This window comes from Malus domestica, chromosome 11, assembly GCF_042453785.1.
Source record: "Malus domestica chromosome 11, GDT2T_hap1".
Classification (NCBI taxonomy): Eukaryota; Viridiplantae; Streptophyta; class Magnoliopsida; order Rosales; family Rosaceae; genus Malus; species Malus domestica.
In genome coordinates this window covers 21161485-21233573 of record NC_091671.1, presented here as the reverse complement: position 1 = coordinate 21233573, position 72089 = coordinate 21161485, and the positions used below count along the sequence as shown (strand labels likewise).

At 39.0% G+C, this 72089-nt stretch overlaps 3 protein-coding genes across 4 annotated transcripts; 2 read left to right on the top strand and 1 right to left on the bottom strand.

Annotated features, from left to right (window-relative positions):
* The first annotated feature begins 21635 nt into the window (after window positions 1–21635).
* On the top strand, window positions 21636–25169 carry LOC114819584 (uncharacterized). Its single transcript, XM_029088738.2, has 3 exons — window positions 21636–22185; window positions 23820–24147; window positions 24789–25169. Exons 1-3 carry the CDS (start codon window positions 22038–22040, stop codon window positions 25000–25002), a joined length of 690 nt encoding a protein of 229 aa, XP_028944571.1. The 5' UTR covers window positions 21636–22037; the 3' UTR covers window positions 25003–25169.
* Window positions 25170–56254: 31085 nt separating this feature from the next.
* LOC103448161 (uncharacterized) lies at window positions 56255–61078 on the top strand. Its single transcript, XM_008387417.4, has 6 exons — window positions 56255–56671; window positions 57217–57413; window positions 59183–59263; window positions 59900–60139; window positions 60404–60481; window positions 60551–61078. The coding sequence occupies exons 1-6, from the start codon at window positions 56557–56559 to the stop codon at window positions 60791–60793; spliced, it is 954 nt and encodes a 317-aa protein (XP_008385639.2). The 5' UTR covers window positions 56255–56556; the 3' UTR covers window positions 60794–61078.
* A 943-nt stretch (window positions 61079–62021) lies between these two features.
* LOC103448163 (probable apyrase 6) lies at window positions 62022–69105 on the bottom strand. Of its 2 annotated transcripts, none has more exons than XM_017335963.3 (8): window positions 68448–69105; window positions 68252–68364; window positions 68030–68143; window positions 67403–67457; window positions 66199–66357; window positions 65298–65395; window positions 62716–62948; window positions 62022–62416 (listed from the first exon to the last, which is right to left on the bottom strand). In XM_017335963.3, exons 1-8 carry the CDS (start codon window positions 69025–69027, stop codon window positions 62146–62148), a joined length of 1623 nt encoding a protein of 540 aa, XP_017191452.2. In that variant the 5' UTR covers window positions 69028–69105; the 3' UTR covers window positions 62022–62145. The 2 variants fall into 2 exon arrangements, with proteins under 2 accessions (XP_017191452.2, XP_008385640.2); XM_008387418.4 differs by having other exon boundaries at window positions 62716–62912.
* Between the last annotated feature and the right edge of the window lie 2984 nt (window positions 69106–72089).

Sequence of the window (72089 nt, the reverse complement as noted above, 5' to 3'; positions counted from 1 at the left end):
CTAATGTTGATATTATTTAGTAATTAATTATTTAAAGAGGAAGAGGAAGAAGATGAAGGAAAAACGGAAAAAAGAAAGAGGGAAGGGCTACTGCCCAATCAGGAAGAAGAGGAAGAGAGGGTGGACGAATCAGGAAAGGGGAGAGGAAGAAACTGCCCAATCAGAAGGGAAAGAAGGGAGGGAAAGGAGGGAGGAGAAAAGGTGAGGAACGGGTCGGGTTTCTTTTGATCCGGTTACGACCCGCGCCCTTGCTATCAATTCCGACAGGTTTTCCGTCCAATTTTTGGTGTTTTACGACCTCCCACCACCTGCAAACATCATCACACATTCCCTCCTTAGTTAATCACCCAAAAATTCGACGTAAATGAAGCTATTTCACGGGTTATGGCGACAAGGGTGCCGTGGAGCTTTTGGTGACAATCCACTCAATTTCGAATGAAATACATTCGATCTTCACCACCAAAATACTCCTCTAGAACCCAGGAACAAAGCCCAGGCAATGGTCGAGGCGTCGGAGTTGCTATGGAGCCGAATTGAGGACACCCAAAAACTAGGGTTTCTGACGGGTTTTGGCAAAATTGGGGCTCTTCCAGGCCAAATTGACCTTGGCCATAGGTATAAAGTTTGCTTTACTCTTTGAGATCTTCATTTCTGTAATTTTTTAGAATTTTTAGAAATAATTGAATTTTCTAGCGAACCAGGGTGGCCGACCGCCACCCGCGGCAGCGCGTGGCCAGTGGACCGTAGATGCCATTTTTAGCCTAAACTTGATGCCTTAAATTCAGTTTTGATGTTTGTATGATACGGGTTGATCGTTGAACCTAAATTCCCTATGATATGTGAATAGGTCAAAATATGAATCGACGATCCAACCGTTGGATCGTCACCAAACTTTAATATGTTATAGTATGTAATAGTTGAGGATCATAGAAACTAACGGATTGGGAATCCGACGTACAGATCTTCTTGAATTGGAATTGTAAGTTCATAAAATAAAATGTTGACCGCCACTTGGTTTTGGTAATTGGCGGAGATCCGACCGTTGGATCGTAATGAAATCTTAGGATGTTGTTCTAGAAGCATAATGTGGATCTTTGGAATAAACAGATCGGAAATTTGTAGTGCGGATCTTCCGAATCAAATCTTAGGGGCGTGTTTTATGTAAATTATATATTTTATCGACCCGAACTCTTAGATGTGATTTGATAATTGGTCGTAGGCGACAATGATTCGTGATGTCTCGATATGCATGCTAGGGAGTCGTAGAACGGACCTCAGGTGAGTGGATCTTTCCTTGCTTATCATATTTTTTGTGATTGATAATTCTATAAATGCTTTTAAACAAAACTAAGAAATTTATGCCATGACATATATATATATATATATATATATATATTATAAAATACTATGAGGTGGTTGAGTTTAGATTTCATCATGATATATCCATATGCGTATTACTATAATTGATTATTGCATATGATTACTGTGAATATTTTGAAGTACTAATGCGAACTATGAATGGCTTGATCCCTGTTTAGGGTACGTAGGCAGTCTAGCGAGACGATAGATGCAGCCATATAAGAAATGAGATTAAATAATCGAGACAATAGCCTTGTTTAAGGAATTGAGCATTGTGAGGGATATTGGTGAAAAATGTGCATTTTAACTTTATGCTTTGGTGATTAGTAGTTAGTACACCGTATTATATAATTGGAAATATTATGAAATGTTTTAATTTTAGATTTTATCATGACATATCCATACGTATATTCCTTGCACATAATTATTGTGAACGCTTTGAAGTGCAAAGGTGAACGCAGGACACACAGGTACGTTCAGGTAAGTTTAGGTAAGTTTAGGTAAGTTCAAGTAAGTATATGGTATTAGTTGAATTGATGGGGTTATGATATGACTACATTTACGTTTTTAGCAACTCCGACACTGTTATACAGGTTGAAATAGTAGGCAACTCCGGCATTGTCGTACAGGTTGCCTATGAGTCGTACATGTTGTATTAGATGCATTTAAAGCTCATAAACCTGCACCCCGGGTGATTGTGATTTAGCCAGAGATATGGTACAGGCCTGTTTATAATGTCACCTCCCGCACCCTATGCTCACATTGGATACAATTTAGGTGCACAGTCTTGTCGTACAGACTATCATAGGTGGTTTCGACTCATAGGTGACTAGAGATTTATCGCATGGCTATCTTGAGTGCGTAGCATTGAGCATAACTATATTACACCCAGTCTTGTCGTACAGACCTTTTAAGTGGTTCCGACTTGTGCAGTGAAGTGCCATACAGGTTACTATAGGTGACTCCGGTTTCTGTGCTAGCAAAGATTGATGAGCTATGATTTCAGTCGTACAGGTCACTAGAGGTGACTCCGGCTTATGTGCTAGCAATGATTGATGAGCTATGATTTTAGTCATACAGGTCACTAGAGGTGACTCCGGCTTATGTGCTAGCAATGATTGAAGAGCTATGATTTCAGTCGTACAGGTCACCATAGGTGACTCCAACTTATATGCTAACCATGATTGATGTGATATGTACTGCAATGAGTTAGCATATGTGATGAATATGTGATGGGCTAGTATATGTGATGAGATATGGGTAAGTCGTGCAGGTCACCATAGGTGACTCCGACTTGCATACTAGTATGAGTTATTAATCGTGTGACTATTTGACATTATTGATGAGATGCTGTGTGTGGTATATTATGATTTTTCTGGAAATTATACAAGTGTTGTAGTGAGGGATTATAATGTTTTATATGTTTTCTATTAGTATTTTACTTACAGGGCCACTCACCCTTGTCTTGTCTTCACCCTCCAGGTTTTATTAGCTGAGTTTTCTTATCACCAAAGACTCGTAGTGATTCTTAGTATCGGAGACTATTTCGAGGGTATGATTCTTAATTCACTTTTCTGTACTTGTTTAAGAATCATACCCTCGAAATAGTGAATTCACTTTTCTTAATTCAGTGTAAGCGTATAACATTTATATGAGACAGCTTCAAACAACAATCTTTGCCCTTTATATTAAACTATATTAGTTTAACATATGATGATACTTTACGGACATTTCACATGTTAAACTAATATAGTTTAATATAAAGGGCAAAGATTATTGTTTGAAGCCGTCTCATATAAATGTTATACGCTTAAACGATAAGTCCAAGGAATATGTAATTGGGAGAATGTGATCTAAAGAAGTTAGATTCATGAGACCATTCTCTTTCGTACACATATCCTAAATGTTCCTGATCATAGGATTGCCAATTGGGCACTGACAGTCCGTTAAGATCAGTACGTGCTATGTCTTCTCTTAGGGAGAGTGACTGGTCTCGAGTCATTGGTGTGACTGACACCAAGACAAGTACGTAGGTGCTCAATAGAGAATGAGTTCACTGAACGCGATCAACAAGAAGTTCATATACTCATGTCACATGAGAACTCATGGTTGGGATAATGCAAAGTAGTCATTTGACCTGAGGCATCATAGTTGTCTTGTGGTTAGGTCATTGATCTTTGACTATGTCAAAGTCACTCCATCCGAGGGTGTCCACGGCATAGTTGGGGTTAAGCCACTTAGCCATGGAGGCAAGTGAATGCGCAACAAGGGATCTCTAACCTTCAAACCGTTTGAGGCAGAATACTCTATGATATGATTAAGAATCTCTGGCCAGAGTATGAATGAGATTTAGGAAGTCGTTCCAAATCACATTCAAGGTAATCATATAAGTAAATGAATCACATTGGATAGTAGGCATGAATAAACTATCAAACCAAACAATGTGGTCAAGAGTATTGTATTAGAGAAATACCGTATTGCATTGTAATCCTAAACTGAATAGGTTATCTACCTCTTCTGATTAGCTTGGGCAACTATGACATACTGCTAGGTGTCACTCATGGTTTGTGGAAGCCCTAAACGTCTATAATCACTAAAGAGAGAATTGAAAGTAAGTTTCAATTCATAATCGATTTGAAAGAGTTCTAATCGCCCACTGCCTCGCTAAAAGGAACCTAATGGATCGTACACCGTGTAAGGTAGAGATTGAAGAAACAACAGAGATGAGTAAGGATAATTAAATGGTTTAATTATTTATGGCTATGATTAATTAATATGTTAATTAATCAAACGAATAAGTTCGTTATAGACCTTGGGTTAGTTTTGGGCCGCAAGGCCTAATGGGATTTGAATGTCAAGCCCATGAACTCAAGTTGTATAACAACTTGAAACCACAAAGGGCTTGAAAGCCCAATTAACCCTTAATGGCCGGCCATATAGAGAGGGGTAGTGAACTTGGCTTAATTGCAAGTTTGCCACTCCATTGTGAGGTGGTATAAAGACAACTTTAAAGCCATTTCATCCTTAGGGTTTCTTTCGGAGAAAATTGAATGAGAACATGTCTCTCCCTTTTCTCTCTAGGAGGCCGGCCCCCTTGGAGGAGATTAGCTAGCAATCTTCCCTCCTTCAAGGTCACTCATCTCTTCTTCAAGTCCTACCTTGGTGTGAAGACTTAGAGGTTCTCAACTTTGGGAATTTGGAGAATCCTTTCAACCATCCTCATCCAAGAAATCCATGGAGCTAAGAAGCAAGGAATGAAGGCCCTCTCCTTGGGTGATTAGCCTTTGCTTATGCAAAAAGGAATCAACAAAGGTATAAAATTTCTCAACTCACTTTGTTCTTGAGTTGAGTCTTGGTTCACATAATTACTAGGCTTTGAATTTCATGGGTAATGTTTTGTTTTGAGTGCATACAAGCATGATTCCGCCTTTAAATGTTAATTGCATGCTATAGATGTTGCTCAAATGAATATGTTTTTCACAAAATTTCCTTCAAGTGGTATCAAGAGCCTAGGTCTAGTAGTTGGTGAATCCTTTTGGGTTTTGTATTTTCATAGTTTATGATTTGAATGTTGTAATTGTTACAAGCTTTATTCTTTCTTCTTTGAATGTAAATTTTGTTAGAAAATTTGCCATCTCAAATGTTGTAGATGTAGTTCATATGAGCATGAATTTTGGAGCTAAAATTTGGTGCCATGTTTTTTGGGGAAATTCGGCCAAATCCAAAGGGTGGATTTTTGGGTTCATGTTTGTCTTGTTAAAAGTGTTTTAAAGTGACATTAGGAACCCCTAAGTACCCTAGTATGGTAATATGTTTTTTCCCTTAAGTTTGAGAGTTTTTAGGGTGTCTTTGGGTGAAAATGTTCATGGAGCTCTTATGAGTTTTCATGGATGTTCTTCATTGTTCTTGTTATGTTTTTGGCAAGAACAAAAAGGTTGGGTATTTTGATTCAAAGTCTTTGGTTGTTTTGCATAAAGTTTTGTTTATGGTGGTTGGTGTGACTTTATTATAATAAATGGTATGACATGATTTGTCATTTTTCAATCAACACCCATACCAATCACTTACATCTTTTCCTTGTTTCAAGGAACCATATTTTATGGAAATCACTTTTTCAAACCTACCCATCACCTTTCACTTTTGTTGAAAAATTCAAAAGTTTATGACCCCATCTCTCATCCAAAACCGGCCACCTTATTAAATATGATACTTTTGGGGCTTTTATACAATTACATAAAATTTTGATACTTTTGTGTATTTTTACTTTGACCCGAAAGTTTACGTTTTTACGTAAAGGCCCAAAATCACTAAAGGACAAAATGTTTTGCTCCTTTAATGAAGTTTTTGTTTTTTGATGAAATTTTTGGGTTCTAGTTGTAATTACATGAAGTAGTAGACTTTTGTGTTTTTACAAAGTGACCTCAAAAGTTTGTGTTTTGCTATATAGCCCAATGGTTGAGGTTATTGTTTTTCGGCCCAAATTAGTTGAGAACAAAATAGTTTTGTATCTTTAAATGAGATTTGGATTTTCATTTCATTTAACTCCATTTAAATCAATTCTATGGATACAAAAACCAAATGAAAAATGTTGCATTCATGTTTAATTAGTTAAAGCGTTAATTAATTAAAGAAAGGGTGATTATGAACCTAAGCCTACGATAATTAAGCTATGTGAAAGGCTGTCTCAAATTTGTTTGAACCATGGGAATGTGTAGATTAGATTTTGGTAGTAATTTGATATGATCAAATATTGTAAAAGAGCATAAGCTCTTCTTTACTTTAAAGTAATTTGTTTTGATCAAATGTTGTAAAAGAGCATAAGCTCTTCTTTACTTTGAAGTATTTCTTTCTTGCTTTATTTGATATGCATGAAAATGAAGTAGAGGGTCCAACGCCCAATAAGAAAACACGCCTTAATGTGATTAAACGCGTAACTAAAATCAATCACCATCCCTAGACCAAGATTCAACACTAGGCTCGTGTTGGATCGAATCAAAGGTTCATAGTTATCCTAAGGCCCTAAGGCAACTATATAGTCCATCAATGAATGCAAACCTTATGTTAGTAGTACCATATACTCTTACTTTAAAAACCGTTTTACAAGCATAGTGGGAGTATCATATACAACTAAATCAATCAAATGGACTAATAGTTGCAATAGGACCAAATTGTTTTAATAGGATTAAAATGCATGCTTATATGTGATGAGACCTAAAACCCTCAACCAAACCATTATTAAGTTGATAAGCGTGAGGGTGCTTTGAACACTCTTTCGTGGCCTTCCACCGTGGTAGGCTCCGATCGTTTATGACTCGTACACTGACTTCACCCTATCATGGGGGAGTACAAAGTGCGTGCTTACACTTAGGAGAAGTTCTATATGCATACATGATGTTGTAAAGGTAGGCAACAAGAATGATCAACATCATATCATTGTGAGGTTGTTCTTGAACCCCTACTCGAACTTGCATGGTGGGAATGACTTAACTAAGTGCAATGGAGCCAACATCATATCATTGTGAGGCTTCATTCTCTAGAGGCCAAATAAGATGGGTACTTGCAAGAAATGCAAATGAGTAAGCGTACTCTCTCATTATTATTGATGCCAGCCAACATCATATCATTGTGAGGTGGGCTTGGTAATAGTGAGTCTCCCATACCCTACTAAGAGTTTCCTCCAAAACTCTCGAATTCCGATGAGGGATATGAAATTTGCCAAAAATAGTGGGTGGTGCTATTTGATTTAAAGACCCGAATCAAATGGCTTAAAATCAATCAATTTATATTCGTTATGTATTTGTTTACCGATATATTTGCAAACGCTATCCAAAACTTGACAAATAAAAGCCGAATGCTTTAGTTTCCGGACTTGGTACCACAATCCCATAGATTGTCTTAAATGGATTGTATAAGTACCTAAGTAGTCTCATCTTCACAATCTTCCTATTGATAATGTATCATTGGAAGAACATGTTAGATAAGTCTATCATAAAGAGGACAACACAAACAACCAATGCTTATTCCTTCGTTATATGAACAAAGGAACTTATGAAGATTAGCATAAAGACAAGGACACTTTTAGTGTCATAGTTCTTCACTTACAAATCGTTGTATGAAGAAATAAGAGTTGCTTTGAACAACCCTTAGTTAATCCAAACACAAGTGCTTGTTTCTTTGTTAAATGAACGAAGAACTTGAGAAGTAAGCACAAGGGCATGGACACTTTATGTGCCATGATTCTTCACTTACAAATTGTTGTATGAAGAAATGAGAGTTGCCTTGAACAACTCTTGAAAGTTTGTAATTATGTTTAGAACATAATGGTTGGTTAACAAAAATAGTCCATCAACATGGACTTATGATGATTTTGAATCATTGAGTATTGAAATGTTAAACCACTTCACGAGACGAAAACTAGGCAAGGACTTCACTTTTGTGTCCCTATCCAAATGGTTCACTTAGTTTATTGTAAACTATATAGTGAACAATAAGCACACGCTCTCCAAATTGTTTGGTGTGTATAACACAATTGAAATGAGTTTCAAGAGAGATAGTGGGAGTTTAGGGAACATGACTATTGTAGTCAAAGGAGAAGTCAAATGAAGAAGGCGAAATAACTCCAAGGGAACAAACTTTCTTTATGAAAGGATGGACATTGGAAAGGGGTATTTGCAAGAAATGTCTTGCAAGTGTCAAGAACATACCTTTCGAAGGTGTTGTAAATTGTTCTTGAATAGTTCAAAATAGTTGGTTCTTCTACTTGAATGCTTGATTCTGTATTAGTAACTATGTTTTACAATCGTTGTAAACGTGTGGCTAATAAGAAGTAGAAGGTTAATGAGAGAAGAGAAAGTACTTCACATTCGGAACGTGAATCAAATGTAGATCTCTGTGAAAGCAGGTAGTACTTACTTCCTCATATGAACTACCAAAGAAAATGGAAAAACAAAGATTGTCTTTACATTCCAATTTGAATAAAGGAACTTAATTCCGTATGAGAAATGGATGAATGTTTTGTTTGACAAAACATTGTTCTTTATTAATGAATGATTAGATTATTGTAATCTAATTGATTATCTCTATAGTAGAGATGATATGGTAGTGTTAACTGTTTAGAATATAACGATGCTTAAAACCCAAAAGGTTACAAGGTAGTGACTAATCCCAACTGAGTTGTGATACCTTTAAAAACATAAATTACGAGTTGGTCATAGATGGATGCTTTGGATCGTTAGATCTGGATCCAATGCCTTCTTGTTAAAATTGTATAGAGGCAAAATGTTTGAATATTCATTCTTTTGGAAAGGAAGAAAGAATCACAAAGTTGTTGAGGTTAATTCACTTAGATGTTAGTGGCACTTGTCCACAACATAATACTACTCATGTTGTATGACATTCACCGAAGATCGCTCTCGGTTGGACTATCGTTTATTTTGAATAAACACAAGTCCGAATACTTTGCAAAAGGTTTCAAAGAATTCAAGAATGTAAGTTGATGAGTAAGACATCTAAAGTATTTACCTTCTTAGATTTGATCCAAGGAAAGGTAACACTTTAGAACAGTTTCCTTGAAAGATATCAAGGAAAAAAGCATCATAAGATAATGGATTTCTCCATTAGGAGAAGAACGAACTTGAATAAGATTTAGTTCGTTGGATGTTATCAATTTACTCATATATATGATATATACTTCTAAGACATTGTCAATTAGAAGATCTTCCAAAATTTTCATGACTCCATAGGATGTAGTTGGAAAGAAAGATAAGTCTTAATCGTGTTAAGATTTGGGGTTGTGTGCTAATAAGCAATATTTGTTTTAGAACAATCTTGTGGGATATCTTTAAATTAACTTTTGGATATCACTTCTATAACCAACTAACAAATGTTGATTGTTGGATAGTTCATTATAATCCTACCATAGGATTTGCCTAATATAGAGCAAATGAGCGAGAGATAGAACTCAAAGAATGGGTTCTTTGAGAGACAAGATGGTAATAAACAAATATAACAACCTAGTCCCTACACCAAAAGCTCCAAGGTAGTCGAGAAGGATTTATAAACCGTCTCAGTTGAATGGTTTGAACTTTATGACTATGTGATAGAGTTACACCTCTTAATTCGAAAGAAATAAGAATGAAAATCCTTATGACTGCATTGAGTGTACATACAACATATAGTCAAGGAAATGGTAAAGTACCATTTGACCCGAAATAGTGAAACCCTTAATAGCTAATTGGTAGCTTAAGGTGATTACAATCAAAGAGATTGGTTGACTTGGAAGAAACCATCTTTGACGTAGTCTTGGTTTCAATTAATTCAAAGATTGCTAGCTACAACTAAATGGTGATTCAATGTTTGGACATAATATGGGTTTCCGAAACCATTATTAAGATAGTCTTGATAATATATGTCTAAAACTATGAATCACAAGACATGTAAGTTGCAGAGATCCATCCATCATGAATCTTAGCAAGCTAGTGGGAGCTATAAGAGTCTTATGAGAAAAAGATCAAATCGTTTGATCTCTCATAAAGATGTAAATGAATCTTTTGTTTACTAGGTTTACAAAAGATTAGTGGGAGTTAATTATGTTCCTAAATTTGAATATATATATATATATATACATATATGATATATTAATTTTGGAAATGAAAAGAATACTTCTTCGTTAAAGTTATGACTTTAAACATTCTATAACGATAGAATGTATATGGGAGACATAGTCTATAAACATGGGATGGAAATCTATAATGATAGATTTTAGGATATAATTGGATTATATCAAGCCCTAATGATAGACAAAAGATGCTAGGAAGTTTCTCATATGATGATAAACTTCAATCAAAAGAACAACTCTAGTGAGACTAGGAGGTAGCTCTTCTCAAAAGGAACGTACCATTTGACTCCCAAAGAAATAATGCGTAAATAGAATCCTTTATGTATACACAGAAAGGTGATTTATGTATTTCATATTGTATGAAAAACGTTGATATGAGTTGTACCAAGATCGGTACAAGATGATATCAATGCAAGCCCAAGATCAGAACCATGGCAACTGTCAAGTGAATCCTTAAGTATTTGAGAAATAATAAAGGATGGATTCCTCAAGAATGAGGAAGAATTAGAGTAACGTAATGGAAGCGTAAATGTATTAGATTATGAATCTGATCCATCATTGGATGTTTCTTCATTATGAATGAAGAGATAATCAGATATCTCTTTATTATGACTAAAGAGATATTTGGATGGAAACATTAAAAGTAATGACTTTAGTGTGTTCCATTGTGAATGCAAAATAAACTGCCATATAGAAGCTTAAAACAATGTTGTTTGGATGGGAAAGTTCATTTATGAACTCTCTATTCGGTTCCAACCAGAAAGTGTCTCCAGTGTACCGACACTATGACACTAATAGGGCGATAGCTCAAGCCAGGGAATCAAGGTCTCATCATGATCCGAACTCAAATGAGAGACTAAACCACATGATTAAGAATCATGTATAATGGTGACGTCGTTATTCTCAAGGTTACTTCTATGGATAACATATAGACATCCATTGTCTAGGCCTACTACTCAGCCATTTTTGAAATGACTACAGAAGAGGTATCATCATTGATGACCAAACTGATTGGCTCTAGTGCAAGTGGGAGATTGTTGGAAATGTACCCTAAAACCAATCATATGATGATACTTTACAAACATTTCACATGTTAAACTAATATAGTTTAATATAAAGGGCAAAGATTATTGTTTGAAGCCGTCTCATATAAATGTTATACGCTTAAACGATAAGTCCAAGGAATATGTAATTGGGAGAATGCGATCTAAAGAAGTTAGATTTATGAGACCATTCTCTTTCGTATACATATCCTAAACGTTCTTGATCATAGGATTGCCAATTGGGCATTGACATTCCGTTAAGATCAGTACGTGCTATGTCTTTTCTTAGGGAGAGAGACTGGTCTTGAGTCATTGGTGTGACTGACACCAAGACAAGTACGTAGGTGCTCAATAGAGAATGAGTCACTGAACGTGATCAACAAGAAGTTCTCATACTCATGTCACATGAGAACTCATGGTTGGGATAATGCAAAGTAGTCCTTTGACCTGAGGCATCATAGTTGTCTTATGGTTAGGTCCTTGATCTTTGACTATGTCAAAGTCACTCCATCCAAGGGTGTCCACGACATAGTTGGGGTTAAGCCACTTAGCCATGGAGGCAAGTGAATGCGCAACAAGGGATCTCTAACCTTCAAACTGTTTGAGAAAGAATACTCTATAATATGATTAAGAATCTCTGGCTAGAGTATGAATGAGATTTAGGAAGTCGTTCCAAATCACATTCAAGGTAATCATATAAGTAAATGAATCACATTGGATAGTAGACATGAATAAACTATCAAACCAAACAATGTGGTCAAGAGTATTGTATTAGAGAAAGACCGTATTGCATTGTAATCCTAAATTAAATAGGTCTCCACCTCTTCTGATTAGCTTGGGTAACCATGACATACTGCTAGGTGTCACTCATGGTTTGTGGAAGCCTTAAACATGTATAATCACTAAAGGGAGAATTGAAAGTAAGTTTCAATTCATAATCGATTTGAAAGAGTTCTAATCGCCCACTGCCTCGCTAAAAGGAACCTAATGGATCGTACACCGTGTAAGGTAGAGATTGAAGAAACAACAGAGATGAGTAAGGATAATTAAATGGTTTAATTATTTGTGGCTAGGATTAATTAATATGTTAATTAATCAAACGAATAAGTTCGTTATAGACCTCGGGTTAGTTTTGGGCCGCAAGGCCCAATGGGATTTGAATGTCAAGCCCATTAACTCAAGTTGTATGACAACTTGAAACCACAAAGGGCTTGAAAGCCCAATTAACCCTTAATGGCCAGCCATATAGAGAGGGGTAGTGAACTTGGCTTAATTGCAAGTTTGCCACTCCATTGTGAGGTGGTATAAAGGCAACTTTAAAGCCATTTCATCCTTAGGGTTTCTTTTGGAGAAAATTGGATGAGAACATGTCTCTCCCTTTTCTCTATAGGAGGCCGGCCCCCTTGGAGGAGATTAGCTAGCAATCTTCCCTCCTTCAAGGTCACTCATCTTTTCTTCAAGTCCTACCTTGGTATGGAGACTTAGAGGTTCTCAACTTTGGGAATTTGGAGAATCCTTTCAACCATCCTCATCCAAGAAATCCATAGAGCTAAGAAGCAAGGAATGAAGGCCCTCTCCTTGGGTGATTAGCCTTTGTTTATGCAAAGATGAATCAACAAAGGTATAAAATTTCTCAACTCACTTTGTTCTTGAGTTGAGTCTTGGTTCACATAACTACTAGGCTTTGAATTTCATGGGTAATGTTTTGTTTTGAGTGCATACAAGCATGATTCCGCCTTTAAATCTTAATTGCATGCCATAGATGTTGCTCAAATGAACATGTTTTTCACAAAATTTCCTTCACTAACATCACGTGTGAAGTGGGTTCATTCCCGCTCACCAGTGTACTCTGGTATTTAGGCACTCTTAGGTTTAAATTTATTCACAATTGTCCACATTATCACACTTTATGGCTTCGTCACCTTCCAGGTGCCGGCCAACACAGCTTAATTCGGAGTCCTAGTGGACATTCCGGGTCAGGGTGTGTCACCTACACTGATACTTTATGTCGCTTAAAAGCGACACCAGTGTTTAAAAATATTAAAATGTATGTTTATGTCAGTTTAAAAGCGACACCAGTATTTAAAAATGTATGTTTATGTCGGTTTAAAAACTTCACCAGTATTTTATGACGCTTATAAGCGACAATAAATCCGACGTCATGTTCAGTTAGTGTCGTAACTGTCTTGTCTGCCAGTATATTAAATTAAACCGACACCACCCACTGACACTATAAGACCATTTTGTAGTAGTGAAACAATGAAAAGTTTATTTATATTTAGAGGGGGCTTCCCTATTTATAGAATTTGAGATACCTCTTTGGAAAGAATGTGACCATTCATGAAGAATCAAAAGTTATAACTCTTCATTAGGATATATGCATATTTCTACCAAAAGGCATCACTTCTAATTTCCATTCAATTATTTAATTTAATTTAATAAAAATAATATTAAATTTTCCAACAATCCCCCACATGAATGGATGACACACCCCGACCCGGAATGTCCACTAGGACTCCGAATCAAGCTGTGTTGGCCGACACCTGGAAGGTGACGAAGCCAAAAAGTGTGATGATGTGGAAAAAGTGAATAAATTTAAACCTAAAAGTGTCTAAATACAAGAGTGCGAACCCATTTCACACGGGACGTCAGAGCATAAGCAAAGTACAGTACAGTGGATTGAAAATCATACCATTGAAGGTAATCTCCAATACCAAGACCTGCCACAAATCCTCGTCGATACGAAAGCTCTACTACTAGACCTGGAAGGACAAAACAAGAATGAGGTCAGAAAATAAAGCTTTAATAAAAGTCTTCTCAACAATATAATCCCTCATCGTAACACCTGTTTAGCTTCCAGAAAATCATACTACGGATAAACACGAAATCAAAAGTATACTAACATTACATCCAGAAGTATACCACATCACAGCATCTCATTAGCAATATAAATAATCAAGTGTTTAATAACCCATACTAGCACGCCAGTCGGAGTCACATGTGGTGATCTGTACGACTATAATTATATCTCATCAATCAATGCTAGCTCATAAGTCGAAGTCACCTATATTGACCTGTACGACTATTCATATCTTATCACATATGCTAGCTCATCATATATCTCATCACATATGCTAGCTCATCACATATCTCATCACATATGCTAGCTCATCACATATTTCATCACATATGCTAACTCATAAGTCAGAGTCACCTCTAGTGACCTGTGCGACTTATCCATAGCTCAATAAGTATACTTGCACACGAGTCGGAACCACCTAAAGTGGTCGGTATGATAGGACTGGGTGTAATTAAATACGCTCAAGTGCTACAATCACGTGAAGACTGTGCGAATAATTGCCGATCACCTACGAGTCGGAACCACCTATAGTGGTCTGTACGACAGGACTGTGCACCTACCTTGGATCCAAGGTAAGCGTGAGGTGCGGAAGGTAAACATCAAGTGAAGGACTGTGCCCTGGCCATGGGCGGGAGCACTAACACTGGGGTGCAGGTTTATGAGCTCTAGATGCATCTCATATGACATATACAACTCATAGGCAAGCTGTACGACAATGTTGGAGTTGCCTAAAACATAATATAGTCATGCCATCACTCGATCATTTCAACTAATACCATAAACTCACCTTAACTTACCTGGGTGTCCTGCGTTCGCCTTTGCACTTCAAAGCATTTACAATAATTATGTGCAGGTAATATACATATAGATAAACCATGATACAATCTAATACTCAACCATGTTATAGCATTTTTCCAATATATACATATATATATATAATGTGGCGTAAAATGCATAATCTATAACGCCCTACTACCGAATTATTTATTTTCAGAAATAATTGTCGGGGATAAGTCCAACTAAATGGCTGCATCTAACGTCTCGTTAGACTGCCTACATACCCTAAACAGGGATCAAGCCATTCGTAGTTCACAATAATACTTCAAAACATTCACAGTAATTATACGCAATAAGCAATTTATAAACGTTATGGAATAGTCAATCACTTATATATATATATAATAAAAAGGAAAAGACCCGTTTACCTAAGGTCCGCGCTACGACTCCCTAGCACGCATATCTAGACATCACGAACCATGATCGCCTATGACCAATTATCAAATCATATCTCAGAGTTCGTACCGATAAAATACACAATTTACATAAAACACATCCCTACGTAATTCAATTTGGAAGATCTGCATCACGGATTTCTGATCTGTTGCTTCCAAAGATCCATATTATACCTCTAGAACAACATCCTAAAATCCCATTACGATCCAACGGTTGGATCTCCGCCAATTGCCAAAACTAAGTGGCGGTTAACCTTTTATTTCATGCCAATTCCCAATCCGTAAGTTCCTATCGTCCTCAAATATTACGTACTATAACGTATTAAAATTTGGTGACGATCCAACGATCGAATCCCTGATTCATGTTTTTACCAAGTAACATATCATAAAGAATTTAGGTTCAAACGATCAACCAATGTCATACTAACATCAAAACTGAACTCAAGACATCTAATTTAGCCTTAAAATAGCATCGACGGCCCCTTGGCCACGCACCGCCGTGGGTGGCGATCTGCCACCCTGACTCACCGAAAAAATCAACTATTTCTAAAAATTCTCAAACATCATAGAAATGAAGATCTCATTGAGTGGAACAACTTTTATACCTCTCACGAAGTTCAAAAGTGGACGGAAGATGGTCAATTTTGCCCACAAAGCCGGAAGGTGCCTAAAGCTTTCCGACGTCAATTCGTCGTCTACTGTGGTCCAACGAGGTCAAGGTGGCATCGACCATTGATTTGCCGATTCGCCGAAAAATTGAAAAGAGTAGCCGGACACAGATTTCATAGCTTCGCCCCGCCACATGTGGTGGTTTATAAAGGTGGTTCTAGGTTGGGTTTTGTAGAGGGGAATGAGAGCTTTAAGATGGTGTGGTGGCGTCGAAAAACTCCACCGGAGTTGGCCGGAATCGGCCTTGGAAAATTGGAGCTCGCGATGGGTGTGGGTCGACGAGAAGGCTGCTTTCTCTTTTTTTTTTTTTTTTTTTTTTCCTGATTTCATATTGGGCTCCTCCATCCAAATTCTGATTGGTCACTTATATCCCTTCCTCACCTCAAATTGGTTACCATTACCACATGGTGGGAGTTCAAAATTACTTAACAAAAAAAATAAGTAACCAATTTCAAACGTCTGTAACTATATTGTTATAATCCGGACTTGTAAACAGTTTTCACCTATGCGTTCGTAGTGACGAGTATTACTTAAATAAGTTAAAAGAATAAGTCCTACATCTCTTAAACCGATGGTCAACGGAAGTCAAAATTCTTGCCTCTTGGGCATTTTCGTAAATTCACGCTTTTAAAGTTAATAAAAACGTAAAATTAGGGACGGGTTGTCACAATGGAAATTGACTCAACACTATGCAAATGACAATGCAGACATTAGAGAGAGAATTCAGTAGGAAAAGTACCTCACCGGGATAGGTTGATTTTGGCTTTGAACCTTCCGTAGTGAATTACTATCGAATTTACTTGACTAATCGGTGAACGTGATGTCTTAAACTACTTCGCCATTTGTGTAAACCAAGACAATAGTAATCACATAATACCCTTTCAGACACCCCGTGGTTGCTCGGTTGTGTTCATTTTGGCCCTGAACAATTCTCAATTTTTCATAAGTGCTTTTATAGAATTAAGCTTTTAGAAAATTCACACATGAACGGCCCTATTCCTCACTCAAGATAGGTGACTTCCCATTAAGAGTATCCTGCAATACTCCACTTGTTATTTTCTATAGGAATAATTAAAAGCAAAGCTTATCCTAAACACACTGCAGATAGCACTATTTCATCATAGGACATGGGTTGGAGCAATATTAGAAAATATGAAAATAAAAAATAAAAAATTCAATGAAAATAATCATAAAGAAAATCACAACATCAATGGTATGCAAGATTAATATAAATAACCAGAGAGAAAGTAAGAAAGATTGACAAACTTGGAGATTAAGGCTTGCATAAATACAATGTCCTAAAGACAGAATTTTGCCCCTACTCTTGTGGTTGTAGTTTGGTAGGCGTCCGTCTCTCAGGATTCAAAGATCTATAATCTGAAGTTGAAGCACTTCAATCTTCGGACTCTAGTGAACTTTATATATTCCATACTCTCAAGACACGATTCGGAATTTGACAAACGAAGAACAACAGAAACAGAGTGGTGAACCCTATTTCTTAAGAGTAAGAATTGACAAACGAAGAACAACAGAAACAGAGTGGGGAAACCTATTTCTTAAGAGTAAGAATTAACTCTAATTTTCTATTTCTTAATGCCAATGGTTTCATGAGGTTAAATAAAACCGAAGTACTTCTTGTTAAAGAGATGTAACCTTTCATCAATAAGTATACATCATTTGACAAGGGAATGCACCTAAATTGTAACATCCCACATCACCCAGGGGAGTGGATCATGTAAGCCTTATATGTATATTCCCATCCAAGAAAACAATACGTTTGTGGTAGTAAAAATTTGTCGTCTTCAGCTTTAACAAATTTGTACCTACAAAACAATTTAACAACTTTGATCAAGGATAAAAGCCACACTAGCCCACGAGGTGGGGAATTCGGCCAATGGATCTCCGATGTCTAAGTCAGTATCTCTAAAAAGAGTTGGTGTTAAGGGCTTGTATGCATAGCGTAAAGTTTACCAGCAAATAATGGAGATGAGGTATTTCTACGAGGTGGCCGACCATGGGTTGTAGGGTTTTCCCTACACATGGCAGCTTCCGATTGGCTAAGGTGAGTCATCTGGATGGATGAGAAAGGAATAATCCTAAGATATTAATTAGGAGATAAAATATTAGAATTGTCAGGTAAGCATCATTGATTTATTAGGATGATGATTCCTTACTTGTTTGAGTTAATCTTCAATTAGGAATGTATGCAAGGAATAATTCTAAGATATTAATTAGGAGATAATATCTTAGAATTATCATGTAAGTATCCTTGATTGATTGTAATGAGAATTTTTTACGTGTTTGAGTTGATCTTCAATCAAAAATGTATTAAAGATAGAATTTGGTGATTAATCATATCTTTAATGCCTTTGACTTTTCCATGCCAAGAGCAGGTGAGATTGATCGTGTCATAGGCAGCTGCTCGAGCCTCTAGGGATGTTGAGCTGCGCATGGGAAGATTTGAGAGCCTACCCATTTAATAAGGGTAATCTTATCTTTTTTGAAAAATTCACATGTCGTCTTCTGAATTTTTAGAATTATTTATTGTTTCACAACATTGCCCAAACGCTACAACAGAAAATTCAAAAAGTTGTATCTCAATATTTGTAATTGTGCCACAAATAAAACTTGATCATCATTTCAACACTTAAGTACTTAATTTTTCACTCTAAAAAATATTAACCAAACATTTCCATTTGATGCAAAACCAACAAAATGTTGTTTTCTTCCACCCATTGCTCTAACTGATGTTTCCATCAACTAAATAAATGTTGGAGTAGTTTCATCCACAAGTAGTGCACATCCATGCAAAATATATTAAAAATGAATATTTACTCCAGTAAAATGAGCAAAAGGCATTTTGTATTTATTTGTGATATATGTTGTATCAAAAGAAATGATTGTAAAAATATATCAATATTCTAGTGTGACCCACATGACATGGTCCATGTGTGATATATTCTTTCTTAATTAATTATGGGTTTCATTAAGAAACGGGTCATCTCTCTTAGGGGTGGGCACGGGCCGAGCCGGGCCCAATTTTGAAGGGACCGGACCGGACCTAGGTTAAAAGGAAATGGGTCGGGCCAGGTTGGGGATTACATTTTCTAATATAGGAACCAGACCTTACCCGGCCCGGTTGAAATGGGCTGGTTCGGGCTAGGTCCACGGGTCCCTTTATTTATTTATTTATTTTTTTGTTTGAAAAAAATAATAATAAAATTTGCACTGATTGCAAACTGATTGCAAACTGTACAGATTTGCACAGATTGCAAATTGCATAGAGTCACATACTGCATTTATGCAAATTTTGAACAAATTCACCATTATTCATATCCAATCTAAATACAAAGTCCAACATCCAAGTTCATAGATTAACAATACATCCAAAATAACAATATTACATCGTCCAACATCTGAAAATCAAATCAACATACAAAATATCCGAAAGTTCAAGACATCCACAATAAAATGCCAAATTAACATCCAAAACCACATCCAACATCCAAGTTCCAACAACAATCCTCATTGATGTGTAGTCCTATAAACAAGGTTTAAAAATGTACAAATATCAAGTCAAGCTTATGGCTGCGACTCGTCAAGAGTCTGACTCTCGAGCACAAGTAACAATCTGCAGTATATATGCTAACTACACATTAAACCAAGTATTGACATGAATCATCAAGGATAATTTATTGGACAAATTGACTAATCTATCTTTATTTAAGTATATATGCTCAAAAGGTCAAAATTTACTAAAATCCACAGCTTTTACAGTATTAAAACAGAGAGTAGCTGTTTTTTCTTCCACAACTTCACATTTTATTATACTAATCAGTTTGGACATAGAAGAACATTTTGATTTAGCGTTATACATATTATGTAATATGATAATTATTTAGTGAAAACATTCTAGATTAGCTTCCCCTCCCTATATAGTATATAGAAAGAGGGGAAACTTAGTGAACTTAAAACATGTTTGAATACTAAGTGAACTAAAGCAGAACAAATCCCTAAAAATTGCTTAAGTTCAAATGAGTTTTCTAGTATTTTATCAATAATATCAAGTCAACCCGAAAATCAAATCTAATTTCGAAAACATATCAATATAAGAACATCTAAAATTGAATTGTATCATCATCAACCAAATCTACATCGGCCATTGGTGAAACCAAATGCATACAATCACTGAATTACGAACTTTTTGAGATGCAATCGAAACACAAATCAACAATTGTGAACGATAAGAACTAAGAAGAATTGGACTACAGTGAATAAGAGACGACAACTGAGATTGGAACATTAGAAGAAACAAACTAAAACTCACTAGAGACATGGTTGTTTCAGAAAAACGTTTCGCTCAAACTTTAGATCTGAAATATGCAAAGTCAAAAAAACCCAAACTTTGTTATCAGTATTACAGTGGAAAAAAAAATTGGTAGATGTGAAGTGAAGAACCCTAAATAGTGGCAACAGATCAATCATCAATCTACAAATGCAATTCAAATTTTAAGAAAACCCTAAATGGTGGCAACATGATTCAATCATCAATCTACAAATTCTAACTTAAAATCCCTAAAATCCCTATACCATATATTCACAATTTCACATTAATAATAAAACCTAATTCAAAATTACCTAAATTTTAGAGGGATGATGGTTAGTAGTGGTACTGGATCACTGGTGGTAGCAGTGTCCTCGACGGTGGTGATGGGGTGATGGTGGTCGTGACAGCGGAGGTGGTGTCGTTGTGTTGGTGGCGACGACGATGTGAGAGTCTGAGAGTTGGAGCTCGATAGTGGTGATAGGGTGATGGTAGTCGCGACGGCGGAGGTGGTGCTGTTGTGTTGGTCCCGATGGTGGTGAGCACTGTAAGTGAGAGTCTGAGAGTTGGAGTCGAGAGAAAGGACAGGGAGGGAGTCGAGGGAGGGAGAGTGAGAGTTTGAGAGACTGATGGTGCTTCTGGAACTCGGGAGGTGGAATTGGCTAGGGTTGAAACTAACGGTTAAGATTGGACGGAGAGATGATATCTTAAATCTCGTTTGTCCATTGTAACTACAAACAGGCCGGTCCGGGTACCTGCGGTTCCTATACTTTAGGAACCGGCCTGAATCGAAAACTACAAAGGCCCGCCCTGTTCTGTATTTACAAAATTAGGAACTGGCCCGTACCCGCCTCGACTCGCGGTTCCTGTACCCGTTTGCCCACCCCTAATCTCTCTACTTATAATAATGGAGATATTCATCTAATGTGTATAGTAATTATAAAAAACACGAATTATTGTTTTAAAGTGCAAGCAAGGCTAGAAAGAGAAACCTAATTTTCTTCACGCTGATGGATCTTCTACAAAATAGCTCAAGATAGAGATTGTATATGACATTTGACGGCTAATAGTTGTTGTGAAAGTTCAAGATCCTGGCTCATGGATTGGGTTTGATGGGTCATCTCTCTACTTATAATTTATTTTCTATAAATAAATAATCATGTTCTTCCACCTTACACTACATTTCAATATTTTCAAATCCTGTCAATCAATATTTTATTATTCCAAATTTAAAAAAAAAAAATTATTATTATTTAAAAATAATATTTTAATACGAAGTGTCTGATTATTCAATTTAAGAGTGGAGAAGCACTTGCGCAATTACTATTTGTTAAAGATAGTTACTAATTCGTATCAAATTAGGTTGCCCCTTGTGTGGTTTAGCCGAACTCTCCCTCCTCTAGTGTAAAAATATCGATGTACTCAAAAGAAAAGAAAAAAAAGACAAAGACAGTTACTATTCACGTAGAGAATTGAATTGCTTAATGCCCAGAAGGGCTTACTTAAACAACACTGAAACTGCTCTAAGCTCGATTTGATTGATATATTTTAAAGCCGTTGAGATCAAATCCAAGGGCCTACATTTGTCCGCACAAATAGACGGCAAAACTCGGTCCGCATAGTACAGAGTTCAAAGGCTGGAGCATCGAATTCGGATTGAGCCCAAAGGGGTGAAACGAAATCTGACCCAACCCGGATTCAACTTTTGTTTTTTGTTTTAGATCTCCAAAATCTCAATGTTGTAAAATCTGCAATTGGCACAACAACAAATCTCATGTCCGAAACGTTGTAATGTAAATGTAGCTTCATCGATCTAGTTTGCAGCTGCAGCAGGAACCCAATCGATTCGATTTCCGTCCCAAAATCTCTAACCAAGTTCCACAGCTGAACCACCAACAGCTTCTTGCATTCGGATTTTGGGTTTTCGGGTGTGATGGAAAATTTCAGCGCCGAAGATCTGTCGACGATCGGAGGAATCGCAACCGTGTCGCTTCTGCATTCCTTCATACCCACGCATTGGCTCCCGTTCTCCATCGTCGGCCGAGCCCAGAAATGGACTCTCTCCCGCACCCTCTTCGTCAGTATGTTCTCTCTCTCTCTCTCTCTCTCTCAGTTTCTGTGGTTGTTTGCTTTCCTGGGATTTTACTGGTTTAAACTGGGTAAAATTGCAGATCTGCCATTACCCTTTATCTTCTTGCTGTGGGAGCTTTAAGCATTTCGCTTGTTTGAGTCAATGGTAGAAAATTAGTGGGTTAAACTAGATGGATGCTTTCAGGTTCAGCTGAAATGAACTACAACTTTAGGATATTGAGGTGTTATGCTTGATAGCTGATGTTGGTCTACTGGCATTACAAGGGCATAGTCTGCTTCGAGACCAAGCAGTCTGGACGAATGGTCGGAAATTGTAATTCAGTTTGCTTTCTCTAGTCCAGTTTTGTTTCCAAATCGTTTCTTATTACTTCATATGATATTACTAAGTTATAGCTGCTGCTTTATCTTGTTGGATTATCTTGCAAATCGGGGGGAAAGGAACAAAACCGTTGTTTTGTGCGGTCTTTGGTTCTCCAACTTAGATTTTTATTAGTGTTTATTTCATGAAGTTCGAGAGTTTTTCATATTAGACCGGAATACTGAGTAATCTAGTCTTGGTCTCTTACTAAATAATTACTATAAAGCAGTAGATGTTCAACATTTTGTTAAATGAATATATGCTTTAGATGTATTTCGTATTCATTTGATGAACTTTACCTGCATGTTATGCTATCAATCTGTCTGATACACTTTGTACCCATTACCCAACCTGAGATTCCTCACTTCTTTTATCTACATGTTATGCTATGATACGCAGCTGCGTAGCGGATCATTTATTTGCGAGCCTCAATGCACTTCATCACCCTTGAAAGCTTCTAGACAAGTTCCAGTTGGTTAGTTTGACTAAAATTTAACGGATTAAAAGCTATGACCATTTGAGCTTAAACCAATCCTGTAGATATTGGTTCAAAATCTGACTCGGGCACCTTTACTTTTCCTGAGGTGTGGCTTAATCAACCAATTATTAGATCTTAGGACCAATCTTTGGTGCAACAGTAAAGTATTTTCTTGTCAAGAACACTTTGTAATGGCATCCTACTAAGAACTACAGTCAGATTTCTTTCCTGACCCCTGAGGACACTTTGTAATATCCTTGTCGTTTATATTTCTACAGCTTGAGTTTTTTAAATTTCCTTTTTCTGGGTTGGAGTTCAGAATTGTTAGGGTTTCAAGCTGTTTTGGGCTGGTAATGTATTAACTTATTTCGGAGCTAAATATGGCATCGTCATATATTTTTTATTAACACTAGTCAATTGGTCGTCATACATTGACTTCAGGCGGACCCTGACTTGACCAGTGCATTCCTCTTATGTCTCAAATACATTATCTTCTTTCTTTTTAAATGTAAAATTTTAGTAACCATATCGTGAAGCTTTCGGTTGTTTTTGGGTCACCTGATTGAGGTTTAGAATAAATGGGAAGTTTGGACCTTCCATGAGTTTTTGATCTGGATGATTACCTATATGTTTAAACCAAGCTATATCTCTGTATTTCATTTGTTTTTCGTTTTTCTTAGTCCTCTAATACATGATTAAGGATGCTGTGGGAAAGGCATAAGAAACCAGTCGTAAAATATTTGTTATTGTTCAGGACTTTTGATCACTTTTTCAAATTTCTTGTGCAGCTGCATTTGGAGCAGTCTTGCATGTAATATCCACTGCAATATTAGGTATAACAGCGGTCACAATGGCAAACACCATCGCTGGCGAGGAAACAGTACATAAACTTGCTTCACTTCTGCTAGTATTTCTCGGTGGCGGTTACATTTTGTTGTTTTTATCTGGAAAAGGCGGTCACAGTCATTCACACAACCAACCCATGGAAAAGATGGCTGTTGCTGGACTTGTCCTTGTTCCTGCATTGTCTCCTTGTGCAACTACACTTCCAGTATTTCTTGCTGTGGGGAATTCATCATCCATGCTGGTGCTTGCAATCATAGTGCTGCTATTCAGGTATCACTAAGTTAGGATTAAGTTTTGACTTTCTTGTTTGTTTCTATAATGAATTACCTAATTATGACTTGGCTATTCGAACTTTCACGAGCACATGCGAGAAGTTTATTAGTAACTTCTTTAAGTAGTGAATTGGCACAAAACATTTTGAAGACTAGTGGGTCTTTTGCACCCTATGTCCCTCTAAAATTTTATAGATTAGTAACACAAAGTTAAATGTGCACATCCCCGTTCTTCTCCAGTAAACAGTGACTCCAGTCGATATTATCCTGTTCTATTCTCATGTTCGGCTAGAATGCACATCAACACAATGTTTATTAACCCCCGGAAGCTTTTACAATGTGAAACGTTTGGCAGCAATAATAAATTTAAACATGAACCTGATATAATTCCATCCAAATTCTGGGTTGAGTAGACCTCAGGACCTGAAGTGCTTTCCTAACTAGTTTTTATAGTTTACGACACTGTTTAGCTTCTTGGGCATCCAGAATTGAATGTTTATTACTTGGTTGCTGCTAGTTAGCTGCTTTCTGGCCGGCCTAGCAGTTAAATTTATTGGGGATTGAAATCATCTAAACACTAAAAGGATGGTCTGATTTGGAAATATGCTGTGTAATTTATGATGATTTGGAAATTTGCAGCACCATAACGGTGATGACTTCACTGGTGGCTCTGTCATTCTACGGTGCAAGCCAGCTCAAGTTTCACTGGGTGGAGCGATATGACAAACTTCTTGTAGGGTCGGTGCTTTGTATGGTAGGAATTCTGACGTTTATTTTCCATGATCATGATCATGATCATGATGGAGGAGGTAGCACTGGGGGGCATTTGCATAGGAAAATCATCGGCCTTTGAAGATTCTTGTCATCCTTCAAATTGTATTTTGTGCCTTTACGAGAAAACTTACAACAAGAGAATGTTGCTTCCGTCCGTAGTAAGGAGTGCGTGCAGTTGTTACAAACTTATGTGCTACTAATGAGTATTGTAATGTTTGCTCAATTTGTTCATTCCGATTCTGGTAACTTGTGTTTGCACTTTGTTTCCTTTTCGTAGATTTCGTATCTTCCTGTTGTTGTTGCATGGATTTGTCAACCAAAGAGGTTAAGGTGCCGTTCGTAAATGTCTCAAGAGCCCGTTTTCGATACGCTGTGGATTGTTTCTCTTCACTTCTCCAGTTCTCCTTCTAACAGTTACCATGTTCATCTATATCAATTTCGTTTGGTAGCTCGGACTGTACTGATTACTTTAATTGGATAGGATAAATAGACACCGGATAGTACTGACTAAATTAGTCGGTTGTTTGGTGCAGTGGTGCAGTGTCAGATTAATTTGTGCGTCAAATAATCCGTCGGACTATAATAATTTTCTAAACATTTTACAAAACGATTGATGTTGAAATGAAAAAAAAAAAAAAAAAAAAAGAGAAAACCAAATATAATTTTCTAAGCGCAATAATGTGGTTCAAATTCGTCTTTGGTGTGAATTGAAATTAAGATCTCTCACTCACAAGTGAAGAGGAATATCATTAGAGTGTAGTACTAAGTAACATCCCTCATTAGCTCTTAACATTGCATATAAGTTGTGAATCTAACCATCAAAAGTTAATTCCATAGACAACTTTATCAAAAAAATGTTTCATTCAACTCTTGGCAATCTATCTTCTAAAGTGTTCCACATGCATGTCAAATGGCTTAGATTGACGAAAAATTGGATCGAATCTCATAGTAGCGGGAATTGTTAGTTGTTCATGAGTTTAAAGACTTATTTTTCTAAAAAAAATTGTCTAGAACTCATATTGTAACGACCCAATTTCTTAATTCGGAAGATAATTACTATGGTAGGCCCAAAGAAATTAAACCCTAAGATTTATTTTTAAACTAATCACTCAATTCCTTTTCTTAGACAAATTTTCAATAAAAGATTAATCTCAATTATTTTATGGCTGCATCTAACTTCTTGTTAGACTGCCTACATACCCTAAATAGGGATCAAACCATTCGTAGTTCACCTTTCATTTTTAATCCATTTCCTAAAATATTCAAGTGGATGAAATATTCAATACCATATTTAGCAATTGAAACACATTAAATGGATACCCAAAAACGAATTCAGAATATCGAAATCTGCGTAAAAAGGCAGCATCGGCCCACTGGCCACGTGGCGGTTTCTGGCGAATAGAAACCCAATTTTTCGACGAACTCCAAAAATTACTAAATTTTACAGACTTGTAGAACACAACAAGGGGAACAACTTTCATACCTGGGCCGAAGTCCAATTTGGCCGGGAAGACGTCGGAAATCACCTCGACCTGCCGGAAATTTAGTTTTGTAGACTAACTCTAAAATTACCAAATTTTACTGGCAGTTAGAGCTCAATGAGAGGAACAACTTTCATACCTGGGCTGAAGTTCAATTCGACTGGGAAGAACCTAAAATTGGCCTCGCACCATCGGAAACCCTAGAAATGGGCGTTCTTGATTCAACACCAAAACGAACTCCAAAGCTACAACCAATGCTTGGGCCTTTCTTTTGGGATTGAGAGGAGTCTATTGGTGGTGGGGTTCGACGGTAATCGTTGTCGGAATCAACGGAAAAGGGTGAAACCCATCGGACAAACCGGAACTTTGTGGCTTTGATTTGTAAAATTGGGTTAGAAATTTAGAAATCTAACACCACAAGGACGTTGTGCTCGCCGAGAGCTTTCCTTGGACACCAAGATCACCCAAAAAGGAAGTCGGATGAGAGAGATACGGCCGGGTCGGGTCGGCGAGTCAAAAGGGAATCCGGTCCCTATCCCTCTTCTCCCTCATTTCCCCTCCTTTCCTCCCTTCATGATTGGCCATCCCCTCTCATTTTCTCTCCCGCAACTCTCTCTTTTCCCCTCTCTCTTGCTGCCATCTGGCAGTTTTTTTTCCCTTTTCTTTTTCCAACTAAAACGTCTCTAATATATTCATTAATACTCCAAATTACATTCTATTTCGCCCATGCGTTCGTATCGATGAATACTACCCAAATACGTAAAGAAATCTGAAACATCATGAAATGATCAAATATGTCCACGAAGAATCCCGTTTAATACACTAGGGCCATTTTCATCTTTTCTACTTATCGATAAATTTTACGACGTAAATTATAATAACTTCCCATAACAAAATTTTAAAATTTCTCAATTAAATTTTCATAATCATAAATCGATTGATTTTCGATTTTCTCCACATATTCATTGACACACCCCGACCTAAATTAGGGCGTGCTGGCCATCACGTAAGAGTGACGTAACCATGTGCACAGTGCGGAAATAATAATGATTAGGAGAAATACAAGTGAATAAAAGCCAAACTACTAAAAGTACTAGCTAAAATAAGGTGCTAGTACGAGATTAAGTGTGAAATACACAATCAGAGTATAAATAACCTAAGTGCAGTCCGACTAGACCAGTACTAATTATATAACACCCAAAGGTGATCCTACATTTGTGATGTTCTGTCAGAACCACCGTCGAAATCCACGTGAGCCACCAAAGCACTTCTACCTAAAACCTGGAGGGGTGCAAAGCAAAAAGTGTGAGTGGGCAAAAACAAAGCTTTTCAAATTCATTTTATTTATCAAAAGCGCTAACCCCTCGCCGTAAAACCTGTATAATTTCCCTGAAAAATAATATATGCTATATCAGAAATCATGCTCAGGATGAAAATCCATAAAAATATACCATGCAAAGGATCTTAATGAAATGCTATAAGTATTCCAGTTAAAATATATCAATGCCAGATATCATATCAGTTGGATCCACCTAACGTGACCTGCACAGCTGAGTCTATAGCTCATAACCAATCTCAATCATATTAAATCCTGCACACGAGTCGGAACCACCTAAAGTGGTATGTACGACAAGACTAGGTGTAAAATAAATATGCTCTAGTGCTACGATCACGTGAAGACTGTGCGAATGACCGCAAGTCACCTACGAGTCGGAACCACCTAAAGTGATATGTACGACAAGCCTGTGCACCTAACTTGGATCCAAGGTGAGCATATGGTGCGGGAGGTGAACATCACATGAAGGATCGTGTCCTAACTTTGGGCAGGAGCACTAACACTGGGGTGCAGGTTTATGAGCTCTTAATGCATCACATCATATCTTGCATAACTAAAGCAATCTTATATGTTTAATTTATGAACTTACCTGGCACTTACCTGTGTGTCCACAGCACCAATCATAAATATATACAACTACTAATGCATAAATAAAATAGGTAGATACTTTGCATGGCATTTCAAAACGTATATGTAAACACGGGAAATTCCTGCTTTGAACGAGACAAGAACACGTGTACAAAATAATATTTGTATTAATGATTTAGGGGTTACAATCTCTTCTACAAATTTAGCCTCTGATTCTATCTTTGTAATGGGTAGATTTGTTGATGTTGTTGATCCACAGGGTCGTCAGGGCTTGATCTTTAGGATGAACGGATGATGAATGATGAACACTTTCTTCAAAGGCCGTCGGGGCTTGATCTTGAATTAGTGGAAGTTTCTTCAAGGGCCATTGGGGCTTGATCTTGAAAGAGGATTTTGACGAAGAACGAAGAGGGGTTTCTTGATTCTTCGGGATTTGCTTGAGAGCTTTAGAGTTTCGAGGCTTCAAGGCTTTGGTGTGGTGTGAATTCCCTTCCAATTTGGGAGTAGAGAAAGTGTATGTAAAATCCTCCCTTGATCCTTTGATGGAGAGGCCTATTTATAGGCTTTGAGAATGAATCACCACCATCCATTTGTTTTGGTGGATGTTGTAGGTGAATTGGTGGGTTGTTGTAGGTGAATTTGGGTGGAGGTTATAGGTGAATTTGGGTGTATGATGTATGGGAAGTGAGTGTATGATGTAGGTGAAGTGAATGAAGGTTGTAGTTTTAATGCAATGGTCAACATTTATTTCACCAAAATTTCAATGTTCACAAATGTAATTTTAATGCGATGGCTAACATTTATTTCACCGAAATTTCAATGTCTACAAATGCCCCTACTTCAAGGCGCGTTGTATACATGTGCTTGTCACGTGTAAAAGATGCGTTTTGAAGTCCCTTAATGTAGATGTCGATCCAAGGGCCATTGAGGCTTGATCTTGAATTGGGCTGGAGGGTTTTCTGGTTTCCTCCAAAGGACTTTCCATAGACTTAATCTTGAACTGAATTTGATTCAAGGGTGGTGAACACTTGATCTTGAATCGAACTTGTGATTTCTTTAAAAACCGTTGAGGCTTGATCTCTAACTTAAACATGACCACGAGCAGTTTTAGGACCTGGACACATGGCAGGTAGGCACGAGATGGAGGTGATGGTCTATTTCTTTGTTCAATCTTTCCAATTCATATTGAAGAAGGTCAGGGGATAAGGTCAGATACTGCAAAAAATTTGCTTTGAAAGATCAAGAAAGTTCGCAGCATTTTCATATGAACCCTGAGCAGTTTGGTTAATGGTACGATCGTCAAGGGTTGTCGAGACTTTGCTCTTCGGTGATAGTGCCTCGAAAGGCTGTTGAAGCTTCTTAAGCTCTTTGATTATAGCAACGACGATGGGCTTGGATTTGACTTAGACTCCTCCGTCTGGATTATGCAGTTTTGCCGAGAAGGGTGTCCTACCATAATGATTTGTTCCAGCTCATCGTGCTGCATTCTTCTCTGCTTGTTTCTTTCGCCTAGGAGAAGTGGTGCGCAATCCTTTGCCTTTAAATGGTCTTTCAGAGCATCACTTTTCAGCCACTCATCCGTGTTTGGCAGCTTCAGTATAAAAAGCCAACACCATATCAACTGTCTTGAAGTATTTGCTGAGGAAATTCGAGACCCGTTAACAGTTGAAGATGAGCACTCAAGAGCAATGCCAGGTAAGCAACCAAGCAGAGGTTCCAGGCAATCAGTTCCTGATCAGACGTTTAATTTCAGGTTCCGACTGATTGCTTCCTTTCTCCTTGTTCTGCAAGCAAGAGCAATGGCAAAGGAAATGATAGGGGAAAAGCATGATATGAGATACCTTTGCTTTCGACCCTGATGATATGTGATACTTTTGCTTTTGAAGAAGTAGTGGATGATCAGCATATGTATTTGTTGCGCTTGTCTCCACATGCTTCGATGCATCATTTTCACTTGCCTCTTCTGTTCTCCAGGCAAATGTGGTATCTTCTCTGGAAGCATAAGATGTTGAAACATTGGGTGCTTCGAGAGTAGTGCTAGGTGAGCAATCAGGGAAGGAGTTCCAGGCAGTCGGTTCCAAGTCGGAATGTTGATGCCAAGTGTCGGCTGATTGCTCTCTTTCTCCTTGTCCTGCAATGAAGATGAAGGACAAAGAAAAGGATAGGGAGAAAGCATGCTATGAGATACTCTTGCTCTCAACCCTAGTGATATGAGATACCTTTGCTCTGGTGTGACTGGGTTGAAGAGGTGTTTCTAGGGATGAAGAAAACCGAGTATGTTGATAGGTTTTAGTTGCAGATGTGTTCTTGGCAAGGAAGAAGAATCAGGCGTTTGTATTTTCAGCGAGGAAGAAAGCTGAGTATGGTGAGAGGTTTGGTTGCAGATGCATTCTTGGCAAGGAAGAAGAAGAGTTAGGCATTTTGGCTGTGTGCCTTGCCATAGAGGGTGAAGGTCGACCTATATAGGGTTTTCCAACAGCAGGTAGTGGTGCGGATGTGGCCTTATCACCCACGCTTGTCGGCAGAAGTGCGGTAGTTGACATAATGGACTTCACACATTTTCAACTTTGTCAGTGATCTCTGACAAAATTGCACGTGATAGCCGAAAGCTGAGATTGTGTCTGAAAAGTGTCGACGGACTTTACGCAGGAAAATCCGGGTTTTGAAATTCGGAGAGTGGCGTCTCTTCGATTTTTGAACAAGTGGTTGTGCTGCCTCTCCTTTTAAAGAGGTGTTAATTGTATTCAACGTGCACACTTCGAAGATTGCCTGCCCGTGAAAAATTATCTCTGCTGCATTTATGAGATTTTACTTCATCCAACCTTTTTCTTTTATCATTTCTGAAAATGGCTTCCCCTTTCAACAGTTTCTTAGATTTAAGTCTTGGGAGCGATGCGGGCGTGCCGTGTCAGGGTGATATATGGCGCTCGTCCTTCATATCTTCTAATTGCCCTCTTACAGTTGAAGACTCCGTGATGAGGGATGCAATAACGGCTACGGTTGTAGCTAGAAACCTCCTTACTCCTAGAGATAATAGGTTGCTTTCGAGGCGGTCCGATGAGTTGGCTGTCCAAGACTCCTTGGCTTTCAGTGTTCAGTGCGCGGGCTCTGTGTCCAACATGGGCCAGCATCTACTTGCTCGAACTCGCCAAGTTGAATCATTGACGGCCGAGGTTGAAAGCCTTAGACGAGAGATCAAACGTCTCAAGCACGAGAATCGAGAGTTACGCATGCTTGCAAATGATTATTCGACGAGCATGAAGAGAAAGCTTGATCATCTGCAGGCGTCTGAAGGTTAGATTCAAAGCGACCATCAGAAGTTTATGGCTTTCTTCCAGAGGCACCTTTTGCCTTCGCTTTCTGGCGTTCGACCAATCATTGAGGCGCCACATGATCAATCTTTAGTGCTTTCTTCTTCTAGGGTTCAGTCAAGCGCTGAAGCTTCACGTGAGCAACCTTTGTGAAGTCTTCGTCTTTTCCCTTTTTACTTTTCTTTTTTTTTATTTTTTTTACGCACTTGTAATTTCTTAGAGATATTAATGGACATGCTTTATTTTATTCAGTGCATTGTGCTAAGTACAAATAAAACATATAACTCACTAAGATGTGTTACTCCCTTTTTTTCTTTTTTTTAAGTCACACTTTTCCAAGGTGATGCCGTGCACCATCCTTCTTCTTCTTTCTTCTTTGCAATAATTCTGTCGCCACCACTTTTTTCCCTTTTCCTTCCTAACTTGCTAACAGTAGCTTGCACCTTCTTTTTGTGTGTGTGTACATGTTCTGATGATGATCATGGTAGATTGACACTGCTGGGTTCCTTGGTGGCTTTCTTTGCTGCACTGTGTTCTTCTCGCATGTGGACCATCTTTGTACTTGCACAGTCACCTCATTACATTCTTCACTGCATGCGGATTGCTGTTTGCACAGTCACTGCATCACATGCGGATCAGTTTCTTTTGCAACTGTTGAGATCGTTGTATATATATATATATAGGCATACGCACACACATACACACATAGGGCACTGCATAGTCCTTACATAGCCACTGCATTAGCTTACTGTCCTGAATCCTAACTGTACTGTCCTGTTTCCTTGCTGCGACGTGTTCTTCGCGTCTGCTGTGTGGTGAGCTCGGTGTTGGACAAAAAAAAATGGTGCCGCTTCTTCAACCCCATCGCCTTGCCGCCAGTCACGTCGATATTCATCATGTTCATTTGAAGTCTTCACTGCGGCAAAGGAAGAGCTCACCATCATAAAAAATTAGGGCAGCAGTAACGAACTTCATTATCCTGTGAGCTTTAGGGAGAGTTGCAGGAAAGAATGAGGACAGAGAGAATGAAGGACTGCAGCATGGTTGCTACAACATTTTGGGCTTCCGTTTAACGTCCTCGACGGCGCTGCAAATGTTTCCACAGATGGAGAAGAGAAAGGAGTGCGCTGCCCACTCTGTGAGGTATGTTTTAAGCTGAAGATGATTTCAGACTTGTGTATATATATATATATATATATATATTATATGCATGTGTATATACACTAACTTAAGCTCTGGTTGACTGAGTAGTGCATGCAGCAGCCAGTTGAAGTCTTGAAACAACGGCGAGCAGCAGTCGTGGTGAAGCAACATCGAGCAGCAAGCAGGCCGTAAGACGAAGGAGTACAGTTCGTGGTGCACGCATGAGGTGCTGGAGTTTGCATCAATCTTTTGGACCTCATATATATATATATATATTTTGATATATATAATCTGTTAGGACGCCATAATATATGTTCCTTTATATATATATATATATAATCTGTTAGGATGTCAGAATATATATTCCTTTATATATATATGTATAATCTGTTACTCGTCCCATCACCATTATCATTTGCGTCCTTTCAAGCTATATATATATATATATATATATATATATATATATATATATGGAAGTCAATCGTCCCGTCACCATCACTGCGTACACATTGTATATATTTATATGTGGAACTTGGTTGCCATGTCTTATGTACACACACACACACACACACACACACACACACACACACACACACACACACACACACACATACACATATAATACCATATAGTGTGTTTATTTTTATGCACAATGTGTGTGTGCCCCCCCCACTGATGGATTTCTTTGCTGTGATGCTAGAATCTTTGATCTTGAGAAGGCAAAGCTTGACGCCAGGATCTTCACGAGGCTTTTAGAGCCGTGGTAGCAGGTCGTGGGTGTGCCAGATACTACAACGAGGTTTCGCTGTGTAGTGCATTTTGATCACAGTTTTCCCTTGGTGGTGCGCTGCCGTGTGGAGCTGTGCAAGAGACTGCAGCGGGGCTTCACTGTGGGTTTGTGGTGCGAGAATTTCTTGACACACAAATTAAACCCTCTTTTTGACAATTGTAGTATAGATGTAAGTAGGGTATCGTTCTAGGCCGGGGATTAGGAGGGATTGCTAATCTATTCTAAATTAATTTAAAAATATTAAATAAGACTCAAGGACATAAAATTAGGCTAAAAACTCTAATAACTCGAAACATACTTAAAATGACTCAAAATAATGAAAACAATTAAATTAAACACTAGGAACTGAAATGGACGGAAATTAAATTAAAAGACTAACAATAAAGAAAACTAACTAAATAATATAATTTAATAATGGATGGGTGTTTGGTTTTGATGAAAAGTAAATTAAACTTAACTAAATTACAGAATTGACAAAAACATGAAATTAAGGTAAAATGATAAATGACGGACTAGCTAGAGGGTTCTTCTCCACACATGACACATATGCAACTTAAATTGATTTTCAGTTGTTCTTTCAATAAATTGTGAATCTCAATACTCCAGATTAACCGTGAACAGCACTTTTTTAATCTTCAAGTTTTCCTTAAGTTATTGAATTGGACGGAAAAACGCATACAACAATTCAAAACATTCTTCAAAAGTCCCCTACGTGAAAAGCACAATAGCGATACAATCAAAGATCATTAAACTTTGTGAAAACTATAAGCATTGACGAGGCATTTGTAACTATGAAAAGCATGATACTCTTGCCAAGAATTTACTTAACGTGATTGTGACTAGCAACCTTTACTACTTGTGAAAATAAGTTCATAACGATTAGGTGAAATTCACTTATATTCTAGCATCAAATTCATGCATGTAAATTAAGCGTGCACTCTCAACCAACATACACAAATCAGTTTTTATACGAACGGATAAGTAAATTGAAATCACAACTTATGAAATCACAACCGAAGGTAATCAATTCATATTACAAATATATTCATGGTTTCGAATTAACCTCTAGCCAAAATAAAATTAATTACACATTATTAAAACAAAAATAAAATAGGAGTTTGAAAAGATTAAACCGAAAGTAAAACATAAGTTGGAAAGATTTAACCGAGAAAGGAGAGTGCTTCAGTGCTCTGTCTGTCCGTGCCTTTGAACCCCTCCCGAGACTCACGCTGCCAGGCAGCTTTGCTGATTCTCTCTCGCAGTCCTCTTTCCTCAGCTGCAAAGGCAGTTTTTTTATTCTTATTTTTGTTTGAGCTGCCCAAGGCAGCTTTTCTTCTGCACCAAATTTGCTCCCGCCTTCTGCTATTCCACGAACTCTCCCGCCTTCTGCTATTCCACGCTGCCCAAAGGCAGCCCTTTCACTCACCTCTGCACGTCAACTGCCAGCTGCCCTCACTGTCGGTTTCTCCTCCACAGCAGCAAGTGCTGCTTATTTCTTTTCTTGGTCTCTGCGAGCTGCCCCAAAGGGCAGCCCCTTTCTCACCGAGGCCCCCCAACGCAAGGCAGCTGTCTTCTTTTCTTATTTTCCTTTTCGCTAGCAGCTTTGCTGCCTCTCTCTCCTCCCGCGTCAATCTCCTTTGCCAGCTGCCCAAAGGCAGCATCTCTCTACTTCTTTTTATTATTCTTTTTGTTTCTGACCTGTCTCTCACCAGCTGCCAAAGCAGCTCTCCCTCTTGGATCCCTTTCACTTATTCTATTCTTTTCTTTCCTTTCTTCCAATCCCACCCGTCAGTCCACTTCTCTCCCCATTCGTTCCTTTCTTTTCTTCTACAAAACAAAACCATCATGATGATGTTTCAAACATCATCATGATTTATCATTATTATATATATATTTTTTTAATTTAATTTAAAAGCTGATCTACACAGACAGTTTTGACGAATTTATTACATAAAATTTCATTTGTTCTATTTTTATTTTCTTTGCATAACAAATCCTATAAACACAAAAATAACGTAAATAGCTCAAAAATATAAGGAACTAACTAAGAAAAGACGAGTGAATTCGAAGTAAAAATATATATAAATATGATCCGATCAAATACCCCCACACTTAACTTTTGCTAGTCCTCGAGCAAAACAAAGAAATTATGAAAAAGTAATAACATGAAAAACATTAGCTTCCCTCTATGTGACCCTCATAGAATTTCATTCAAGAAAACAAATCATCAAGAACCATAGCTAGCATCAAGGAACTAATCCAAGTTCATCTTCCTTATTCAAATATTAGCAGTAATCTTTAAATCATCCTTGAAGTGTAGTGTGTGAGATAGCCATGCTAATGCAATTTCAAGTTTTTATTTTTAAAATCATCATATGCAAACTAGCGACCTTCTCACGGGATATGCACTCAATCACACATGTGTTTAGTTTTAATGTGTTTCGCTCAAAGAAACAAATGTAAAATTTCTACCATAAGCTTGCATAAAGATCACTTCTCCACAGTCATAATTGCAAAACTTAAATCAAGAGGACTTTTATTGGATGTAATGAGGCTTAGGGATAGGGTTATTGAAACGAAAGAATAGGAAAACACAAGTTCCAAGCTACATTGCAAGCAATTCTTTTGTCTAGATTTATAAGAACTCAAGCTCTCCAACGATTCTTCAGAAACCTCCAATCACACCCTTAAACTGAAACTTGAAAAACAATTTTTTTTTTTTCTTTTTTCTTCGTATACAATCTTTCTTTTTCTTTTTCTTTTCTCTTTTTTTTTTTTTTTTTTTTTTTTTATACAAACATGAAATACCCCCACACTTATTTTTTTTTTTTTTTTTTTTGCCAAACACCTTCAAAGTACTTTACAACATTTCTCATAAGACAATCTCACATTGCTCACTAGCTTGCTTTGGAAAGGGTAAGGAAAAAAAAATGTTTCAGGTATAAGGGTAGACATATCTGGAAATAAGAAATAAAAGGCTCAACATACACGGCTCAAATTGGCAATCTAATGATATCATTTTTCTTTGGGGAACATAGTTATTTGGGCCATAGTGGTAAACCTAATGCCTCTATCATTTCCAAGTTCATGCAATCAATGACAAACATTTCGAAAGATCGTTACGCAAGTTCTAGAGATGTATCTCACATAAGTTCATCACACATGAAAGAATAGGAGTGTATGAAAAATGCACACTTTCAATAGGCTCAAAAACTCACATAGGATGTATATGGTCACTAAATTCACATATGAAGCTTTAAGTCATACTTTAGTTTCACATTAACAAGGCTATGTGCATTTGGTTTTTCAAAGATGATCAAACATGTACAAAACTAACAAGAGAATTAGGAATTTCACCAAACACATGTTAACTAAGTTCTTGATGATCATGGTTCAAATTTTTGATCCAATTATATCATTGGGTCGGGAAACTAACAAAAATCTGATTCAGAACAAAAAGGGAAACAAGACAATATTTTTGGATTTTTAAATTTTCCGAAATTTTTTTTTAATTTTTTTTTTTTTTTTTTTTTTTTTTTAAAGAAAACAAAACTAATTAAGAACACAAAAAAAAACAACAACACAGAGACAAATGAAATTCTGGAGATTTCTACCCCCACACTTAAACTTGACATTGTCCCCAATGTCAGAAAACACTATAATGCAAAAATAAATAAAATAAACAAAATAATAAAAAAACAAAATAAAGCAATTGGACTGAAAACTTCCCTAATTTGCAGTAAAATCAAGCGATGACCCCCAAGCTAAAATTCTGCAATCAACTTCAAGGGTGGAAATAACCAAAAGTTCCTGCAAAGAAAAGAAATAATTCAGTTAAGTACGCAAGAAAATTAATTAAAAAAAAAATTGCAAACGAAAAATTGAAAATTACGATAAAAGATAATGAATAAAACTAATAAGTAATCATTGGTCGTGCTTGTTGACTTTCCACAGCTTTCCTCTTGAACAGGGTGACACTTAGCTTTTCACTTGCAAGTGATGATTTTATGATATTGTACGGCGAAGCTTTGCTCTTTGGTTATGTTGCAGTTCCTTATTTGTTCTCCAAGCAGATGTGGCAGCTTCTCTAGTTCCTCAGTTCGGACTCCTTCCGCTGGGATGATTGTGCAAGCTGCATTCTTCTCTGCTTGTTTCTTCTGCACAACGGGCAGGCACGAGGGAAAGGTGTTGGTCCTTATTTCTTTCTTCAATCTTTCCAAGTGCCCACCTCTTGCTCTCTTTCTCCTTGTCCCTAGCTGAATTGTCTCCACATGCTTCGAGGTATCATTTTCACTTCCCTTACTGTCCCCCAGGCAGATGTGGTAGACGAAGAGAAAGCATAAAATGATGAAGATGAGTACTCGAGAGCAAGGCTAGGTAAGCAATCAGGAAAGGGTTCCAGGCAGTTGGCTCCAGATTGGAAGATTGATACCAAATGCTGGCTGATTGCTCTCTTTCTCCTTGTCGGAAAACAAAGACAAGGAGAAGGACATGGAGAAAGCATGATATGAGATACTCTTGCTTTCAACCTTTATGATATGAAATACTTTTGCTTTGAATGGGTTGTTCGCAGGAGTATCCCAAGGAATGAGGAACACAGAGTGACTCGAGAGGATTCTTTGGGAATGCATTTTCGGAGATGAAGAGGTGTTGAGAGGGTGTGCTGAGAGAGTGTGCTTTTGCTGTGGAAGGCGAAGGTAGAAACTTATAGGACTTGTCTTCACAACCGGAACTGTTCTCTCACTTAGTGTCGGCAGCCGGTGGATGGGTGAAGAATACAAATTACGCGCTTTCTGACAAAGCTGCCCGTAATTTCCGCAAAGCTGATTCCTCATTGATATCTGTAATCGGCGCTTCGAGCTCTGAGCATCGTCGATTGTAGAGGTAGCATGTGACACGTGCGGATAAATCTGGAAAAGAAAATCCCGTGGGTTGAAGCCCAGCTTTTGAGAAAGCTAGCGTGTCTTTGACTGTTGAATTTCCCTCTTCGATTTCTGAATTGGTGCTTCGACAAATTGCCCGAGATTTCCGCAAAGCAATTTGCGTGTGACAAGTGACGACACGTCTGGACAAATTGATCTTTTGAAATCCGGGGTTCGGCTCGTGGTTTCTGAGCAAGCCCAGCCTTTAAGAAATGAAACGCCTCTTTTGAGAAAAGAATCCGGCTTTTGAGAAAGGAAACTCCTCTTTTGAGAAAAGAATCAGACGTTTGAGAACGGAGCCCCGACTCTTCGATTTGCGAGAGGACGCTTCTCTGAGGAGCGCCTCTTTGATTTCTTCCTTTTTATAGAGACGTTAAGCTTGTTCCACAACACACTTGAGTACCCTCCTGTAAACACTCCCTTCTTGCACTTGTTTAATCTTGATCATTCCGACTCTCTTCTTTCTTTACCACCTCTGAAAAATGTCTGGCCCTTCTGATCGTCGTTTTGACTTGAACATTGGTGAAGAGGCAGCTCCGCCTTCACCAGACAACATATGGCGGCCATCCTTCATATCCCCTACCGGTCCCCTTACCGTGGGGGATTCGGTGATAAAAAATGATATGACAGCTGCGGTGGTGGCCCGAAACCTTGTCACTCCCAGAGATAACAGACTGCTCGCAAGGCGGTCTGATGAATTGGCGGTCAAGGAGTCTCTGGCTCTCAGTGTGCAGTGTGCGGGTTCCGTATCCAACATGGCCCAACGCCTATATGCCCGAACCCGTCACGTTGAATCCTTGGTGGCTGAAATACAGAGTCTCAAGCAAGAGATTAAAGGGCTCAAGCATGAGAATAAGGAATTGCACAAGCTCGCACACAGCTATGCCACCAGCATGAAGAGGAAGATTGACCAGATGCAGGACACCGATGGTCAAATTTTACTTGATCATCGGAGGTTTGTGGGTTTGTTCCAACCGCATCTGCCTTCGTCTTCTGGGGCGGCACCGCGTAGTGAAGCTCCAACTGATCAACCTCTGCCGCCTCCTCCTTCTGTGGCCCCGCCGACTGCTGAAGCCCCGCCTACTACTGAAGCACCACCCGACCAATGAATACTATTAGTTTACATCATTGTAAAATATTTGTACTTTTTTTTTATTTATTTATTTATTTTTATTTTTATTTTTTATTTATTTTTTATTTTTTATTTTTTTTATATTTTTTATTTTTTTTTTATGTATTTTTTTTTTTTTTTTTTATCACTAATTTTAAATTTTATCTTTTTTTTTTTTTTTTTTTTTAATTTAATTTTTTTTTTTTTTTTTTTTGTAAATTAATGTAAAGAGACTTTGGTTAACCTTCCCCCACACTTAAACTAAGTAATACAAACTCACAGAAATCAACCAAATAACACAACTAACTAAACAAAACAAAATGAAAGCAGCAAAGATAAGGGTGTAAAAATGCAAATCTGATTGGGTTAGCGATTCCAAAGTCTCCCTTCGTTGAATGCTTGGGTTGCCTCCCAAGAAGCGCTTGATTTAACGTCTTTAGCCGGACGCATCTTTCCTTTAAATTTCCCTCAGCTCCATTTGTACCTAAAATCAAAGAAAGAAAAATAAATCAAATATCAAAAGTAAAATACACAAACACCAATATAAACATAAACAAAAACAAAAATAAAAGGATTAGCAAAGTTACTAATCCCCGGCAACGGCGCCAAAATTTGGTGCGAGAATTTCTTGACACACAAATTAAACCCTCTTTTTGACAATTGTAGTATAGATGTAAGTAGGGTATCGTTCTAGGCCGGGGATTAGGAGGGATTGCTAATCTATTCTAAATTAATTTAAAAATATTAAATAAGACTCAAGGACATAAAATTAGGCTAAAAACTCTAATAACTCGAAACATACTTAAAATGACTCAAAATAATGAAAACAATTAAATTAAACACTAGGAACTGAAATGGACGGAAATTAAATTAAAAGACTAACAATAAAGAAAACTAACTAAATAATATAATTTAATAATGGATGGGTGTTTGGTTTTGATGAAAAGTAAATTAAACTTAACTAAATTACAGAATTGACAAAAACATGAAATTAAGGTAAAATGATAAATGACGGACTAGCTAGAGGGTTCTTCTCCACACATGACACATATGCAACTTAAATTGATTTTCAGTTGTTCTTTCAATAAATTGTGAATCTCAATACTCCAGATTAACCGTGAACAGCACTTTTTTAATCTTCAAGTTTTCCTTAAGTTATTGAATTGGACGGAAAAACGCATACAACAATTCAAAACATTCTTCAAAAGTCCCCTACGTGAAAAGCACAATAGCGATACAATCAAAGATCATTAAACTTTGTGAAAACTATAAGCATTGACGAGGCATTCGTAACTATGAAAAGCATGATACTCTTGCCAAGAATTTACTTAACGTGATTGTGACTAGCAACCTTTACTACTTGTGAAAATAAGTTCATAACGATTAGGTGAAATTCACTTATATTCTAGCATCAAATTCATGCATGTAAATTAAGCGTGCACTCTCAACCAACATACACAAATCAGTTTTTATACGAACGGATAAGTAAATTGAAATCACAACTTATGAAATCACAACCGAAGGTAATCAATTCATATTACAAATATATTCATGGTTTCGAATTAACCTCTAGCCAAAATAAAATTAATTACACATTATTAAAACAAAAATAAAATAGGAGTTTGAAAAGATTAAACCGAAAGTAAAACATAAGTTGGAAAGATTTAACCGAGAAAGGAGAGTGCTTCAGTGCTCTGTCTGTCCGTGCCTTTGAACCCCTCCCGAGACTCACGCTGCCAGGCAGCTTTGCTGATTCTCTCTCGCAGTCCTCTTTCCTCAGCTGCAAAGGCAGTTTTTTTATTCTTATTTTTGTTTGAGCTGCCCAAGGCAGCTTTTCTTCTGCACCAAATTTGCTCCCGCCTTCTGCTATTCCACGAACTCTCCCGCCTTCTGCTATTCCACGCTGCCCAAAGGCAGCCCTTTCACTCACCTCTGCACGTCAACTGCCAGCTGCCCTCACTGTCGGTTTCTCCTCCACAGCAGCAAGTGCTGCTTATTTCTTTTCTTGGTCTCTGCGAGCTGCCCCAAAGGGCAGCCCCTTTCTCACCGAGGCCCCCCAACGCAAGGCAGCTGTCTTCTTTTCTTATTTTCCTTTTCGCTGGCAGCTTTGCTGCCTCTCTCTCCTCCCGCGTCAATCTCCTTTGCCAGCTGCCCAAAGGCAGCATCTCTCTACTTCTTTTTATTATTCTTTTTGTTTCTGACCTGTCTCTCACCAGCTGCCAAAGCAGCTCTCCCTCTTGGATCCCTTTCACTTATTCTATTCTTTTCTTTCCTTTCTTCCAATCCCACCCGTCAGTCCACTTCTCTCCCCATTCGTTCCTTTCTTTTCTTCTACAAAACAAAACCATCATGATGATGTTTCAAACATCATCATGATTTATCATTATTATATATATATTATTTTAATTTAATTTAAAAGCTGATCTACACAGACAGTTTTGACGAATTTATTACATAAAATTTCATTTGTTCTATTTTTATTTTCTTTGCATAACAAATCCTATAAACACAAAAATAACGTAAATAGCTCAAAAATATAAGGAACTAACTAAGAAAAGACGAGTGAATTCGAAGTAAAAATATATATAAATATGATCCGATCAGTTTGCGTAGCATTTTGGTCTCCTCTGCCACTGTAACGTGTTTTAAAAGGCCATCCTGTAGCTACCATCTTTGCCATGCTGCTCAAGTTTTGTGGTTGACTTTTTCGTTGCGGTTATGGTGTTTTTCAAGTGCTTTAAAAATAACACCATCACTATTCTTGCAAAGGAAGGCGATCCTCAAGATAGTGGAACGACATTGAAGCTTTATGCGCCACTGACTGGCCCTAAGACGCTTGCTCTTCCCGCAAAAGACAACTACATGCATATTAAGTCGTGGTCTTCTGAAGTATCTTGAGAGGTGGTAGACTCCGTTCGACCGACTAAAAAGAAGGCGTGCATATCGAGGATTCTTATCTTGAACTTTTTGCACCATGTTCATGCCAACCTTTTGGTTAAGTCTAAGCTTCTTGGTGATCGTATCCGCAGCGGAGCTATGGCTTGGAGTAGCACCCTGTCGACTACTGGAGGAGCCGCCTTTGTTGAGTTTTATTGGGAATGGTTTGAAGATGTCTTAAGCCGCTCCAAAGGTGTGCTTACCAACACAGGTCTTTATCATGCTGTATACGCATCTTTGTTCAATTATGATCGTCATCCTTCCGTCCTTCATGCATTCTTTGAGCATTGGTGTTCAGCGACCAATACACTTCACACGGTTCGAGGGGAGATGTCGATTTCACTTAGGGATCTTTATAAGCTAGGAGGTCTGCCGATCCAGGGAAAGTTTTATGACGAGGTTGTTCCTAGTGTGGAGGAGTTTTCTTGTCGCAACAATCGAGGATTGCCTGCGAGCTGCCGCTATTTGTTTTGGGCGTACCATAAGCTTTTCCAAGAGGCCCTGGGCAAGTCAAGCGTGAAGATTTCTTCGTGGATCCAGTTTTTGTATTGGGATGCCATGAAGTACAAGAGGCATTCGAAGAAAAGTGGTCGTAACAAGACAACCAAGCCTAAGGGAGACTCTGATCCGTCAGGTGTCATTGTTCTAGCTGGGCGCCGTACCCCTGCCGAGTTGAGGACATTTAAGGATCTCGGCGTGGCGTCAGAGTACTTGGAAGAATCTTACTTAGCTGCATTCTTAGCTTGTTGGCTTTGTAAGTTTGTCTTCCCTAAAGACGACATCAACTTGATCCGTCCTGGAGTTTTCAAAGTCGCTAGCAAGATGGCTGTAGGCGAATCTTTTAGTCTTGCTATTCCAGTCTTAGCCAATATTTACGACGGCTTAAAAGTTGTTTCAGGCTCGACAAGCACTGAAGATCGTGATGTGGTACTTTTTTACCACTACGTGTACGGTTGGTTGGGTGAGTACTTTGGCACTCATTTTTTCTTCGTCAACTTTAGACAAGTCTGGGCCCTCCGCAATCAAGCTGGGGATGATGAAGTATTCTGGCGTGCTTTCTGCGAAGAGTCTCAATGATCAGCAGGCGCAAGCATTATTTAGAAGTTGTGAAGGATTGAGGATGGATCGCCTGCAAGAGTTAGCTCAGTGCGGCGAGGCATCATAGATGATTCACATCTTCACTTTTCAGACTTGTCTTACCTTATAAGTCTTTCCTCGGGGTATGTTTCTTTGCGGCAAGAAGACCGATGCATCATTCAGCAGTATAGTCCCCACCGCTTTAGTAGGTAATTTGGTTTTGTCCAAAATGTGCTGGGCATATTGAGGGAGAAAGCTCAATCAGAATCTTTGCAAGCCGTGTATATGCATTGGGAGTCTTGTACCCGTGCATGTACAAATGCTTCTATCACCCTGCCGGCCAAAGACGAGTTCAAGAGTAATCCAGTGACCCGTGCCCACGTACGTTGGTGGCCAAAGGTATATTATGAGAATTTAGGGATGGCAAATGGTACCAATTTTTCCCATTCACGTTATGATGCGTCGAAAAAGGGTTGTTCTGTGGTTCCTACGCAGTTGGTACCTTTTGATTGTGCGAGTGCCACTCCCTTGCAAGATAGACCTATGGTTTTAGCCCATCAACATTTGTGTCTATCTTCTCATCGCCTGGATGCTTCTGAAGAGGTGGATGACGAAGTTGATTCGCACGAAGATGGACTTGTTTTGCGGCTACGCCAACAAGTTTTAAACAAACGACCACACGAAGTTGCTCAGGCTGACAGCGATGTTAATTTTCATCACAAGAAGAAAGAAATGTTTAGGCCTCCTCAATCTAACGGTCGTGTGTCAGATGTACGTACTTCTTTCTCTCTCATGATTTTTTCTTCTCTCATTATTTTAGCTTTCATTTCTAACATCTTTCTTTGTCTTCTTTAGGTTGGGCCTTCTTGTTCTTTTGGTTTGGCGACTGCAGGCGTTCACTCCTATATGGACATGTTACTTGGAGGCAATCTACCTACAGACAGGGAGATTGAGGATCTGCCCGGTGCAGAGCTCGTTCAAAATCTGCCCAATTTCCTAAGCTTACCGTGTGTATGTGAAGGTGTACAAAAGTCCATCATACGTCCAACACCTTTGCCAGCTAGTTCTGAGATCTCTTTGAGAGGGCCGAACCTTAGCAGTACCGAGCAATTTATCCATCGCCTCAAACTTCGTGCAGCCTTGGATGTCAAGAGCCATATTGAGAGTAGGATTTCAAAGTGCTCGTTGGAAGACCTTGCGTTGCTCGAAGAAGATTTGTCGAAGCTTGTTTCTACAATTGACAACCTTAACGTTGATTCTTCGTCTTTGAGGATCAAGATCGCCGAACTTATGGCCGCCTCCACTGAGTATTCTTCCTTGCGTGCTATTTCCTTAAAGAAATTGAGCCCAGATGATCGAGCTCAACAGCTTGCAGTAATAGACTTGTCCTTAGCCCGAGTCCGGTCTTCTCAGCAAGCTGCTTCGGGAGATTATCAAGTCACAGAGGCTTCTTTAGCTTCTGTCCAGGTGCGTCTGGATGCGTTGGTACGAGAGCGAGAGTAGTTGGGAACCCAAGCATCACAACTTGAAAATATTCTTGCGGAACAGAGAGCTACACTTTCTTAGCACCAAGAGGAGATTTCACGTCTAGAACAAGAGAAAGGCATGGCTATGGATTTGCCCATCTTGTCTCCAACCGAGGTGGAGACTTTGAAGACTTTGGAAGGCTTGCTTGAAGATCGCCTTCGTAGTTTTAGGGACATATTTTTCCAGTAATATTTTCCGCTTTCCTTTTTTTTTTTAATGAGGCTTTGGAGCTTACTCCTTTTTTTTTTTTTTTTAAAGAAATAAAGTATTCGCATTCTTGCATTTGCTCTTTATTCTTCAAAGTGTTTGTGTTTTTGTTGATGATGTGACTGTACTTGAAGTTTTGAAGTTTCAAGTTGCCTACGTACCCCCGGTTGATGAGGGATCAAGTCATAACGTAGTTCAAATGAGCGATGAAAATTTTATTTTATTTTATTTTTTGTAATGATTTTAGTGGTGATTTTGATGATGATTTTTCCGTACACAGTTTATGCTCTTGCGGGCCAGGAGCTTTGTGCCGTGTGCAGTTTAGGCTCATGCAGGCTAGGAGCCATGCTCGTTGCCTTTTAGGGGTAGTAGTGCTTCAAGAATCTGCCATTGATGAGGCCGATCTTCAAGCTGTCTTCTGCCATGATTAAGTAGGCGCCGTTCGTGTAGACCTCTTGTATTACGTACGGTCCATCCTACTTTGATGTGAACTTGCTTTTTGTCTTGTGAGTTATGATGATAGACATTCGTAATGGAAGGACGAGATCTCCAGTTTGGAAAAACCTTAGGCGGACCATCTTGTTGAATGCCTTGGATAGCCGTGCTTGGTAGCATTCCAAGTGTTGTTGAGCTTTGAGCTTTCTTTTGTCAAGTGCTTCCAACTCTTGAAGGCGCAACTTGACATTCTCTTCATCAGTCAAGCCTTCTTGTATAGCCATCCTTAGTGAGGGGATTTGACTTTCTAGTGGTAGAACAGCTTCCATGCCATATACTAGAGAATAAGGGGTAGCTTGGGTAGGAGTCCTATGCGTCGTCCTATATGCCCAAAGTGCTTCGCTTATTCTTTCGTGCCAGTCTCTCTTTGTTCGGCCGATCACCTTCTTTAAAAGGTTGCATAATGTTTTGTTGAATGCTTCTGCAAAACCGTTAGTCGGAGCATGATACATGGAAGACTTATGCTGCTTGAACTTGTATTTCTCACAGAGCTCGTCTATGAGTCGGTTGGAAAATTGTTTTCCATTGTCAGTGATAATGTAGCGAGGCACACCTTATCGGTGGATGATATGTTCTTTGATGAAATGGACAACGGTTTCCTTCTTGACTTCCCTTAGGGGTATGGCTTCAGCCCACTTGGAGAAGTAATCTGTTGCAGTTATGATGTAAGCTTCTCCTGCAGATGACTTTGGAGCGATTAGTCCTACAACATCCAATCCCCATGCATCGAATAGCCATGAAGCAGTTGTAGGGTGTAATGGTTCAGGCGGTTGATGTATGAAGTTGGCGTGGAACTAGCAGGCTTGGCATCTTTCCGCATGTTCCAGACAATCTTTCGCCATGCTTGGCCAGTAGTAACCCATCCTTTTGAGCTGGAAATATAGCTTTGGTCCAGATTGATGCGCCCCGCATACCCCTGAGTGTGCTGCTTCCATGGCTTGATTAGCTTCTTCCTCGCCTAAGCATCTCAGAAGTACTCATTTGAAAGAGCGCCAGTAGAGTGTTTCTTTGTAGTAGAGGAAGTGAGGTGCTCGTCGACGTATTTTAGAACGGTGTCTAGAATCATCTGGAAGTTTTCCATGCTCTAAGTAGTCGATCAGCAGTTGTCTCCATTCTTTAACATCGACTGGAAGTACTGAGATGACATTTGTATCATCTAGTAACATTTCGGTGACGAGGGGGATAACCCATTTTTGGCAAACTGGCATGTTTGTAGCTTTGTGTTCTCCTAGTGTCATACTAGAGGCTAGGTTGGCGAGAGCGTCTACCATTTAATTTTCTTTTCTTGGCACATGTTCTAGTGTTATAGCCTCGAACTTTTATAGCAGCTGAGTTGCCAGTCGGAAGTACGGAACGAGATCATCTTTCCTCACCTCATATTCAGTTAAGAGTTGACTAATTATGAGCTTGGAGTCGCCATATACCTCAAGGGTTGTGATTTCCATGTTGATCGCCATTTGGAGCCCGATGATCAATGCTTGGTACTCAGCGACGTTGTTGGAGCATAATTCGCTTAGTTGGAATGAATAAGGTAGTATTTGCCTTTGTGGCGACATGAATACTACTCCTGCCCCCGCTCCGTCTGCTCGTGCGGATCCGTCGAAGAATATCGTCCATGTCGGGAATATGTCGATGTAGAATACCTCATCGTCAGGCAAGTTGTCTGAGATTTTCCAATCGGCTAGGATTGGATGATCGGCAAGGAAGTCTGCTAATGCTTGTCCCTTGACGGCTTTAGCTGGGACGTAGATGATCTCGTATTGATTGAGAAGCAACGCCCATTTAGCTAGTCGCCCTGTCAAAACTGGCTTGGACATGACGTATTTGACCGGGTCAACTTTAGCAACCAAGTGGATGGTGTAAGCATGCATGTAATGTCTGAGCTTCTGGATGGTAAACACTAAGGCAAGGCACATTTTTTCTATTGGGAAGTAGTTCAACTCGGCGTCGGTGTACAATATGAGTGGTTTCCCGGGCATAGGCGCCCCCAGGACAGGTGGACTTGATAAATATTTTTTTATGCTTTCAAAAGCATTGTGGCATGCTTTGTCCCATACGAACGGAACATCCTTTTTCATGAGTCGACTGAACGGTTGACAACGCCCTGCAAGGTTGGAGATGAAGCGTCTGATGAAGGCTAGTCGTCCTTGTAGACTTTTCAGCTCGTGCAGGTTTCTTGGCTCGAGCATGCTTTGAATGGCTTTGATCTTTGATTGGTCCACTTCAATGCTACGATGCTTGACAATGAAGCCGAGGAACTTTCCAGAGGTGACGCCAAACGCACACTTTAACGGGTTCATCTTGAGGTTGTATTTTCGCAACCTTTCGAACACTACTCGTAAATCTTTCAAGTGATTTGATCTTTTCTTTGTTTTGACCACCACGTCGTCCACATAACATTCTACGTTTTTGTGCAGCATGTCATTGAAGATTTTCTGCATTGCTCGTTGATATGTGGCTCCAGCGTTCTTTAGACCAAAAGGCATCATCTTGTAGTAGTAGATACCTTTTGGAGTGCGGAATGCTGTTAGTTTCTCATCTTCGAGAGCCATACGAATTTGATTGTATCCAGAAGAGCCGTCCATAAATGACAGTGCCTCGTGGCCAGTGGTTACGTCCACCATGATTTCGATGATTGGCAAGGGAAAGTCGTCTTTCGGGCAAACGTCATTGAGGTCCCGGAAGTCTACACAAACACGTATTTGTCCAGATTTCTTAAGGATGATGACGATGTTGGAGATCCACTTGGGGTATTGCACCTCTCGAATGAAGCCTGCTTCGATTAGCTTGTCAGTATTTACCTCGATTTGTGGAATGAGCTCGGATCGATAGCGCCTTTGAGTTTGCTTTATCGGTCGCGTTCCAGGCTTAACTGCAAGATGATGCACAACGATGACAGGGTCAAGGCCGAGCATTTCCTTGTAAGTCCAAGCAAAGACGTCTTTGTACTCTGATAACAGTTGGTAATACTCCTCTACCTCGTCCGCACTTAGCAACGCACTCATGAAGATAGGTTTCTGCTCCTCTTTTGTGCCTAAGTTGAGCTCCTTGAGATCATCAATTGTGGATTGCCCCTCATCCTCAAGTTGCGGTGGCGCAGCAATGACATCTTCTTTGCTTTCTTGGATCGTGATGTGGAAGACATCTTGGAATTCCTCTTCGGTGTCATCCTTCCGGGTGTTGTAGTTACGAAAATCTATGCAAGCACGAAGTTCCCCTGATTTTTTAAAGGCAACATTTAAGTTACATCCTGCGTCCATGACCCCTTGAATTAGATCACCTTCGATCATGTTGTCGATCTCAGCTTTATCCAGGCTTGAAAGTGTATTAACAATGGTTTCTTGCCCTCTTTTTGATTGGTGCATTTGTGAATGCGATGTAGGCTTCACGTGTAATTTCTTTGAAGTGACATGAGTCATTCCTTCAACCTTGCTTGACTTGGAGCATGGCCCCAAATGTCGAGGAGACGACTTCGAGTCAAAAGAGCCAAAAACGACGTCTTCCTTAGGGGTTTCATCTCCTTTGTCTTTTTGGATCGTGATAGGGAAGATGTCTTGGACCTCCCCTTCAGTGTCGTCCTCTTAGGCTGGTTGGCATGAAGATTGTCCAGTGTGGATGATGGTGTGCCTTCTTACTTTCAGTGGTCCATTTGTGTCAACCTCCAAGATTGCTTGACGCTTCATTCTTGAAGGAATTGAGCTTCGAATATCACCTTTTTCTGCTAGCCTGTCGAGTTTTTCTTCCTTTGACGTTGTCTCCCTATTTCTAGAAAACTTCTTGTTGTCTTCAAGTCTTCCCAAAACTGACCGACGAGGAGGAGAGCTAGCCGTGTTGCTTTGCTTATTAGGTTTTGACAACCTTTCAAAAACAGAGCTTTGGGATGCTGGCATGTTAAGCCTCTTGAAGACGGAGGTTCGGTTTTGACCACCAATGCGATTAAGTGCTGACGTTCTGGGTCTTGAACGATTCATCCTATCGAAGACTAATGTCCGAGGGGCGGATCTAGGCTCTTCTTGATCTTGTTCAATGCTCACGCTGATGTGTTGGGTGCTAGCATTTTTCGCTTTGCTTGAAATCTTCACGGGTGCATTTGGTGTGAAGCCAAGTCCAGCTTTGTTGTTGTCAACTCCGTAACCATGCTTCTTCAACTTCTTTTGAGTCTCGGTGAGGTCACGTTTTTTATTGTTAACGGTGTTTGAAACCTTCTTTCCATGATTCGAAGAAGAAGCGAAGTCGTACCCAGCTTTCGACATGAGTTTGTAGGCGTTTGGATCAAAACCTTCTTCGGTCCTCTAGGTTGGGAGAAAGCTTGGTTCCAACCCCTTTGGTAGAGCTTTTATGAAGCCTTGTGGTAGTCTTGCAATCTTAGTGTCGCCTAGCTGTGTCAAAGGCAAAACTGCATTCGTCTTGAGCAACTTTACATTATCCATATACCGCTGTGCGTCGGCTTTGCTTGCTCCAGTTTCAAACGGAGATTGACCATTCTTTCTTCTCGACATCGGGATGTATTAGAAGATGAGTATGTTTGGTCCATTTGAAGGCGTCCTACTCCCTCTGGTTGTTGCAGGTTTAGCAAGCTCATCATCGTTTTTGCTTAAAGATGACGTAGCTTCTCCTTCTTGCTTCTTGGGCATGGCTTGCCATTCCTACTTTTTAGGTGTTGCTTTGCCCGTGGATTTGATCTCTTTCGGAAAAGCTTCGGGCACCATGTCTTCATCCATGTAAAACTTGGCGTCTGCGAAATGTGATTCGGCTTCGGTGAATGGTTTGGTGCCTCCATAGATCACCTTCACTCATTCTCGGTAGAATTTCAAGCATTGGTGAAGGGTGGACGGTACTACTCCATTCGCATGGATCCAAGGCCTTCCTAAGAGCAAGCCGTAGGAAGTTCTTGTATCAATCACGTGGAATATCGTGCTTGACTTGAGTTCACCAATAGTCATCTTCACTCGGATCATGCCAATCGCTCTTCGTCCTCCTTGATTGAAACCTTGGATTAGTAGACGACTTAGGGACAGTTCGTCCGCCTTGATGCCGATTGTAGTCATTGTTGACTTTGGCATGATGTTTATGGCTGATCCATCATCCACAAGTATGCGGTTGACTTTATGCTCCCTTACGTACCCAGAGATGAAGAGAGGACGGTTGTGAGGCATGGATCCTAGCAGCAAGTCTTCGTCGGTGAAGTGGATTGCGTCCTCGATGGCACAGCATGTGGCACATTCATGTGGCCGAAGTTTCAAGCCTTCGTTCTTGCTTTCTTGCACTTCGTGGTCATTGGGACTTTCCAAGACCGCTGCTAATGCTCTTCGCATCTTCTTTGGCAATCGTAGCGCTTCCTCAATGCTAAAGTGTATTGGCAGACTTTCTTCGAGCGTGAAAGTTTTTTCTCCCTCAGTGGTGATATCTTTGCCTTTTGAAGGTTTTTCCATTTCTACTTCGACCATGTGGCATGCAGCGATAGTGCACTGTTGGAAGAAGTCATTCGGGAAGTACTCGTGCAAGGAGACAGGAATGCGTGGCTTTTGCTCCATAGGTTCCCCAGCATACGTTGGCTTATTAACTTTTACGTTTCTTTTAGGCTTCCTACTATTGCGGCGACAATGCTTTCTCACTTGTTCCACCTTTTGTCTTGTGGCTTGTGGTTTTGATTTCCTTGTTTTTTTGTAGGTCACCAATGTCCATCATTCTTCATCATCGGTATGTGCATCTTGTTCGTTTGCCCCCGGTGATGGTTATGCAGAAGGCGTCGTGTAGCTTGCGCATTGATAGGAATGGTCGGGTGTCGCTTGGAGAGGCATGGGATCGAAGGATCCAAACGCCACTGTAATAGTATGTGTTGCGGCTGTGTCTTCAAGGTCGAGCTCGATTCTCCCTTGTTGCGCTAGCTTCATAATGAGTTCTTTAAGGACGAAGCACTTGCCCACATGATGGCTCACGATACGATGGTACTTGCAGTACCTAGGATCATTCGTTCGATTCATTTCTTCAGGGCGCTTGCATTCTGGTAACTCAATCACCTTCTTTTCCAGCAAGTCATCTAACATTGCATCCACGTTTGAGTCAGGAAAAGGGTACGTCTTTTGCTCCAACTCTCTCAAGGTGTTTTTATACTTGTCTTGGGTGCGAGAAAGCTCATTTCTCTTTGTCTCCTTTGCCTTGGTCTTGGAGGAAATCTTGATAGACGCAGAGGAGGTCTTGATAGGCGCGGATGAGGTTTTGATGGGGGTAGTGTTGACGGTAAAAGTTTCCTTGGTGGGCTTTTTTTCCGGTCTTGTTTACACTCGAGGTGAACACCTTATCCTTCTTGAAATGGGTGATCGGCTCATTCTTTCCGTGATTGGCGGTACTCAGCTCCATGTCGTGGGAACGAGTTGCCAGCTCCTCAAACGTTCTTGGTTTTATGCCTTGGAGAATGTAATGTAACCCCCAGTGCATGCCTTGAACACACATCTCAATGGCAGAGGTTTCAGAAAGCTGATCTTTGTAATCCAAACTTAATGAACGCCATCTATTGATGTAGTCGACGCAGGTTCATCCTTCCACTGTTTCGTACTGGTCAGCTCCAGCATGCTTACGGTGCGGCGTGTGCTGTAGAAGCGGTTGAGGAATTCCCTTTCTAGCTGATCCCAACTGTTGATAGACTCGGGCTCGAGGTCGGTGTACCAGTCAAATGCATTGCTTTTCAGCGAGCACACGAACTGCTTGACGAGGTAGTCTCCCTCTGTTCCAGCATTATTGCAGGTTTCAATGAAATGGATGACATGTTGCTTCGGGTTCCCCTTTCCATCGAACTGCATGAACTTTGGTGGCTGATAACCCCTCGACATCTTCAAAGCGTCAATCTTCTTGGAGTAGGGCTTTGAGTATAGTACGGAGTCATGTGAGCTTCCTTCATACTACGCCTTGATGGTGTTGGCGATCATCTCCTGCAGCTGCTGGATAGAAAGAGATCCCATGAGCGTCGCCGCTTGGTCTGGCTTCAGCTTCTCTTCGACGTTCTCCACTGGAGGTTCCTCATCCTTGTCGTTTTCCTTCTTTACTGGATTATCCCCTTGCTCAACTTTCCCGTCGGGCTTTGCATCTAGTTGGTTAACAAGTGCTGCGATTTGCAGGTCTTTGTCCTCCACAGTCCTTGTGAGTTTTGCGATTGCTTCATTCATCTGAGCCAGCTGCTCCTCAATTGAAGTCGCTCCAGTAACCATGACTTGCATAGCTATGCCGCTGCTTGAGTCTGCATCAGAAAGTAAGGATTCAGAGTACTTCCTCTTGCTTTCCTCTCTTGGCGCCCTGAGCGAGGCCAGGGTGATCACCGGTTAGTGCCTCGGGTGCTCTTGTGCATTCGGCGGAGTTGATGCAGGGGCGGAAGAGGCGGCAGAAAGAGCTTTTGCCTTGCTTCGAGTTATGATGCCTGAAGTGACGCCCCCTACCATGATGACGCTCTTGTTTCTTGCATTGGCAACGAGAACAACTTGAGCCTTCTTTGACGCCATTTGTGCTTGTTGCGGATTAAAAGATAGAGATGTGAGGTAGAGACTATCCCACCGGGCGTGCCAAATTTGTAAACACAGGAAATTCTTGCTTTTGAACGAGACAAGAACACGTGTACAAAATAATATTTGTATTAATGATTTAGGGGTTACAATCTCTTCTACAAATTTAGCCTCTGATTCTATCTTTGTAATGGGTAGATTTGTTGATGTTGTTGATCCATAGGGCCGTCAGGGCTTGATCTTTAGGATGAACGGATGATGAAAGATGAACACTTTCTTCAAGGGCCGTCGGGCTTGATCTTGAATTAGTGGAAGTTTCTTCAAAGGCCATTGGGGCTTGATCTTAAAGGAGGATTTTGACGAAGAACGAAGAGGTGTTTCTTGATTCTTCGGGATTTGCTTGAGAGCTTTAGAGTTTCGAGGCTTCAAGGCTTTGGTGTGGTGTGAATTCTCTTCCAATTTGGGAGTAGAGAAAGTGTATGTAAAATCCTCCCTTGATCCTTTGATGGAGATGCCTATTTATAGGCTTTGAGAATGAATCACCACCATCCATTTGTTTTGGTGGATGTTGTAGGTGAATTGGTGGATTGTTGTAGGTGAATTTGGGTGTATGATGTATGGGAAGTGAGTGTATGATGTAGGTGAAGTGAATGAAGGTTGTAGTTTTAATGCAATGGTCAACATTTATTTCACCAAAATTTCAATACTTACAAATGTAATTTTAATGCGATGGCTAACATTTATTTCACCGAAATTTCAATGTCTACAATATAATCATTCAAATTCACTTTATGGAAAAATCTCAAGTATATAGGTATATACGGAAAACCAAAGGCCCACTCACTGGTATGTCGAAGGGTCGTAGCCCCCGAGCCTTGATTGATGGCGCTCGTCCTCTAGATAGGTCTCACCTATATGCGAAATAACTAAATAAACGTTAATTAAAGCACACAACCACAATTAGCTAATAACTTCTCATACATTGCTCAAATGGGGTATTTGAATATATCACCAAAACCTACTCAACTTCAGGAACATCCCCATATTTTTAGAAAAAGTTTCCGAGCACCCACGCGCCCTCACGCGTCGACCAAGGCACGGCCAGAAGCGCGACCCACGCGCAGGCACGTGCCTGGCACACCAAACAGATTCCCTAACGGCGTTAGGGAATATTCCGTTAAAAATCAACATATACCGTCATAATTACCTGACGACATTAGCATATTCCGTCAACTTTGACGGAATATTTTCCTCCTTCTTCCTTGGTTCGCCGAAGTCCAGTGCCGGTGCCACTGCTATTGCCAGAAACTGGAAAAATCTTTAAAACTTCATATCTTCTTCGATTCTCAACCAAAATTCATGAATTATATACCAAAATGAAGCTTAGGACTAGAAGAACAAGACCTTACCACTTTTAGGACCTAAAACCTTCAAAATCTCGTCAAGAAAACCTCGATACTCCGGCCACCTCTGCAACTCGATGAACTCGAGCTTCCCGACGTCGAAAACACTTCAAAATTACTCCCCGAGCTTCGTGAAGACATCCTAAAGCTTCCTAGAACTTTAAAACTCACTGAAAATTCCATGATCACGATCACATGAACATTGTTCAAAATCTGGGATTTCTGGGTTCTCGGGTTTTCGAAGGATTCACGTTCAAAAATGGTATGGATGTGTTCCTAAGCTCATAAGGAACACGAAGATGGCTTCCAAAACCTCGATCCGTGCCTGAATTGATTGGTTCACGAGTTGACAGTACAATTGTACGGTTAAAAGGTGAAAACCAAGAGAGGGAGGAGAGAGAAAGGTCAACGAGTAAGGGTATAGGTGTGTGTGGTCCTAGTTGGCAACAAAACAACCAACCACAAACTAGGAAAAATTTTGTTCTAATTGAGTCCAAACAATTAGGACTTAACATGAATTTGACCACAACCAAAACATATCACCCACAACACTAACTAACATCCAAGGGCAATTTAGTCATTTCACGCCATCGATAAAAATAATTCGGGACGGGCTGTGACATTCATAATTATGAATATCTAATTCATATATTTAAAATTTTAGAGTATTACACACATAATAATTCAAAGACCAAATACATGTGTTATTCATTTTATAATTAGGGCAAAACAAATCCCTGAGTGGCTGATACTTTTGGTTTCTTTCCTCTTTTCCCTTTTGTGTTTCTTTTTTGGTTGTGGTCACTCTCGCTTGTGAGAAGAGTCTTTATAGTTGTGGTTGCTCTCTCGCTTTGTCGATGAGAGCCTTTGTGGCGTCCATGGCTTTACAAAATCTTTAAGTGGCAACTGTCATTCACAATTTGTTTTGGTTTGGTTCATGCACATAGCAAAGGGTTATGAGGAGAAAGATCAACGTCTGTAAGAGTGACTCACGTCAATGCTTCTTTACTAATGGTTGCAAGATCATTAGATGGTGGTGTAGTTTTTTTTCTTGTGATGCCATTGTGGTGGTTCTACGACTTGCAAGGTTTTTCATTGGTTAGATGTGAGTCTTAGTGGTGGTTAAGAAATAGTGTACTCATGATGAGTATATGAACTTGTGTGATATTTTTTTAACATGTGTGACCTGTTGGTTATATTGAGTATGCTTGTTAGATGTACGTTTTTGATGATTTCTTAATAAATTCTTACCTAAAAAATGCATCATAACTTCTTTGGAGTAATACTTATAAATTTCTATAATACTAATCATATTAAATAGGGGGATAACTGGTGGCAATCAGCGGTTATCCACCCCTTTCCAAGGATCGGGAAGACTCATAAAGACATTTCAACCTTCCCCTAATCACAAGTCTGGCTTCCACACCAACGACTGATTTCGAACCCAAAACCTCCAATTTTTTGTTTAAAAAAAACCCTTGCAATTCACTCTTTACCACTAGACCACCAGTTTGTGATTCCATATAAATATTGTAATCAACCCCGAAAATTACAGCACCTACTGATAAATTCCAAAATAATAATCCACAAAAGTTTGTTCATCTCCGCTCCCGCCATCTTAAATATAACCCAAAACCCTAATTATTTCCCGCCCTGGGAGGAGCAAAAGCCCAAAACTATTTTCCGGGAAATCTTCTATTTTCTCTGCACACAAACGGAAACAGACGCCCATTTTCGTATCCTTTGTTAGGGTTAGGGTTAGCGTTGTGCGAGCGAATCGATCAGAATTTGGAAGGTGAAGGGGAATTGAATATGACGGAACTGAACTCGAAACACCAGACTGTCATTCAAGCTCTGCTTTCACGCGGCCCACTCAAGGAGGACCACTTCCACTCCCTCTTCACCGCTCTCACCGGCAAAACCCCAGGTCTTCTTTTCCTTTTATTCATATTCTTTTTCTTTTCCTCTTCTTTTTTGGAATTTCCATTTTCAATAATTGTTGGGCTAAAATTAAGTATTATTATTTTTGTTTTAATCCGGTTACTTGTGTCAAAACGCTGAAAATTATAAATTAAAGAAACAATTTTAGCTTGGTTTTTAACATTTTTAGTTTGTTTGATTGTTTAGGGCTGTGTGATAACCATTTCGTTTTCGTTTTCACCTTTTTGAAAACTGAAAATTGAAAGTAGTTACCAAACGAGTTTTGAAAACTGAGAACAAAATAGTTATCGAATGGCCCTTAGTTTTTGATTTTATAATTTCTTTTACAGCAGAAATGGTGGCTTCGTAGTTGTAGCGATTAAATGCTCTGTATAGAGGTTGATGTTTTTACTCCATTTTCACTACCTGTTCACAGTCATGATACTGAATTAGGTAGTCACAGGCGGCAATTAGGAGGGCTATCAAGAATTAATTGAGCACTTATCTTCTTCTGAAGATATCGAGAGGTCTAATCTGTTCATGTTGAAGCAGGTAGTGATCGGCAGAAGTTTGATGATTTTCTTCTCAAGATAAACAAGGCACTTTCTTATGTTCAGTTTGAGTTGAGGGGATGCAGAAACCAATATGACGGTCAAGTTTATTATGGAGTTGTCAATAATGTTTCCGACGAAGAATCCAAGCTTGGAACAAAATATTCAGTCGCTCAGATTGCTTTCTATAAGGCCATTGTAAGTCTGAAAACATTTGTGTTTTTTTTTTTTCCGAGCGTTTTGAAAATGTAAAAGCTATTATTACTGGCTTTTCATGGTCAATTGAGTTAATGAAGGGAAGAAATAAGGCAGGTTGTCTGATACTCAGAATTTATCTTACTTATCTAGAACAAAATGTTAATTCTTTGAGATATACCCTATTCATTGTACTATCTTGCTATGGGTTTCAGCAGAATGATCAGAGTCCCTTGTAGCCATTAACTACCATTTTATTGTGAATGCCATTTGTTTGAAGTAAGCATTGTCGTACATGCGCAGTAAAGGTAGAGAATAAACCCATTGCATGAATGGAAAATGATGATTATGACTGCTTTGTAGAATGAAAAACAAGACTAAGGAGTAATCGAATATTGCTTTCCGTTGGTCTTGCAATATATAGTCTGCTAAGTTTAGGTTTAGTTTTTGGTAGTTAAACTGGAAACTAATGATCAGACGAAGCTAGAGTTAAACTGGAAACTATCAGAGAAGCCCTGAGAAAGACAAAGAACTAAGACTGTATTTGGTTTTACCCCTATGATGTAGATGAAAAGAAAATGAAAACAAAATACAAAAAAGAGAATCTTCTTGCATTGGTGGTGGCTAAGAATTGATTGGTAACTCTTGTTTTTGTTTACATTATAGTTTTGTGTGTAGAAGACTTCCAATAACCACAATTTTTTATGGGGACCATAAAAACTTTGTAAACAGCACATATTTCAATGACTAAGTTATTATTTCTTTTAAAAGATTTTTCGTTTCCAACCAAAAGCAAATCTGTACTTATGGTAATCTAGGGCATATCTCGCCATTATGAATTTCTAAACTGTTTTCTGTTTTGTTTAACATGGCATTCTTCTGTCCTATACTTGTATTTGTTATGGTGAATGGTGAATTAAGTTTTATCATGTTGTAATTCATCCAGAATTTACTCCTTTCTTTCTCTCTGTAGCCAATTTTGAAGAACAATCAAGACTATTAAATTGTTCCTTTGTTATGTTGTAGTATTAGGGATGTCATAATAGAAAATCGATGATGGTTAGACTATTTTAGAAACTCAAGAAAAAAGCACCTGGAGATCCTGTTGACCATTAGCTTACCAGAGACCTAGCTTAATTACAAACACTCAGCAAGTATATGGAATTTTGTTAGGCCCTCTTGCTAATTAAATTTCTGTCTGTGTATAAGATTTAGTAACTTCAAAATCAGTGGTCTCTATTTAAAAAATAACAAATATTAATCAACACATAACCCTTAAGTTCTAGTGGATTTGGCCTCAATGGCTTGTGATCATCTTTACTGCAAGTGGCATAGGAGCGGGGACAAATCAACCCAGAAGCTCTTAACCTTGAGTTCTATCACATACAGTACAGGAATGGGTGTATACAAAGACATGCTGAGCGTAATCTCTTTAGTTTCTATCTACATTAAGTGCACAGTCACGTGCAAATTCAAATATGTGTGCGGGGGCAAGCACATGCACATATGCATGTGTGAAAAAAAAAGACATTCAGGATTCACAAGAGTTTGTTCATTAAGGATGAACAAGAAGCTAGCCCGGTCAATATTGTCATTTGAGTATATAAATGGTTGAACTCCAGCTTAGATGCTTGATAATAGGTGGTCCTTGACTTTAAAGAAAAAGAAGAGAAGCTAGATTTCTTTTGAAGTTGTGTAGTTTTATACTTAAATAACTACATTCATATTATCTTGTTCTTTTCTTTTGATGTTATTTTGATATTAAATATCAGATAGAAGCAATAGTGCAGGATGCTGCAGCTCAAGGAACCATATCTAACATTGATGCTCTTAATCTAAGATTAGAGAATCAGGTATGTCTATTTTTTCTTAATAATAAAAGCTCTATTTCCTGCATGCTTAGTCTTTCTTGAAGAAGTTGGGGTTCCACCATAAGACCAATTGGCAATATAGGGAGTAGCCCAACTATTTATAAGCACATGCAAGGTCCCTCCTCTCATCAATGTGGGATTCTTTCTCAACATTTCTTTGCATCAATCTTTTGTATACCACCACTGTAAACCAGTAATCAAATGACAGAGTTATACTTAATGGCTTTAGGCCTTCTCATTTATCCTCCAGATTCAATACGATAAAGGTCTTGTTTTATTTTCTTCAAACATCATTTGTTTTGCCCATTTTCAGAGAAAAAATATAAGAGTACCCCTGGCATAGGTATGTTGTTAAGACTTTTAACCGATGTGAACATGCGAGTGACACTCACCATAGTTATTTAAAGAACGGACAGAAAGCAATCTTTGATGCTGAGAAATTTGAGTCAAAGGGTTATTCTATTCCACCTCTTAGAAAGAAAAGAAATTAAATCAAAATACTTAATAGCATGGGGATACATTTATACAAAACTTGAAAAGGAAACACTTATTTTAGGAAAAGGTTATTAACTCGTTCATGCACTTATTTACTTGATAATTTTTGTGGTCTATTTTTAGGTTCTCATGGGTTCAATGTCGCAATCAGAAGGAGGTCTACCTCATGTGCCTCCTGCACTAAAGAATTTCTCAATATCTCAGAAGGAGAAAACTCTTGATGAACTTGTACGGGACCAATGGCTTAGCTTAACCCCAGATAATTATATTGGACTTGGTATCAGATCCTTCCTTGACCTGCGAAGTTGGTTTCGTAATAATGAAGTTCCGCCATGTGAAGTGTGCAATGAAGCCGGGGTGAAGGTCGGCCTAAAGTTTCAAAAACTTCATCACTTTTTTAGCATTGCCAAATTGTTCATCCCACTGCATTACTATTCCGCCTTCTTTCCTTTTATCAGCATTTTGTTTCTTGCTCTAGGATATCGAGTAACAAGAGTAAAAATAGAATTACATAACAAGATTATGGGACATGGGATTCTTATGTTATTAAATAAATTGACTACTTTGATTTGTTAATCGTTTGCTGAAGCTGTTGAATCGGATAATTTGCTGGATTCTGTTTGACAGGCAGTGTTGTGCGAAAAAGACGGATGTAGCGTTCGAATTCATCAGTATTGTGCGAAGAAAATGTCTTTGCAAAAGAAGGTATTGATTTACTTATAGTAAAAATGAAGAGAGTTGTAGTATCGAGTTAATCTAATCAATGAGTTTCAGGGCGGAAGAGTTTGTCCAAGTTGTGGTACTCAATGGCAATATACAGTAACCAAAGCAGAAGCTGTAGAAGAAGAGCCAGATAACCCTACCGAGAGCCAGCCACCCGTTGGACCCAAGAAAAAGAGGCTGCGAAGAAATGAAATTGGCGATGGAGATGTAGCTGAATGCGGCTCCTCTCAAGCATCCTTACCTGGTGGTCCTACTCCGAGAAGATCCAGTCGAAACTCAATCCGCCTTAAGTAATTTGGTTTCAAGTTGCGGGTACAGTGGCATGTATTGTATGTTCTTCTTCGAACAATCTTGAGTTATTGGAAAAGGTGACGGAAGTACAAACGTAGGATTGATTAGACTTAAGGCAATGCTGTAGAAATCTGGCATGGTAAAAGTTAGTAGGATTGTTTCGTCTAGTGCATTGCCCCTTACTGCGTAACTTGCTTTCAAGGATGACCAAGTTCATCACAAGATATTCATTCGCTCTGCGTTTTGGTTTCGGATGCTTAATAGCGAGTAAAATTATGATGATTATAATTTACGTAGATTAAAGTAGTTTAAAATATCATTTTATTAAAATACGTTTATATTTGCGGTTCGGCTTTATAGCTAAATTTAGCCTACCATGCTCAATATGTGGTAGAAACGTACATCAGAGAAGCAGAAGCAGAAGTTGCATCAACGTACATCAGAGAAGCAGAAGCAGAAGTTGCATCACATAGTTTATGGAGAAACGCTGTATGCCGATCCGTCTTCACGAAGTCAAGAGAACCATTCAGCACATTGCCAAGAAAACAGACAGTTTCGGGCATCATCGCCAGAATAAGTGCTGGGGCCGGAGGCCAAGCGATCATTACTGCAAATGAGCGGTTGCGATGGTGGAGATAACCATTGCCCCGTGTTGAGGAGATGACTTGGTTGACCTTGTACAAGACACCGAGGCATTGCTAACACAACTGTCTACCATGGAGCAGAGGTGCTGTGTGGTTTCTGTTGTAGGGGTGATTTGGAAATGAGGTGCTTAAAAAAAGATCACCCATGAAAAAAAACTGTGAGGGTTTTAGATGTTTGGTAAACTAAAAAACAAGGGCTTACTTTGGAAGTTGCTGTAAGAATAAGCTGAAATCAAAGGAAAAAGCTGAAGCAGCTATTTGCAACTTTGAAAAATTGGCTTTTTTTTCAAAGCGCACGGAGCTACAGTGCTCCTTTAATGAAAAGACCCACTATCAGACTTTTTTTTTTCCAAAAGCACTCTTACAAAAAAATTTACCAAACACTCTACTGATTTATTTCACAGCCGCTTATTCTCACAGCAGCTTTTTTTCAAAGCACAGAAGAAAGATTGCAGCACCTGAAGATGCTCATCTTGGGATTCGCGATTTTCGTGTTCAAGAAGTATGAAGCATCATCATGCTACACCCAATCAATATTTTTTTGGCATAGAGATAGGAAGGCAGGGTTTCAAGAAGTAGATGCAGAGTTGGTAACGTGCTCAAATTAATGTTCACAATAAAAATACAGATTTCAAATTCATCATGAATATGAATGGACATATAGAAAACAAATGAGAAAGAAATAAAACAAAAAACAGAAAGATGTGATGATTACCTAGGTACACGGGTGATTATATACCGTCCCTTCTCTAAATCGTATATAGTCTTTATTTGTGGTTTCCGGGATTGCAGTACAAAGAATACAGCAAACACAGCTATTAAAAGGAAAGCAAAGAAAGAGAAATAAGTGACTGACTCGTTTCCAACAATCTGGCCCATATTATCAAGTTCCCATTCAAGGGGCTCCAGCATTGTTTCAACAAGGAAAGCACCCAGTGTCCAATCAAGGAGAATGTTTCCGGTCTCATTTGCATATCCAACCCTGAAATGCGGTCCATCTTACAATTTTCAGTTCAAGGGAAGCTACATCATAATCTTTAATCTTAGTGTTGTATAGGGTAGAAAGTAGCATTAAATACGAATAGCTCTACAAAACGCAGTAAATCAAGTTGAAAGACATGCACAGTGCATATGAAAGTCTTCAACATTGTTATTGAAATACTCGTGTCGACACCAAAAATATGGGCTGTATAGCTCATAGCATTTCCGTCAGATTTTTAGTTGACTCATCTGATCTAATAGATATATAAAGAGGTATAGCACCAGATTTTCACCACATACCTTTTCTCATCCATGGGGATTCCTAGTCTGTCATGCAACAGCGCCACCATATATGCAGATGAAAAACAATATTTCAACAGATCTGAATCAACAATGCTATGATGCTGCTTTTTCTGTTTCTCCCAATCATCTTCACAATAATGTTGACCTGCTGCCTCTAATTCAAACAAAGAAGCCGTCGGCACCAGCCCAAAAAGCTGTACAAGGTTGAAGAGGAAGTCCCAGATTAACAACTGATAAGAGACAAGATTAACAAGTGATAGAGACAAGACATCAAGCGAAAAATATGCAAGCTAAACAAAAACAAAACTAGAACTAATACGTGAAATAAAAAGATTTTAGTTATCTTTACGTGTCCTTACTCGTTACACTTCAAGGTAGATTTAAGTGAAATCAAGTTTACAACATCCTTTGAACGTAACAATACCTTGCAAGCATTATGAAAACAGGCACTTCATGAAAGAAAAAACCTTTGGGCCACATGCTCCTATAAATTGTCAATTCACATTTATGAACCTGGGTATGCTCAGTTGCCAATATACTTGGTCGAAGGTAACCGTTGATATATTTAATGAATGCACGCTGGTACCTAGTTGGAACATGTTTCTAATATTTGGCAATCCTTAACCAATTCTACAACATCAATACTTTCCTAGAACCTAGAGTGATAAGAACATTGAGGTTAGCTAAGCTAATCTCTGGAAAGGGAAAACGTTTCAGTAATTAAAATGCCCAAATACGTTTCAGTAATTTGATCCAAAATGTGAATACACCTGTACTAATACAACTGGAAAGACCATACTATTAGGCCTAATTACTATCTTACAACTAACACCTGTACTCAAAACAGAAGTGAGGGCCTTGTGCTAAAATGTAAAAGCAGTAACCCACATAGAACAACACTCAGGCACGTCAGAAAGCCAAATCTCTCAGAGTCCCTAATATTTTACAGTTTACACGGTACTTACTCCAAAATTTATAGGCCTCGATTGCTTGACAAGCTCCATTGAGATTTAAACATTTCTTTTGAGTTTTCCCAAATTTACCATTGGAATTTAGGCTCCTTGACAACTTTAGAGATTTGCTGCATTTCAAGTGGAGTTCATAAATTAAGGAACCGGAGATATCTGGCAGTGGGAAGCATTAGCATATGATTTGTGCAAGCAAGGTATCTAATTCTAATTCAAGGGAATTGTTTTTGCTAGCACTCTCACTGAAATCATTGACTTGCTGGAAGATAAGGCCTGAAGGGCATTGAAAACCTCACAAGTGACACTGATTATTCAAGTATCTTACTGTGATTGAGCAGCTCTTAAACTTTTAAATTCCTATTGTTTTTTTCCTTTTCAAGACCTAGTCAGAGTAACTTGACTAATTCCTGAGAAAGTGCAGTCCTTAGTGCCACTCCACATACTTACAAGATAAATATCTTGATTCCCGGGGGTGCACACAATGAGCTATGTTGCTTGCAAATGCTACACTCAGACCCAAGTCAATTAGGCTTTTCTACAAACAGAACTTGCTTAGGCTCGCTTGCCAGGGGCCTTCCTAGCTTCTGCATAACACGAACAGATGGAAGTATTGCCGAGGGGCCTTCCTAGCTCAGCCCACTTATGGCATCTGAAAGTAAATAGGTTGTGCATGCAATTTTCTAATAAGCTAGGTTCAAACTTGAGGGTCAACACTCAAGTTGAGCTCAACCTAGCAGGGTCAGATTAAATGGGCCATAAATTTGTACACAGGCCCAAACTCGGGCTAACGCTTCCTAAAGCATCTTGAAACTAAACCAGAGAAGCCCTCAAATAACCCCTCTGATTGAAAATGAGCCTGTATTTGGCTAAATTGCATATATGAAGTCTGTGCAACTTGGGCCTGATTCCACTTTAGTTCCTGTATTTTCCGTTCAAACTATTGTACCCTTATAGTTTTGGTATGTTGTGTTGTGTAAGTGGCTATAAAATCACATTTCCATCAAGTTAATTGACAGAAATGGTACATATTCGTTAATCCCTATAATACCTATAAAACATTTCAGAAAGTTACAATTTCAATAATGAAATCCCTATCGCCCTTTCTAAATATTGTTTGCAAAGTTCCCTATCGCCCTTTCTAATTGTTGTTTGCAAAGTTCAACACAAGTTGCTTGTAGAAAGATGTTACTTCTCATGGTCAGTTTCATTTGGGTCCAAACGTATTTTCAATATTAGGATCCGATCAGTTTTTTATACTACTATGTATTGAAAAGTCAAACTAAAACACCCAAACAGACTGAAAAAATTACACTAAATGCCACACCACTTTGTTTTCTATCAAAGTGGGCAAAGGTTGGCTAATCCAAAAGGCACGAAACTGGTTGACTTGTGACCTAAAACTATAAAACATAAAGCAATATTGGTAGAAATAAAACAAGATCATTGCATTCCCAAATTTCACAAAAGTTTATCTGATCATAACAATTTTTTTATACGTATCTAAAGCTCTAACCAAGATTTATAGGTTGTTTAACACCAGATCTATAACTGAACACTCATGCTAAACTAGATTTTAAAAAAGAAAATAAATTAATCTCTTTATTTACTAACCTCAGAAGTAAATAAGAAGTTCTGGGTAGAAACGGGCTTGCCTCGTAACTCAAAAGGAAAGGATGAGACAATTTTGCAAGGTGCACCAATGCATTTATCTGCATTTTATAAAGAGCAGCTATTAATGATCATCTTTTATTCATACAATTAACTTAGAATCTCAAAAACCAATGAGCTGTAACTTCACAGTATATCAAACAGACATTCCCTAACACTAACAGAATGATTATGTAAACAAAAAAGTCCTAAGAAAATAAAACTGGTAAAAGAGCAGAATACCAAAGTTTATGTCTATGAATAACCTAGGTAGATATTACTATAAAACTTATCAATAAGCAGGAAGTAAAATCTCTTTCTAAAGCCTGATTACGTCATGTTGTCAACCCACGACATAGAGATGTATTCCTTTATTGTGTCAGTATTTTATTCCAATCCAATAGATCACTATGGTCATTTGCAATTGAATTCTGCATCAATCACGAATAGTTTTCTACATGCAACATCATGTTGAAATTCTCTTCCTAGAAAAGAGTTCTTTCCTAGATCCTTGATGTTTATTTCACTTAACACTGAAGTCAAGCTTCCAACTTACTCCCTTTTGAGGAGACTTCGTTATCAAGACTTCTATTGTGGCAACTTGCTCCCTTTTGAGGAGACTTCGTTATCAAGACTTCTATTGTGGTATAACGGGCATTATTAGTTTATTGGGTAAAGTACAAAAAACTACCTCAACTATTGGTGTCACAACACTTTCATACCTCATCTTTTATTGGGCATTATTAGTTTTTTGTACTTTACCATGGTTTATTTTAAAAATGGATACCAGCACAAGAAAATTGAATTTCAAATGAAAAGGAAAATCAGAAACGCATGACAACGAAGGAGCAGAAGATGATGCTACCTTGTCTTTTGTTTAATAATGCCAAAGCCTCAGATTTGCATGCAGAAAAGTTTCCACCCATTGAGGAAACTAGAAGTTGTGCATCACTAGCATTCACTGTCAGCTTATATCCTCTAGGAATACAAGGGTTACCAAGACTTCTCTCCATAGAATTTGAAACTGCATGACAGGTGAGTACACTTTCACACAATCAGCAACAGTTTTTAACTTTTTATAACAGAAAGATTGAAAGTGCATGAGACATGGTTGTTTCAAATCCACCAAGATACTGCATTTTAAGATTTGCTTCATATCTAAGTACTTATACTAAACAACAATGCATAAGTAGGTATGGCCATAAAGATCAGCAGGAATCCCAGACAACAAAGCAGTGGATGCAAGGTAGTCAAACTTTAGGAGTGTGGATACAGTAATAATCCGAGTTTTTTAAAGTATTAACAAAAAGTTCTTTAGCATCGTAATCTAGTAATGGTCAAAAATGACCTAAACCATTCCTACATATTCTTCTCTAAGTAACAACTGTGTTCAAGTCATGCTACATGTTGAGAATATCGCATTTAAGAATGGGAAAAACCTCCGGAAATCGAAAAACAAATAACAAGATAAATAACACCAAGAATTTACGTGGTTCGCCTACATCAACGGGACAGCAACAACAATCTTTCACTACATCAATAATGAGTACAACCAATAATCTTGCCAAATCTCTAGAACTAGGACTTGACGAAAAACCTGAAAGAACAAGAACAAGAAATACACTATCTCTCACACACTTTACAATATTCTCTCACTCTAATCCCTTGAGTGGTATACAATTTAATGTTTTGCTCCCTTCCCAATATTCTCTCACTCTAACCCAGGCTTCTAGAAACCACACTAAGCTCAATAAATTAAAAAACTAGTCAAGAATATTCTGCTTTGAACATTGAACTACTAGGAAATGGTGTGGGGAGCTTTAAAATAATGTCGAATACTACAGTGTGCCACTGATACTTTAGTAACACTAAACTAAAGTTGTTCTTTTTTATTGTAAAAAAAAGTAAGAAAAATGCAAACCAATGGTGTGAATGGAACCAAAAACCACAACCAGTTGGAATTCATGCAACATATATAATCATAATAATATAACTATAGTTGTTCAAAGTACCATGAAATCAACTTTTATCACATGGTATCATAAAAGAGAAAGGCCAATAAATCATACAAGGCGTCAACTCTCTGGACTTCTGCAACTCATATAGTGATTCCCAAGCTGCATCCTGTATCAAAAAATTAAAAAAAAAAAAAAAGAGTTGTTGGAACATTTGATTGAGAATTTTCCACTGTATTCTCGAAACATTGCCGCCATGGTGAAGTAACTTAAGTTTAAGCTTGGAAAAATTCATAAAGCATTAGAAAAATAAATACAGGGCATACTTTTGTTATGAAATTCTTTTGCTTTATGAAGAAAATAGAGTTTGATTATCCATTAGCCATCCTTCCCTATTTTCCGAGAAAAAAGCTTAATCAAAACTACAGGTAACTTTAATGTAATTGACATTCATAACATTTTATATCCATAGTGAAAGTCACCCCATGTTTAACATATGATGGTTCAGATCAGAGTTAATTAATAGATAAAAATCACATGACCAGTGAATGAGAATCTACCTCGACTTTTAAAAGATAAACCAAGAACTAGTTAGACATAGATATAGATTAAGCATACAAAGCGCATAAAGTTGAAAACAGTACAAGTTGAGCTAATTATGCTGACATTGATCCCAATTTTCATGCATAACTTCATCAACAGTAAAAAAAACCACAAACAAACGGAGCTCATATAAAAGACCTGGCCAAATAGCGGCAAGCCTTTACTGTAAAGGTGGTAAGTAACTCCAAACAATTTGATGATTCGAGATGGGGAGGAATTCACTTGTCGTGATTGTTTTGCAGCAAACGTAACCTGCACGGTCATACATTATTAACACAACAAAAATGAAATAAAAGTAGAAACACAGAAATGATGTAGTAGTTGGTTTCGAATCAAATCCAATGAAAGTAAAGTGTAAACCTGCAAAGAAGTCCCACCAAGTTCAACAACCCCAGTGGTTTCCTGAGGCTCACTCGTCAAAGTTCCAAGGGCATAATTGGCACTCACCCAGGCATAAACACCTTGTTCCTCACCTGCCATTTGCACCAATTTTCAGTTCAATTTCAACCCCAAACTTCAATCTAATTAACTAAATTACAGAGGATTCTATGGTAACCTGGAATGAATCGGGCCCACTCGTCCTTGAACCAAAACCCGGACGACCTGAGCGCCTTCCGGCACGACTCGAGAAGCTTCTCGGAGACGTCAGAGCCGAGGCCGTCGAGCTCAGAGCCAGAAAAGAAGAGGAGCTTGGTGTTGGGGCGCTCTTTCTTGGGCACCTGGAGGGTGGCGAAGCGGAGCAAGGGGGCGAGGGAGGGGCCGGCGCGGTCGGGGTGGGAGGCGAAGGCGGAGAGGGGGAGGCGGGAGGAGGAGGAGCTGGAGGGGGCGGTGCCGTCGAGGAAGTGGAAGACGCGGATGCGGATGGAGGAGGGGCGGGCGGAGATGACGATGCCGAAGAGGGTGGAGTGGGAGTGGGCGAATTTGGGGGAGAGGTGGAGTTTGTGGGCGGTGGAGAGGAGGTAGAAGACGAAAGGGAGGGCGAGGAGTGAGAGGGAGGGGATGAGGCATTTGGAGGGAAGGCGATTGCTGCGGACGGAGGCGCTGCCAGTGCCAAACCCACTGGGCGGCGGTCTCTTTGATTGGGATTGTGATTTGATTTGGATTTGGAGGGTTGACAAATCCATCGGCAGCCACATTTGATTCGAGTTTTGGCCCTTCCTTTCTTGCCTACCCTTGCCTACATTTGCAATGGAAGTGCACACGGACAGTGTGTCAGATTGTTTCAAAATTATCGGGTAAAGTAAAAAAAAACTACCTCAATTGGTGTCACGACACTTTCATACCTCATCTTTTAAAATTAAAAATATCATACCTCAACTTACGAATTTGTGACAATGTCATACCTCCGTCAATTTTTCTGTTAATTTCTCAGTTAATTGCTGACTTGGCTTAATTCGGGACCCACTTTCTATTAAAAAATTATTAAAAACTAAAAAAAATCATTTAATATTTTTTAAATATTAAAATAATAAAGAAGGTTATTAAAAAAAAAAAAAAACCAAACAAAACTCCCCCCCCGCGCTCTCTCTCTTCTCCCCCATCTTCATCTCCTTTCATCTTCTTCCTACCTACTGCAACCCAGAAAAAAAAAATAAAAATTTGTTCCTTACCCCCCCCAGGCGCCCTCTCTCTTCTCCCCCATCTTCTTCTTCTTTCCTGTTCTTCCCCCCTATTTGCTGCAACCCAGACAGAAAATAAAAATAAATAAATAAAATAAAAACAAACAAACAAACAAAACTCCCTCCCCCCGGCACCCTCTCTCTTCTCCCCCATCTTCATCTTCTTTCCTCTTCTTCCCCCTATTTGCTGCAACCAAAAAAAAAAAAAAACAAACAAACAAAACTCCCCCCCCCGCCCAACTTGCAGAAGAAGATGAGAGAGAAGGAAAAAAAAAAGGTCCCTTGCTACAACCCATAAAAAAGAAAAAAAAAACAAACAAACAAACAAAACTGCCCCCCCTCCCCCCCGCCCAACTTGCAGAAGAAGAAGAGAGAGAAGGAAAAGAAAAAAAAAAGGTCCCTCCCCCCCAACCTGCAGAAGAAGAAGAGAGAGAAGGAAAAGAAAAAAAAAAGGTCCCTGCCCCCCCCCGCGTGCCCACCCTTTTCCCTCCACATCCATTCCCCCCATTTTCTCTGCGCCCAAGTTCTCAACGAGATTTGGGTTTTTTTATTTTTTATTTTTTGGGTTGCAGGTATTGGGTGCGAGGTTGGGTGCAGATGGTGGGTAGGTTGGGTGCGGATAGTGGGTGCGGTGAGAAGAGGGGGTGGGGAGCGGGGAAGACAAATTGAATTTTTTTTTTTTCTAGGTTGAAGTTGCAGGAAGGTTGAAGAAGAAGAAGATGGGGAGAAGAGAGAGAAGGGGGGAAGGGGACGAATTGATGTTGGTTTTTTTTTTTTTTTTTTTTTTTTTTTTTTTAATAACTTTTTATTATTATTTTAATATTTAAAAAATATTAAATGATTTTTTAATAATTTTTTAATAGAAAATGGGTCACGGATCAAGCCACGTCATCAATTAACAGAAAAACTGACGGAGGTATGACATTGGCACAAATTCGTAAGATGATGTATGACATTGTCAATTTTAAAAGATGAGGTATGAAAGTGTCGTGACACCAATAGTTGAGGTAGTTTTTTGTACTTTACCCAAAATTATTTCATATTTGCCAATTATTTAGGGATTTGCAAATGCAATTGGACAATGATGGTTTTATACAGGAATTGTTATTGCCATTCCAAAAATCTCATTTGATATTCCAAATTTTCTATAATTAGAAAGAAAAATACACTTGTGAAGAGTGTGAATGAGATTTTTGGAGTGCCAATAACACTTTCCTTTATATATATATATATATATATATTTTTTTTTTTTTTTTAAATTTTTTAATTTTTTAATTTTTTATGTTGCAGTACTATTAGATTATAAATGTGATTGTGTAAATCCTAGTGTATATAGGTGTTGGTCCTAAAATCTACCAAGCCTACGTGGCGCGCAGGCCGAGTATTTTCTAAGCTAACTACGTCCTTCGGTGATTGCGGGGCGTGCCAACTCGTCGGCCGAGGCTCGGCCGAGGAGTAAATTTGATGATGCTGCGTTGGGTCGCGCTACTGACTTCTGCGTCTTGCGATTGCGGCCGAGAAAGGAACGCGTCTCGGCCTCTTGGGTTCTCGAGCCTGAAGACAAGGCTGCTATTCCTTACAAAGTTCACGAACCGAATTCGGCTTACAATGTGCCGAATGTAATAACTGTAACACCTCACCTCGCCGAGAAGGCTAATGAGATGACCTCGACCAACAAGGATTCGAAAACCCTTCTCGACCGAGACTTGGATAGGCAATCGACCGTTCTTGCCGCAGTGCTGTTGATGCCAACGGAAGATACTGCGAGACCGACCGACTCTACGGTGACAGAGCTATCTATGCCGACTTAAGATATCACCGGTTGCTTCCACAGTGCTGTTGATGCCAACGGAAGATGTGTCAGCGAAAAAGGAAAAGAAAAAGATCTCAAGTTGTGAGAGTTTGCGCAGGGCAATTTTGTATTGATTTTTGTGTCTTGCGATTGCGGCCGAGGAAGGAACAATTCTCGGCCTCTTGGGTTCTAGAGCCTGAAGACAAGGCTGCTAATTTGCGAAGTTCAATCTCAAATTCGGCTGTCAATGTGCCGAATACAGTAACCTGGTAACACCCCACTTCGCCGAGAAGGCTGATGAGATGACCTCGACCAATGAGGATTCGGAAATCCTTCTCGACCGAGACTTGGATAGGTAACCAGTCGTCCTCGCCGTAGTGCTGTTGATGCCAACGGAAGATGCTGCGAGATCGGCTGATTCTACGGTGACAGAGCTATCTATGCCGACTTAAGATATCACCGGTTGCCTTCACAGTGCTGTTGATGCCAACGGAAGATGTGTTGGCGAAAAAAGAAAATAAAAAATCTCAAGGTGTTGAGAAAGTTTGCGCAGGGCAGTTTTGTGTGTGTTGGAGGTCCTCTTGAATGATGCACAGCCTCCTCTATTTATAGCACTAGATACCTTTGAAGTCGAGTCAAAACCCTACTCGAACTAGGTCTTCTTCTCCGGATCAAACACCCACTCGACCAGTCCTATGTTTACTAGGATTGTGAGCCTAGTCCTCTATTGAGCCGGATTCACTTCCGGGTTATTACCCTTGCCGAGACTACTTATCGCGTTAGGACT

What these genes read in the sequence shown, in the direction of transcription:
- LOC114819584 (XM_029088738.2), top strand. Translation starts at nt 22,038, where the DNA reads ATGGAAAATTTCAGCGCCGAAGATCTGTCGACGATCGGAGGAATCGCA. An exon ending in CTCCCGCACCCTCTTCGTCA is followed by an intron (nt 22,186 to 23,819) that starts GTATGTTCTCTC and finishes TTTCTTGTGCAG; the next exon opens with CTGCATTTGGAGCAGTCTTG. An exon ending in ATCATAGTGCTGCTATTCAG is followed by an intron (nt 24,148 to 24,788) that starts GTATCACTAAGT and finishes GGAAATTTGCAG; the next exon opens with CACCATAACGGTGATGACTT.
- LOC103448161 (XM_008387417.4), top strand. Translation starts at nt 56,557, where the DNA reads ATGACGGAACTGAACTCGAAACACCAGACTGTCATTCAAGCTCTGCTT. An exon ending in TCTCACCGGCAAAACCCCAG is followed by an intron (nt 56,672 to 57,216) that starts GTCTTCTTTTCC and finishes ATGTTGAAGCAG; the next exon opens with GTAGTGATCGGCAGAAGTTT. An exon ending in ATCTAAGATTAGAGAATCAG is followed by an intron (nt 59,264 to 59,899) that starts GTATGTCTATTT and finishes GTCTATTTTTAG; the next exon opens with GTTCTCATGGGTTCAATGTC.
- LOC103448163 (XM_017335963.3), bottom strand. Translation starts at nt 69,027, where the DNA reads ATGTGGCTGCCGATGGATTTGTCAACCCTCCAAATCCAAATCAAATCA. An exon ending in TTGGTGGGACTTCTTTGCAG is followed by an intron (nt 68,144 to 68,251) that starts GTTTACACTTTA and finishes ATGACCGTGCAG; the next exon opens with GTTACGTTTGCTGCAAAACA. An exon ending in ACTTCTTATTTACTTCTGAG is followed by an intron (nt 62,949 to 65,297) that starts GTTAGTAAATAA and finishes GTCTCTTATCAG; the next exon opens with TTGTTAATCTGGGACTTCCT.